The 72,089-nt window shown below is 40.8% G+C and overlaps 1 protein-coding gene across 1 annotated transcript; it reads left to right on the top strand.

Annotated features, from left to right (window-relative positions):
• The first annotated feature begins 37,281 nt into the window (after nt 1-37,281).
• Nucleotides 37,282-64,434, top strand: SLC25A36 (solute carrier family 25 member 36). Its single transcript, XM_009560353.2, has 7 exons — nt 37,282-37,440; nt 47,264-47,434; nt 50,333-50,410; nt 52,847-52,947; nt 60,133-60,199; nt 62,674-62,963; nt 63,627-64,434. The coding sequence occupies exons 1-7, from the start codon at nt 37,400-37,402 to the stop codon at nt 63,818-63,820; spliced, it is 942 nt and encodes a 313-aa protein (XP_009558648.1). The 5' UTR covers nt 37,282-37,399; the 3' UTR covers nt 63,821-64,434.
• The last annotated feature ends 7,655 nt before the right edge of the window (nt 64,435-72,089 follow it).

The raw sequence follows: 72,089 nt of genomic DNA, 5'->3' as shown, positions 1-72,089 counted from the left end.
CAAGGAGGTTAAAATGCATACTGAGTGCCTAATTCATAAGGAAAGACTTTTGGGCCATCTATTTCAATAGCAGACAAGATGTGATCGAGGCTCAGGTAACATATAGGTTCAAAATGTCATTTTTCTTGTAGGAAACCTTCAAAAGGAGGTCAGAACTCTTCAATGTAATTCACCTGAAAAGCAGAATATACCTCCACGAGTTGGAATTTTAGAGCTTCAGTGCTTTGTGAACAAGGCATGTATCAAACTCAGAAACTTTTCCTCTCATTCATGAAAGCACTGACTGCATTTTCCCAGCTGGATCCGCGCTGGTAAACAAGCACTAAGCACAACTGTGCTTCCATCTACATAACAGCAACATGATGAAAGTAGTAAAGGATATGACCGTCAACCTGGCTGTCTTTCACACCCTCCATTACTCCTCTAATTCTCTGAACTGCCAGATGCATCTATTTAGTTTTATATCCCAAAACTGCCTTGATTTTGCTTCTTCTAGAAAAAAAATAACAGAAAAGGGAAAGTGTTTGTGTGGATCGATCCTTTCAGGCTGCCTGTCGGACAACTTCACTGTCTACAGCAAGCAGAGACTGCAGCAGCGTCACCCTCTTGGATTCCAGACCACAATACTGTAACAGCCCAAGTAGAAATATCTCCTACCTCTTTATTGCTCTTGATTTCAACCAGCCTTCTGCATGCATTTTGGGAGTAGGAGGCAAGGTGGGAATTGTGGGAAGAGAAAATAACAAAGAAAGCAAGTGCAGGGTCTACGATAGTACAGAACAGAGGCTTGAGATGACCAGGATTGAAAGACAGGCATTTGTACATGGATCCACACACAGCCGTGCCCTTCAAACAGCAGACCTGAAAATTACCAGCAATTGCTAATGAACAGAGCACAAACAAGATTAGTTTGTTGGTTTGGGGGTTTTAGATGCCTGTCTCTCAGTCACTTCGCCTGATAAAAGCAAATGCTGAAGTTCAGTTGTTTTCTTTGTGCTCTCATCACACAGCCGCCTCCGTTACACAACTCCAGCTGAACATTTTTTCTGAATTTTCAAAAATTCTTCCTAAAGCTTGAACCAAACCTAGAAAATCTAATTTTTTTTTTGACAGATTTCAACTACCGGTCCCTACCAGGTGAGCAAACAGTAACTAGGACTCTCTGCATAGCACTCTCACAGGCTGACATTGGCATCTGGGGGGTAACCAGGCACAGCCAAGCCCCTGGTGCACAGTGATGCTGTTTGGGACTTGTGCAAAGCACGCAGAGGAAATAAGAGGCTTTGTGTTTCCCATTTTATTGCCTATACAATGAGAACAAAGATTTTTTTTTTGCCACGTTTTGTCAATGTTGTTCAATGCTTTTCAACTCATAAATATGCTTGTCTAGCAGCCTGCTTCGTCTATATGCATACAAAGATTGCAGCTAACTAGTTTCATGCCTGTTCCAAATTGGGATAAGCCACAACAGAGCTAGTTTTAAAGCAGCTTTATCCTTCTACCAACAGCACAGATGCTGTTGCCAGGACTACAGAAGACACTCTTGGTTTTGATGAGGTTGATTCCTATGATGGATCAGCACAATGAAAGCTCCTCTGCCTCTCTGTGTGCTTCTTTCCTCAGCAGCATAACTCCTTTCCTAAAGCAAGCCCTTTTCCTTAGCCCACTACCACATCATATGCTTGTTTTACTTTGTTTTATTCTTGCCTCCCCTTTTCTCTCTCTTTCAACCCAATTTCTTCCTCCTGTTATGAAAGAGACTAAATTTCTGTGTCCGATGCTGCAAGATGTATTTTTCTAAAAGACAATGACCACTTCATCCATGAGCAGTGATGTGAATTTAAGCAGACGATCTCCTGGTTCCAGGGGCCTCTGGATTTCTGAAGTTTTCAAGCTTTCATGGGTTTAGAACAAAACTTGGAAACGTTATCAAAGTAAATCCTATGCTTAAAAGCCAAAATGCAAGTCAAAAAGACATACAAGCATTACTTTAAACCCTCAATTGACATGTTTGTTTAAAGTCAGTATTCCAGGCCATGCTTGGCCACAAGAGATGTAATTAAAATAGTGTTTGTGACAATGAAAACAAACCCCTAGAAATTGGTCTACTTTACCACACTTACTAACTGCGATAGCCCAAGAAACACATGGTGGTGATACTTTTACATCAGAGCTTTTGAGGGTATTTTTTAAAGAGCAAGCGTGCGGTGGAGACGTATCAAGCAATTCGACATTGTAATATTGTCTGATTTCCACCAGCCAGACTCTGCAACCAGCAGTGGGAAATGGGGCATCAGCTGGCAGCGCTAAGTTCATATTCAAAAGGCTGAGGTACATCTCACTAGCCATCTGTGACCTGGTCTCGGGGGACAGAAAACACACGGGAGTGCTTTGAATTCTAATGCGCTCATTGACTTCTCAGTGCCCTCTATGCTGGCATCACTATTTCCCTTCACGCTCAATGTCATTTGCCTCATACTCACAAATACAGCAAAGGATCTCTGCTAGGTGGTCACAGTTCAGCTGAGGCATGGTGCTTCTCAGTCCTGCCCATATATCTGCAACTCTCCCTTTTCCTCCCATTCTCTGTGCAGACAGAGTTTCTTGCTTGGAAATAAGACCCTAATGAGGATGAGGAAAGACCTTCTTTGCTAAAAATGGAATTAGGTGCCAGATAATTTTTCTCTGGTTGCCAAGAAATGCTCTACAGCACAGATCTTGAGACACTGGATACCACAGGCCAAACAATAACCTAGTTGATGTATCTGTCTTTTCATCAACCAACCTAGGGAAATTGTGTGAGATTTGCCACTCACCGACCATTTTCTAGAGATGTTTTCCTGGGAAATTATTACTACTCCTGATAAAAGTTCTGCAAATCCCAAACAGAGAGAGGATGACAAGAGCGAAGGGTTCCACTACAAGCAGAATAATTACGTTAGACTTACTGTGGTTTAAATCAAGTCAGTATTTGGCCTTAAGCCTTTGTTTTAAGGATGTAAGACTAAATGTCTTTCTGAAAACAGCAGCTACAGTACTTTCCAGCAAATTGGGCAACAGTCCAGGGGTATACTTGGGTTTACTGGAAATGATACTTTAATTCATGGTAAATGCAGGACTAAAAATTATGATCAGGTCAAGAGACAGAAGGTCTGAGGTGCACATAAGAACGGAGATCAATAGTCAGAAAAACACAAAATAGACTCCTAAGTGTCAGTGCAGATTTTCCTCATGAAATTAATAAAGCGCTGCACTCGTGGCAGCCTCATTATTCACTACTTAGCAGATGCAGTAATGACTTTAGGCAAATGTGAATATTGAACCTGAAAGGTCCTAGTACCTTCAGCAGGAAATGAGCGTAAACGAGAGTTGTTTTCTGTCGTGGCCCCTCAGAGGGCCAAGAGGGCAGAAAACAGGAACTCAGAATTTGAGCAAATTATTCTTCTAAAGCAAAGCTGCTCTGAAAGCAGGGGAATGGAAAATTGAACAGAAGAAAATCTGTGTGAAGTTCCTTTCCTTGTTTACTTTGTCTTCCTCTCTTTGAGAGAGTAGATGCCCTGTGAAAGCAGCACGTTTCTAGTGAAGCGCAGGGGCGGATGGATCACATAGGCTCTTACTTCCCTACCATGCCACTGATGGGGAAGAACGGGAGCCATGGCTTCCTCTACGGGAACACCAAGCTAAGCAATGAGTAGAGCAGGAGAAACACATGTGGGAAGCCTGCATCAAACCTGTTAGCGTACATAACTGCAAATTGTATTTCATCAGCTGATGACCCCCATGTTGTTTAACAGTGAATCATTAACCTAAGCAGAGCTGGGTTATTCCCAGAGACAATGCGATGCCCACTCTGATTCCGATAGGTCAGAGTAGGTTCAAAGCTCCCCAGATGAACAGATCAGACCAAGTTTTGCTGGCCCCAAATCCCTTTGAGCAGGAAACGCACAGAGCTGTGACAAAGCAGGTTTAGGGTGGCAGTAAGACAAGGCCAATGGTGTCTCGTGAAAGAGAAATGGTCAGGAGCATTTGAGAGGAAAGGGAAAATGACAAGGAATCATTTGGATCTTGGGATAATCCCGAGGACAGATGTGAACTGTAGTTAATGAGTAAGGTTTCAGATAAGAGCTCTCCCATCAGCAAGATTTGGGAGCTTTGTATAAGGCTTTGAAAGACTTAAATAAGATAACTTTGCCTGGAGGTCCAGCTCCTCACTCTTCATTGCCAGTTTTGCAAGGAACAACAACTGCTACTCCACAAGCAATGCCCTGAGAAGAGCTGGGGCTTGCTCTGAAGGCACGAAAGAAATGAGGCTGTGAGGAAGATGACTGCTCACTCCCCACAAGACCCTCTCTCTCAGCAGGGGCAATGATGGTCTGTCTGGTTTGTGCTAGTCTCCTTCTCCCAGCCTCCTGCAGTACAGGTGACAGTCTCCCACCACCCTACACCGCCAGCTTCTTTGCTAGTATTTCACACCTTTGAGGTGGTAAATCACTCAGCATGACAACCTTTCTCCAAAAGCTGAAGCCACTCTGCTGTGTTTCAACCAAGCAAAACATGTATCAGGAAGATGAGAGCGTAAGTAACAGTGATTCTTTTTCAAGACTGGACAAAGGAAGAAGAAGCATCTTTGTGAGGAATCTGGCTCAGGACCACAGATATAGAAACGTCCCACTGCAGTATGGATATTTTACGGAACCGTATCGCATGTATAAAAAAAAAGTCAGAATAAATTAGATGAGGCATAGTGATACTTTCTTAAAGAAAACAAAGGCACTATTGTCTCTTTTCTTTGAGAAAAAAGAATAGACAACGTGATAACTTGCACTTATTTCAGGCAGATAATGAATGTCTCACCAGAACAAGGTGCAGTCTGCTGAAAAAATTATGTACACGGCGCCTATTCCTGTTCCCGAAAAGCTTAGAAAAAGCTGATAAAATTAAAGGATATTATGCAATTTAAGAATACCTGTGGCTATGGTTGGTGACAGTGCTGCTATTTAAAGTGTGTGTGTATGACTAAAAACATTTTAGAGCTCCCAGGTGTTCAGATACTTCTGCAGGGTAAATGCCCCCTTTATAGGGACGAAGCAGTAGTTTGCCACCTTGAACAATTGTCTTAAGCAGTTACTTAGGAAGTATTTTCAATGAATTGGCTCTAACAGTTCAATCACTCCCTAAAATTTGAATAAAATTATCTTTAACATTTTCCCATGAAAGTGGTAATTTGCAAAGGATTCATAGCTTTTTAATGTGTTGCCTAGCGCAGGCTGTGCTGTAACAAGAGAGCAGGCTTCAATTAATTGGTGTTTCTCGTGGTTCCTCAAACCCTAATAAGACTTGACAGGATTCTTTTAGATATCTGGGGGCCCTTACAGTTCTAACACTACGCAGGTTTCTTAAATCCCTCTGGCACCTTTTAAATGAATGTGGAATAAGCTGAGATCTGTCTCACTATTTGTTATACTTAATTGTTATCTGTTCTCTGAAGATGCTGCAAAGGGCTGGATGAAAGGGGAATGTAGTAGGCCAAGCTCTTCCTTAATGAGACTAGTTTGCATTACTAGGAATCCAGAAAAGGAATTGAAAACTGGAATTCTGTCCTTTTTCTTACTATTTCTCTTCTCTGAAGTAGAAGGAAACCTTTTTTTTTCCAGGAATTGGCAAGTCTCTGGACACCTAAGGGAGTTCACAGTCATCTGACAAGGAAAAGTGAGGGAAACGGTGTTTTCGAAGGCCTTCTGTAACACACTGTGATTTAGCCGTAAAACAAATGTAATTCCAAAACAACTCTATTTTATGTTCAATGCTGTAAGCAAAAGTTGCTGTGAATGACGCAGCATAGAAAGGCTCAAAATGTCTATTTACATTGAGAAATCTACTAATCGGAGTTTGTAAGAAGTTCTTTTCAGGTTCTGCTGTGTCCCTCATCACAAGGCTAAAGGGTCTCCTTCAAAAACAGTAGGTGAGGATTCACGCTTCTTCCAGGGTAGCTAGAGTTTGTGCATGTAGGTCAGTTGCCAGCTTAGGGAAAGGGAACTCAAAAAGTGAAATTACTTTGATTTAAAATCAATCTTAGCACCTAAGTCACTTAACTTGGACATCCACCATGAAACTTCTAACGAGCTTGGAAAGACCTGAGACCGTGGGTCCAAACACTTCAAGTATAAAAAGCTGTACACGAATTTGGATCCAGATGTTGCGGAGAGTTCCCTTAACACTACAGTTCAACACAACACCAGACTTGGAGGGCACTGCTACTGCATAACAGCAATCCTTATGTATCACCTCCCATGTCCATTGTGCCCGAGACAGGTTCAAATGTCAGTCCTCCCCTAGAAAAACACAGAACCCAAGGAATATGCAAAACTTAACTGCGCAATTCCTTTACTCCTCTGGTACAACGAAAGTGCCTTTCTTCCTGTGCAACACCTCCTCCTCTGTCGCTTGAAGTTGCACTGGAGTCTCTCATGTGAACATTATTTCCTTCTTATTACTCAGTGTGAGTAAAATTCAAAATGTAACATTAAGTGGCTAGTGAGATAAAAATCTTGGTTCTTCCAAGTGCCACAACTTGACCCTATTGTATTTCAAGGCTGGGAAAAAAAAAACAAACAATGAAACAACGTTAACATGGGCGGAGGGACCTGTCACAGCTACTGGCACTGATTCTCATAAGCGATTTTCCTCTGCCAAACACTTATGTATTCTCAGACCAACAAATTAAAGGGAAAACTGCAGCAGGTGAAGAACACTCCAAATATTGTCCAATTCTTATTTACTTGCAAGTGAAAACCCTTGTGCCAATATGGCAGAAATGTTAGATAGGGGTGTCATTCCACAACAGATTGAGGGAGGCTGCTCCAAAAATAACTGCCAGTTTTATAGCATCTGATTTGGTGTCTTGAGAGGAATGCACTGCAGATCTTGGCCTGTGTTGGTTTAAAATTGGAAACATGAGGACTATAATCAATTTAGCTAAGAGGAAGCTATAGTAAACTGCAACTTCTAAAAGCAGCTGTTTGTATGACTTTTGAGGGAGAACCTTGCTATTTGCTTCAACCCAACTGAGCAGAGAGGTTCAAAAAGGAAAAAAGCACACAAAGAGAAGCTACCCCAGCCTCCAGCTCCATTCGCAATCGCCCATCCTTGCATGCAATGTTTTAATGTCTTTTAAAGGTCATGGCGTGGAAATTAGTAAGTGAGGCTGCTTAAGTGGTCTGCTAAAAACTGCTAAAACAGTGTACATCACCCTTCCTTTATCTGTGTCACTTCCTTTGCACACCAGCTACTGTTCAACTACGCTTAGAAGAATCAAGCAACCCTACCTTATCTCTCATTGTTTGGTGGACATCTGAGCGCTCGCTTATATCCTATTTCTGAGTCTCTTGAACGCACAAGTAAGATATGCGTTTTAGAAGAACCTCTTGCATTTTTTTAGGATGTGGCAAGTCCAGAATCACCTGGCCTTTCGAAGAGTTTCCGTGGTGCACGAGGCTGCCTGCCCTGCCTTGCTGAGGTCGCTGCCCTCCGTCACACATCACCAGCTGAGGGGTACTGCATCCTGCAAGCGCCTGCCAGGCTCAAAGCAAAACCCCTCCTGCCAGAGTTCTTTGTGGATTCTCTGTAGAGAGGGCTTGACAAGGTTCAGCAGTGGATGGAGAGAACTTGTGCCGCACCAATAGGCTGTGCGCCCCCCTCGATGAGGCAGGCACCCAGTGCAGCAAGCGAGCTGCCAGGTCTGTCTATGGAAATCACTTATGTGACCACATATGTGATCGGTCCCCTGCAACCTCTTCATGCATCGTCAAAGCTCCATCTGTGCCCTTTCCTTTACACGCTGGCTGCTGCTCAGCTGAGTGTAAAAGCAACAACTGCTCAGTTTGTTAAGAGCTCTCGAGGTACAGCTCCTGTTTCTGTGCAGGCTACTGAGAGGCTGGGTAGCTGACAGCTTGCCAGCAGCTCTGCAACTCCTCTCTGACTTGTTTGAGCCTGAAAATATTTTGGAATAAGTAAAAAAAGGGAATTTATGTGCTGTGGAAGCCAAAAGCATCATCAATGGCAAACCAGCATGTCAGTAATCCTGGGGCTTCTCTAATGCCTCTCTGATTATGAAGAGATATGAAAAAAATACCAAGCCCCATTTTAGTGTAAATTAGCTGAACTCTGAGCTCAACTGACTGAATTAAAATTATTCTAAATGAACATATAAATGTCACAGAGTGAAGGTCTTCAAAGGAAGCTTGATCTCTTCAGTAGAATTTACTTAAACGCCTCTTTCTCCAGCCCAAAGCTTAGAACTCCGGTATAGTACATTTGTTTGCCTTCTGGAACCGGCGAAAGGGCATTTGTTATTATTTAGCCTTCCCCTCTGTTTTACAATAAAGAACACTTCAACCAAATTACTATGAATACAGAAACACTACACTTGGACACTTTAGAACAACTTCCATTATTTGCAGAAAATAATTGCTTGCATTTAGAACATTTTCAAAACTCATTCTGTTGACTCAATGACCCTTGAAGCGTATCTCAAAGGCTGATGATCTCTGCAGCTGATTTTTCAGTGTTTAAATACTTGAGACTGCTTTTAACACTTTTAAAAGCTTTTGGAGGGTCTGAGCACGTTCTTAAGTCTAACTTCTCTTCACCACTAGAGGGCAAGATGTCCTTACCTAACTGCTTAACAAAAGGCTCACAAAAAAAACGTACACCAGGCGTTAATTTTAGAAGTACATAAACTGTCCTGAAGACAGGAGGATTACAATTAAATAAGAAAAGGAGAAGAAATACAGTCCCCAAAGCTTAGACAATATTAATAGAATCATAAAGGTTGGAAAAGACCTCTAAAATCATCCAATCCGACCATCAACACGTACCTACTAAAACCTGTCCCAAAGTGTCACATCTATACGTATTTTGAACCACTCTGGCTATGGAGATTAAACCACTTCCCTGGGTAGCCCGTTTCAATGCTCCACCACTCTTTCAGTAAATATGTTTATCCTACTATCCAACCTAAACCTCCCCTGACACAACTAGAGGTCATTTGCTCTTTTCCTTATCGCTTGTTACTTAGGAGAAAAGACCAGCCCTCACCTCACTACAACTTCTTTTCAGGGAGCTGCAGAGCGATAAGGTCTTCCCTCAGCCTCCTCCAGACTAAACAATCCCAGTTCCCTCAGTCACTCTTCATAAGACTTGTGCTCCAGACCCTAAACAGTTCATATTAGTACAGCAAAGAAAAGATAACAGATCTTGGGAATTCATAGAATCTCTTGTTAGCCTGACATCCTAGCTCTTAGAATAATTAGCATATAGAAATAATTTAGAATAATTTCAATTCTAAATAATTTAGAAATAATTTAGAATATTTTCTCAATTATTCTAAAGTAATCAAACTTGTACAAAATTGTATTACTACCAATAATAATGCTCTCTGGGATGTCTGTCTCTGTCCACATGTGAGGAAAATAGTTTTGGTATACTATTTTTTGTCTTTCGCTAGTGAATTACGTCCAAAATTTCAATAGGTCACAAATAAAGAGATCTATGCACAATCTCCTATCTGTTACTGCAGGGTAACGCATGTAAGTCAGATTTGCACAGACGTAAAGAGATTTTCCTCCCCCGTACATACTAAAGATTTGTTTAAAAGCTATGATAAACAAAGAAAGGTTTTTCCTCCCCCAAAATCCACACTCCCACAGTATCTGCACAACTTGACTTTCACCAAGCATCATCTTCAAGGGTTCTCTCACACTACAATTTGAGAACAATCGTGCTCTGAAGAAGCACTTTGAGTTTCCACCACTTTGTGAACGTCATATTGCTTTTGCTATTTAGGCACATTTTGAGGGACCTGTGCTGCAACCAGCCTGCTTTTTCTTCAGTGCATCCTTTTCCAGGTAGGAGCTATCAGCCAGGTACTTGCTGCGAGATGCAGCCTGCATTAGGATTGCCATTTTTAGGTGTTTCCCAGAGACCGTTTCCAGTGGATTGTCATTTTGAACTGCAGTTGAAGCCCCCGGCAGGAAACATAAGCAGAAGGACTATATCCTACATAGGTCTAAAGCCCCCTCAAGCCCAAAATGCTGCATGAAGCCAAGAGGTACATTTGGCACTGGGGGATGTGTTCTGTTACTGGCTGTGTCTTTCTTTTGCATTGATGATTCTCCTCAGACAGAAATTTAAGGGCTTATCTCACTCCCAGAGAGATGATTTAATATTCATTCCCAGAATTAATCATGCATACAGTTCCTGGGGAAAATTGTTATCTCTGCTTTCCCAACATTCCAGATAAATACTAGATGGCACTCAAAACTTGGGCAAAAAGTAACAAGTTGCAAAAGCTTTTTAAAACCAAAAAAAAAAAATATTAGCTTACACAGTAATAGCCTTAATGAACAGCTCTTCCACAAGTTAATAGGGAATGAGTGAAACGTGGCCTTTTTACGCTACAACACCTCTAACACTGATTGGTTTCAAATCTGGATTTGATTAAAAAGACCAAACACAAAATAGCAATATTTGTCTTTCTAGGACTTCATAATCAATTCCTAGAAAGTGACTGATTGCCACAGAATGAAACAGCATAGAAATCATAGCAAGAAACACAGTCCAAGAGCTGCAATGGAACAGGGAGCTCTGAAACCCTTAACAACACTGACGAGTGTCAGTGGTGAATCTAATTTCTAACTAGAGTCTAAAAGCAAAACAGCTGCTTCTTTCCATTTGTTTATATATTTCACCTAAGTTTTCACATGTCAACCTGAACTGTGAAGCAAAAAATGTGGATGATGACTGAGAAGTATAAGGATCCAAGGGTGTATTTTCAAACAACAAAATTCAAAATAAATGAGAACAGAAGTGCCACCCTCAAACTGTTCATAATCTGAGTCTATCTGGTTACCAAGTAAAATCACGGGATGTCTTCAAACTGAACAAACTGGTCTTAACAGGTTCTCACTCGTTCAGATGGCCTACTCTGAGCTTCTCTGGCCATGAGATTGAGTCAATATTTTAATTAAACACTCACTTTTATAATTCAGTGACAGATTTCTCGGGAACTCCCGGTACTGAGCTCCTTTCTAGTGTATTAGTTACACCTAGATCAGAGATATTCAATACACAGCTCCATCAGGACAGATCGTGCAAACAGATGACTTGCAGCTTTAGTTGACTACAGTGCAAAGAACTGGACCGGAGTACTGGATGCTACTTAAACACCACAAAACAGCCATATGTCCTGTTTATGTGGAATACTTTCACTAAAAAAAACTATTATCTTCCATATACCTCACCAGATGTGCTGTCCTGCAGGGAAATAGTGAAACAGAACATGTGTCTCACCACTGGCACTCGTGGGGGACCAGTCCCTTCAAGTACAGCAACAATGCAACTGCTATTCCTTTTCCTCCTGCCAATTGCTGATAGAAAGGCCTACAATACATGATGCATACGTGTTGCCTAACTCAGTAAATCTTTAAATGCTTTTTTGCTTCCTGTATCTGAATCAGAAGAAATAAATGTGTGGACTGAATTTATGGACACTAGAGGAAATTCTGCTGTCCCTTAGGCAACAGTTCAGATGCAAAAAGTGAAGCATGAAATCTAATTTCCCTCAGCTTGCAGGGCTTATGGCATCAGTCATAAAACCTGCCTTGTTGAACGTTCATCCTTCTAATTGGATTGACAAATTCCAGGGACTTCTTTTTTCAAGCTTCCATTCAACATTACCCAAACTCATATGCACAATTGTGTGTTATACAAATTGGCCAAATTCACCTCCGTGAACTAACTGAGCAAAACTTCCAAAGTTCCTAGAGATCTGCAGCAGCTAAGAATGCATCTCCCTAATTGTCCTCCATTAGTTTTAATTAATTTTATAAGCCAGACATGACAACATTGAAAAAGAAACTTCATTTTGGGGGTTCCTAATGTGTTAGCTTCTTTACCTTATGAGAAGAGGATCGGCACTGGTTGTACTCTGAGATGAAAGTGGTTTAACAAAAAGAACTGGGTGTCACACCTGAATTATGCAAACCACTTGAATGAGCATCACTGTGCAGAGTTCTTAATGCACACTGGCTGCTACTCTGGTGCGGTATTGCAACTGTGAGGGTAACTTCAGTAACACAGCAGCTGAACATCACAGCCTCAGCACCTGGGGACACTGCAAACTCCTGCAGAGGAAATTAAGAAGGTTCAGGGTTTGCACATGCACCTTGTTTACTTGAAGTCCAAAGTCTGGGAGATGTTTTCATTCATACCATTTATACCACTATATATATTCTGGAACGAGACTTCTTCATCAGAGTAAGTGAAAAGAGAGCTTGTCACCAAACTCAGGTAATGCCATCAGAGCAGCATAGTTTGCTCACAAAGTACCTTTGTGATATAAATAAACCCAGGTATCAGTGACAGAGGATTATACCAGAAAGCAGAACTGCTGTTGCCAGAGCAATTTCAGTGTACCTTTGGGATCAGTGAAGTGTGGGTCTTATTTCGCTAAGACTTTGAGAACCAGCTACACTATTACATTTCTTTCCCTTTTTGGTCAGAAAACAGCGACACCATGTACTCTGCCTAAGTACATCAATATTGCCAACCGATTTCTCTCTGCCTGTTCCTCATAGAACAGAAAGGAAATAGCTCAAGTGGCTGAACTTTGACTCACCAAAATGAGTCTCTTTCCTCGCGTCGCTATTAACTCCTTCCAAGAACTAAGCCAGTCAGGCACCTCTCAGGCTGAGGCAAGGGGAGATGGCAATAAGGTTGCACCTGCCTTAGTTAACCTGCCATGGGTTAAACACCTGCGATCACACCCGTCTTGTAAATGCTGGTATTCATCTGAGTGAAGCCTTTTATATAGTTGTGCCTAACATTTCTGGACATTTGGCAACTCCTGCTGTGAGGCACATCTTGAGTGAGAAAGCGGTCAATGTAAGCTCTGTGGCTGTGAATGCCTGATTTCAAATGGCTCTTCCAGGCTATCCTGTTTTGCAGAAATGGGAGAGTCAAAGCTAAGTTGTGAGCAGCTGAGAGTGATTCCGTTTATATACTTAAAAATGTTTATCCATCCTCTATGGCAGGATGAATAAGTAGGTTGAGCCTACTTACCAATTACTTGTCCTGAAGCACTCTTGGCCCAGTTAACTGCGGCCATGGCTGATGTGCTTAGATATAGTATCACATAGGGTAGTATAAAGCGTCACCCAGGATGTGGACACACATTTCTCTATTGAACCTACTCCTACCCAGTGTCTGCAGCCCCCTCCGGTGATGGAGCCTCATAAGCTTCAATCCTATCTTCTTCTGAGGTGCAGCGAACAGCTACGTGAATGCCTGCATTCTCCTAAGTGCTGGCAGAGTGATTTTTGCTCAGTCTACACTTTCCAGAACTCTCCTGCATCCCCAAGTCTATCGTGAAATGATTCTGTTCTCCATAACCACTGTAACCCTATTTTAAAACAGGTTATGAACTTTCATCAGTTGAAAATGCTTCATGTTTGATGTTGATAACCCTTGGACTTTTGGATAGACTTTTAACAATTGAAGATACTGGAAAGCTCTCACAACCGAGCACTACTGCACTGAGATCTGAACGCAAGACCTATCCCATTTCAGCTGTGTTTCACAATCAAACAGGTCTGCTCATTTGTGCTGCCTCCCTGAGGGAGCAGGATCCCTCCCTGCCCACAGCTATCTTACAGACTTTCCAAGTAGGATTAGGCAATACAGGAAGAGATCAAAGTAGCAATTGAAATACCACCCCGCATTACGGATCAGCTGCTGCCTCCATGCCCCACGTCATGAGGAGATATTTGAGACATTTCACCTCTAGAGCCAAACAACCAGGCCAACAGGAACCTTTGTACACACCTAGCATAAAACCTATAATTGTATTGCTAGATTACAAACTGCCCTTTTCTTATCCTTCCTAATGACTCAAGGAAGCTTGGTCAGCAGAAATGCGATGGTCCTTTTTTCTTGTGCTGCCACACACATTGTTGTAACTGTTCAGTTTGAGAAGCACTTGAGAAACTGAGGCTCTGTGGCTTCATTAAACAAAATATGAGTGAAAACAATGGCTTGTCTATGTCGATTTGGCACCCTGGCCGACGATATTGCAGACAGCTACCTCAGATATCTATGCCAACACATCTCATTATTTGAATGCAGTAATCCTGTTGCTGTGGTCCTGCTTGCTGCTGTGCTGTCAGCCAAAGGGAGATGGTTGGCATAGGTGAAGCACCTCAGCCTCGAGGAACATAAACTAGCCTTGGGCTTCATAAAAGTATCCATAAAGCTGCACATCATTCCTTCGTCCTTTTTTTTTTCCTTCTCGTTGAAAGATAAGATTCCTCTCATCCCAGCCACTACTAAATCCATTTGACATTTGAACCTCTAAAGGATACCTGATTATTTTGATAAAGTCTACATTTTTTGAGTCAAAATGCAGAAAAACCACGGGTAGCATGTGAATGGAAGCTTTCTAAGCCACCATTACTTGGAAAATGACATCTCTGATCCAGATCTCTTCATGACTCGCATGACAGGGGTTATATAATTTGTTACTAATATTAGAAATGAACTGTGGGATTATTTAAAAAAAAAAACCTGCTTGTTTCCATCTTTACATAAACAATAATCTGTCAGACTAATGGGGGTGGGTATTTTTGCATATTCCTTGTAGAGGTAATTCTGTGTCCAAGGCTTATGAAATACACAAATTCCATCTCATGTATACTGTTATATCAAAGCTCCACATAGTCAGCAGAAACAATCGTGGTAACTACATGGGCTTCAGAAAGGCTTCAGAGAGTGCAATTTTCAAGCCCTTTCAAAGACCTGTGCTGGAGCAAAGAAGGAATATAGATGAAACCACTGTTTTTCCATATTACGATGTACATTATGTCTCAGATTTCATAAAATATGCTGTCAAATAGCTTGTGCCTACCTGCATATTTAGTCATCAGCTGAAATAAGTAGCGAATTTACAAAAGCTACACTTGTTTGGCCCTCAAGATAAGATATGCTTAGTGGTGATAGTAGTAGCAATAGTACAGTACTAGTAAATTCTTTACTTATCTGATGCTTGTTTAGTAGCTAGATAGTTGTATTACCGTGCTCTTGTAGCTATCTGCTCAATATTAGCCTTACACACCAATCTCAGAGGTGATGCTGTTTCTGGTTGTTTTACTCACCCTAATGCCGAGAAGCCTTGAAATACATCATCTTGTGCTTTGACGCTGCCTTCCCCAGCACTGCTGGTAATAACAGAGTGGGCTGTTTTTCACTGAATGATTTTTTTAATCCAATTATGTGTTTTATAAATGCTTTACTGCTTTTAAAGGGGCTACCGTTTTCAGCTCCCCCTTGCTGGAAGGCAGCATGAAAGCTAACACTTAATAAAGCACGTCCTTGTCTGCTTGTAGTCAAACACATCTCTGCTAAAATAAATTAGTTTAAAGCCCTTTCTCCCGCAGGGTGGCCCCGCTTTTAGTTGAAACTGGGTTCAGAGGGAGTTAATAAGCACAGTTCAAGGACTGGCAGAGAACACCATGAGAGCAAGGTGGAAGACAACGATGTGAAACAGGCGAAGGGTGGGAGATGTACATTACAATTAAATAACAGCTAGCATCAGCCAAAGCTGTTATGTGGGTGTTTTTATGCTCATTGGGTTTCAAGCATTCAGGATCAGCTACCACGTTCAATACACATAGACGTGGATTCACTAGCTTTGAGAGGAAGCTGCAAGCACTTTGATAATTGGCCAAAAAAGAAAACATTTCCAGTACAAGTTCTGCTCTGCCTTACCACGAGTTTTTGACAATTTTTGTCAGAGCTGCTGCTGCATGTCAGATAGGAGGCAGAGTACAAAGGCCAAATCCAAATCCTGTTACATGTTAAAAAGAGGAGAAGTCTGCCTTCTGCCTTAATATTATTTCTGGCCTAAACTACGATTTCTGGATTCCCATTTTGCAATTTTTTAAAGAATTGATTATTCCCCATAACCTCCACATTCTCTCCCTGGATAAGCTGAGAGATTTATTTCCTGCCGAGAAACGTACAGTCTAACTTCAGAATGAAATACAAGCTTTACATAAAGATGAAATCAAACTCTTAAGGGAACTCCTCACACCACAGGGGAGCCAAATCCAAGTGCTCAATCTTCATCTTAACTTCACCCCTATCAGACTCAGAACACCGCTTCCCTCGTCTCTGTTATTTTTCTAGGCAGACCATACAACAACTCTAACTCTTTATCTCTCCACTTTTATTCACAGCAGTGATATATTCAGCAAAGCTTTTGCCAATGCAGATGAAAGAACTGAGTTTGTTTTGCACTGCTACCAAGGATTTTCCTCTCAAGGATACCAGCAGGCTGTTGGCATTAGCAAATCCAAAATTCAAACAACTGTCTCTGGAACATTATAGTTCTACATAAATTCCTTTTTGAAATCAAGCAAGCTAACTAAAGCAAGTCCTCTAGCCATTATTTGCATTGAAGAGTTATCAGTGTTCTCCAAGTTATGTTTGTTCCCAGGATTTTCAGCTAAGGAGAACAGTTTAATATGTAATCTCTCATATTAGCCATGGCTTCATAAAACAAGTCCTCTTTGTTTTAAAACTTTTAAGTTCTCCCACTTCTTTCCAAAAAAAATAATATTTTCTCACATAAAAAGCAAATCATGCAAGAATCATTTGCAAAAAAAGGCCCCAAACCAAACTACTGAAAGAGTGAAAGTACTTTGTGCTCATGAACAAATAAACAAAGCGATAACACAGCACCTTGGGATCCAAGCAGTCTGACTTTCTGCCCATCCTCTACCATTACTTGACGTTTTCTCTCTCCTCCCTCACGTTACAGGGGTTATCAGCAGAGGCTACCAAAGTTCAGCCAAGCTCGCCTCTTTACTGTCGTGTGTTCTGACAGTTCTGTCACTTAGAAATCACTACAGATGACAAAGGTTCTCAGCAGTTGTACTTTCAGAGAAAAATTGCCTTTTAGAACATTGATGCAGCACAAACAGTACATTGCTAATGGTCTGTGACATCATGGCCATGACTGTGTGCAGTGAGAAGGGAAGACAAGATTAGAGAAAAAATCCAGAAGAACAAGTCAACCTTCTCTTAATGTCCAGCTGAAAATCCTAACGATATTGGTACCTTCTTTCTCCGAGTTAATACAGTGCTGAACTGTAGCTACTCATCCTGTCCAGGAGCAGAGGGCAGCAACTGTTCCCATGTCCCTCTTCCCCCAAAGTGAGGAAGGAACTGATTAACAATAACCCAACTGTCCTCCACTCCCTTCCAGCTCAAATGGTCCCCATGGAGAATGGCTGGTGAGTCACAGCATGGTCACAGCCAGCAGCCGAGTAACAGAATGAAATGACAACGGGGAAAAAAGTCTTACCTCATCTGTTTTATCTTCCTGGAAGTGTAAGCTAGGTGCCTGTGTTTAACAGAGCTTTAAATGTTTCTGGGAAAAGCAGAATATTTTAACTAAACCTAAGCCTTATGGACTTTGCTGATAACAAAAATAGTTTTTCACATTATTAATTCCTCAAAGTACAGCTCAACACAGCTAATGGTGCAGCACTAATCCTCCTCTCTCTTGGCATTCATACCCATCACAGTGTATTGACACTGTATTTACATTCAGTACTGCACTACAACTAACCAAACTTGGACTTCACTCTTTACTCTTCCTTGCTATCCTGTAAGAATGATATTTGGAATATCTGCTTTTAAGATTGAATTTTTCCAAATATCAGACGGGCAGTTTTAGTAGCACAAGGCATTTTTTATAGGACTTCATGAAAAGGGCATCAAACAATAGAAGGAAAGAAACTGTCTGCCTTTGCTCTGAACAGCCAGAGATAACTCAACAAGCCTTCCCAAAAAGCATCCGTGTAGTTACGTCTTTGGGATCAGCAAGCGCACTTGAACCACTCTCCTTAAAGCTCATTAGTAGGAATATTTTTAAAAAGAAAATAGGGAAAATATCCTATGCACCGAGCTGTTCACTTCCAGTACAGACACACATTGATAGTGCTTCTGCAATATGCAGGTATCCACAATGAATACAGACAATAACTTAAGTAAATTAATATTACAATAAAAACAGAAGTTCATGCAGTTATTGAACTGTAACAGTAGAGAGCAGCCACTTCACAGTTTCACTGTTTTCCCCCCAGTCTGGATTGTGGCTAGCACAGAGTTAAAACAAGGAGTGCAGGCAGAGCAACAGGCGCTAGAAAGCCCATTTGCACTGCTAATTCATCTGGACTCAGCAGGAACAGTTCCATCTTCTGCTGTAATATTTTAACATAAATGGACGTGCCAGACATTAAACAATCTGCGCTCTTGCTGTAGGCAGTTTCCCTCATGGAGCTCTAAAAGAAGTGTTATTACAACGGGACTCCATTTGCTCCAGACCTTGCCTCCATCACTGACTAGACACAGAAACAAGAAGCCTTCTTTGCGTATTTAGCATGAGTTTGGAGGAAGGGTCAGACTGGAAGAGAAGAAACATCACCGCAGAGATAGGAAGGCTTTTACTGGCTTAGCACTTACGCAGCCTGTCTCTTTGCTCCTGTCGGGAGGCCGAAACAAAAGCTCCTGCCAACCACTCTACAGTCAGTAAGTTTCCCTCTCCCGCTGCATGAACATGCACTTTTGCCTCCAGGAGGACTGTGAGAGCATCATGTGAGCCGGAGTGGTGCAGAGTCCAAAGGGCTCCAGCAGAAAGTCACTGATACTGATGAGAGCAAGAAGCCTAGCTAAATCAAAAACCTCATTGAAAGGAAAATGATTTTGTTTATCAAGGCAAATAAGAGAAAGGAAACTGTTGTTAATTATAACTGCTCCAGTTCCAGGTCATGGGAGCACTCAGCACTGAACTTCTTTTTTGAATCCAGCTGGTTTTAAATGAGGCTAAATGCCCAGGCATTGGCAAGGAGGACAGGCAGTGTCAGGCCTGAGCTTAGCTACCCTACTCCTCCCTTTATTTTCTGTAAATTCAGAACCTCCTGAAAGCTGCCCTCCTCTTCTATAAGAGTGAGTAGCTTCTTTGTTTTCCTGTATGGCAAAACAAAGTTAACTGGTTAGATTCCCTGTGTAAGATCTAATTCTCAGTACCATGTTTTCATTTTTATATGCTACAGCTTCCGAAAATGATATAAAATTACGGCAGCCACTACAGTCTGTCTTGAACCAGCTATAACTTTTTAATTTCCTGCACTGTGGTACCCAAAGGAGCAAAAAGCTTTCAGGAATATCAGAGGCAAAGTATTGTCCAGCAGAACCAGACTTGTGGTAGATGGCTCAGCTAACATGTACCATAGCATAAGTATTCCATCTATTTTTCCAATGTGTATTTAATGCAGAAATGCCAAAAACATTTTTAGGTTACCACTCACTTCCTCCTGAAGTTCATCTTCAATATTTGACAGCATTAGCGATGCCATTCCCGCCTGCTACTCTGAAGCACTGCTAGTGAAAAGCAAGCTTCACCTCCGCCGGCATTCCCTGAGCCCACTACAAACTGCCACCGTAGTTTGTAAAAAAAGCTGGTTTGGCCTTGTTTCTTGAACACCTTCTCAGTAACTGAAGATAAATAACTGGGCATTCTGGTGGCAATTTTGATGTCTCTGATCAGCCTTGAATGTTTCACCTCTAATGGTATTACTGACTCAACCAGTTGTGGTGAATGCCACCACACTTGAAAGAGGACACTCCTGTTTTTAAAGACCTGCGGGTTAAGCTGCCGAGTAAGGTTTTTGTGACAATGCCAACATCGGTTTCATGCAGGTCCTTCTAACTGACTATAGTTGGCTTAACGTCTCACCAGCACGCGTTAAGACAGGCAGAAAGGTTGCTAAAATTCAGCTCAGTCAAGATGGAGGTACGTGATTTGGTATAATGAAAGCTCTACCAGGAATCAGTGGTGTGCCTTCAGCTACTAGAGTTTACTGACAATCCACAGTGCCTCTTTCCCTCTTTACAAGACATGAAAACTGCTTGTTCCTGTTCTGGGCCTTGCCCTGGTTATCTGTGAGTAAAAACTGAAGAGCTACCTCGCACTACATGGGGTGACAGTGCCCAGACTGGAAACTGTGGAGGGGCAACAGCCCAAGCAGCCAGTCTGTGGAGAGGGGTTAGGCAGGACATGCTACACTGGTGTCACCATCTGCACACTCAGAGGACAAAGTAATTTCCAAAGTAAATACATACTTTCTCCCACTTACCCTGTGAATATTAATCACTTAGTTGGCCTTCAGAGTATAGTTCTGTCAAACGTATTTCTGTTGAAGCACTCAGAGTACTGCAAATTACGTAACTGCTGTCTGTGAATCTCCAAGTTGCTCGATATCAACTACATCCTTAAGCACAATTAAAAACTCCCATGACATTGCGACAAATCTACTGCAATGCATTTAAGGCTGAAATACATTGCTCAGTATTTTGAAGATGTTTTTTACTTCTCATGTCACAACAGTTGCTGTGGGCATTCTCCTGGGCAGGCTCCAAGCAGGGGGACTTGTTGTTATTGCAACAGCTACTCAGCTTGGCTACCAGAAAGGCAAAGTGAGAAGAAATACGACAGCTCTTCCAGCTGCTACTGTCACAACAGGACCACAGCAGTAACAAAATGGTGGAAAGCAAGAATAGACACGGATGCCAAAATATCAGGTGTTCAGCATCTTATTTTTGTGTTACAGGCTGGAGTAAAGAGAATCATATCTTTTGGTTAAGTACTTTTCTACCAGTTCTTCCAGAAGTAAGCAGGACTTCCTATTCTAGAGAACTTGTAGTGAGTTGTCTATGTAATATTAGGCAATTTAAACACTGTTTGACACATCCCAATTAGAAATTAAGTGACGTAATCTGCTACAGGGGTAGCAGAGCATTATGTCTAGTCTCTTATCCTCAGAAGTACTTAATAAATCACGTTACAGGATTGAGAGAAAAAAATCACCATCTAACTGGCTGATTCTCTAGGACAGCGGTGCAACAGAAGGAAGGACCCCTCCACCTCCCAAATCCTCTGACACACACAGAGTGTAATGCCACATAGCAGATCCTGTATTCTTGTATTGTTCATTGGTTGTTGTTTCTACCAGGGCTGTGTCTGGAAGCATATGGCTAAACTGGGACACTACTTCTTATTTGCTAATTCATCTTCCCGAATTATGCCTCCGGTTTTCATCAGCGATTCAGTAATAGGCTAAGTATGCCAATATTTACAACCCATCTCAAATAATTTTCAACATTTTATCTGGCTAGTAAGTTTTCTTCAGAATGTTTTGCAATACAAGCAGAATCCCCTTCAGTGTACAGGACCCCTACTTTCAAGAATTACTTTTGTTGAGAGCATTAACATCTATCCCTTGCACACTAGCCTTAGCCAAGACAACACAGGCTGCTATTTACCAGTGCCACTTATCTGCAGCTCTTCATTTTCAGCTTGAATCGAAGAGCAGTTTAGTATTTCTGAAGACTAACATCTCTTCAAGGGAGTGTGTGTGATAAAAACAACTTACAGATCATATGCATGTGATTTGCTCTAGGATGAATTAGAAAATGCATAACATGTGTGTCCCCAAATGTTATACTCTTTAATTGCAAATGACAGAATAGCCTAGGAATGGAAGATTTACAATTCTGATTACTGTCATTTGTCTTTGTAAACTTTACTGCCTTCTCCCTCATCTTAAATTCTCTGTGCTTGCTTAATCCCGGCACTGATTTCTCATACTCTAAAAAGGAAGGAATAGTCCTGTACCTTAGACTGACTGTAACAGCGGAGGTGGATTTTTTAGGACGATCCAGATATCTGTCTGCAAATTACCTTTGTTGTGTTCACTCAGCCCTTGACTGTTCCTAGCTGCACACACAGCACCGTCCTAATTTTATGTTGGCATAAGAAGCCATTAATAGGGCTGAAACGCAAACAAATCTTTCGTCCCATCATCACAAAAAGACAAAAGATTAAATAAGGAAGTTATAACAGGGAACAACAATCTGAGCACTTTAAAAAAATAAAAAATCTACTTTATGTAACTCGCACTGAAGACAGCTCCCTTTTTACACCTTAGGTATGAGATAGCACGGACTTTTACTGTCCTGGGTAATACTGGTACTCCCTGATCTGCCTGCTCATAGCCCTGACCAGTGCCCAAGGGTACTGCTGACTGGAATCAGAGCACTGTCGAATAAACCTTCTTGAGGCTACAGCAAGCAAGCAGCAACCTGGCTGGTGACTGTCCTCCGTTTTCCAGCCTCTGCAGCTCTTCTGTGCTCTGTTTGACTTAGAGGAGAAAAGAAGCCCTCAGAGAAACAATGAATTCATCCTCACATTCAGCCAGTCCTGAAGGCCCAACACAGCAGCAGCTCTAATCTCATTTTGCAGAGCTTTTCGGTGCTGCGTCAAGTGAGATGGGAAAAGAAGGTGTCATCTCTTTTCACGTTAGGCTTTTCTAGGTGGTGGTGGCAAGGTGCCACTGGCTTTGAGAAGGAGGAGGAAGGTGGCACAGCCACCTCTAGTTTGGGAAAGAGACCACATGCACAAGTCATGCAGTATTCTAGCATTCAGATTGCTGACTGGAATAATCACCAAGAGCTTCCTCACTACTTACTGCTTTATAGATTTCAATGAATGAAAAACTCTATTATAGTCAGAAAGTTAATACAAAAAAACCAAATCACCCACATAATCTAAGTGAATTTATCTACAAATCCACACATATCTATATGAATAACCTTTAGTATCATTCACTCAGCCTTATTCCTCACTGCAGCTCTGTACATAAACCTCCCTCTTGGGAGTAGAAACATATGTGGCTCCATCTGTCTCACAGCTGGCTACGCCTCCTTGCATAATAATTGTGCTGTGTCAAAAACAAAATAAGAAATCACCATCAGCTACCAGAGCGTGCTGCATTTTGGCTCACTTTTCTAAAAAGATGCCTGTAAATCTTCTGAGCTACAGCTAAGCGACTGCATCTGTCGTGGAGCAGAACACAACCCCATAAAGCCCCTCATGTACTTCTCTCTCCTCTGCAAGCTCAAGACTACAGGCCCTTAGAATTAGAACAGGCAACCTACTTTCTAGTTTTGAGGACAAACTCACTGCCAAACCACTTCTCAACAGACATTCTGACTCAGTATATACTTAACCCTATAAGCAACAGCTTCAGTGACGGCGCCTCCGACTACAGAAGGCATCACTGTTTGGGTCCTGTAAAACAAGGCTGGGAATAAAATATCCCCTTTACCCCCCAAAAAAAAATACACACAACAAAACCATGAAACCATGGTATTTACCAAGTCTATTGGACTACAAAGCAGTGAAGGATAGAAGGATATTTACACAAAACAGCCTAAATAATAAAGGGCAAAAGATAAAAACTGTCATTTCAGCCCACAGAAAAAAATAGCATTGTTGATGAAAATACTTAGGAGGTAGCACACTTGGGTTCTATTTAGAGCCTGAGGAACTGGAAGTTGCACATAGTTTGAGGTTTACTCAGTTTTATTCAAATTGAAGTATTTACTTCACACATATGTTCTTCACAACCAACTTTCATTCTGAATGTTGAAGTCATGCTGATATAAATGGAACAAAACCCACTGCTTTCTGCAAAGCAGGTTTGACCCTTAATGTTTTCATACAAAACCTACACTGTGCTGTCTATAAAATAAGTTTGAACACTGAAGTTTTCCCTGGCTGTGTCTGTGATATATTGGTTATAAACATAGGCAGTGGTTTGACAGCTTGCACTAAAGCTAAACCCACACTCACATTTAAGAAAGGAAAAGGCTATTGCACTGGAAGAAACCCAATGTTTATCCTGTTTTAATTGATGTCTCCATTATCTGACCTCTCAAAAAGCCTACAAAAGCAAACACCACCGTACATGTTTCTGACTTGCCTAATCTCTCCCTGTCCAGGCTTGTTTATTGATTTCAGTTGAAGATTAGCCAACACTGAGCTGTAACTGATTACATTGAGCGTGAATTATGTTTCATGTAGTCTGAGGAACTGGAAGCATCACATTGTTTGATGATTGATGATCGGTTTCATTCATACTGAAGTATTCGCTTCACAGACAGGTGCATCACCTCCAATTCAAGGCGAAAAGTCACTTGGCGGAGCCAAAATCTATGATGAAAGTCAATTAAGTCAAGCCACTACTGAGACTGCAACTCGTATTCCAGCTATTGAAGTTCTCAGTAATTGTGATCTAAATAGCAGATACGCTTATCTGACCTGGTGAACCGTAAGCCTGTCTTCCGATTACCTAATAAGTTTGGGGTCTTTTTGTTGCATATTGTTGACATCACAATACGTGATCCATTGCAGCATTATATACCAGAAAGTTTTAAACAGATATGAGCAACACACTGCTCAAGCGATAATTTTGTTTGTTTGTTCTAAGCAGTGACAAATAAAAGGAAAAAAAATGGATCTATATTTCTAAGTTTTCTTCTATCTACTTCTCTCCAGAACTAGGCTGAGATGGAAAATTAACTTCAACAGCAACCCATTGTGGTATCACAAGAAAAATTACCTGCGTTTCTGAAATTACATCACCAGCTGGCAGTGCTGGAAAGTTTTCATATATAAAGGTGTCAGGATATATTTGTCATCCGATTGTGACAACACAGCTCCTCCTTTTAGAAAATCTCACTAACTGCAAGAAGGAGAAGGCAAAATGTGCAGAAGACAACAGTTTTCAATGACTATTTGTCAATATTTGCCATAATGTATCAACAATGTTTTGTTGGTGCCTTTATATGCTCTCTTTTAAAAGGAAAAGTCTATCATCTTCATTCACTGGCAAACCAGTAGTTTACATGATTTATTTTCTGTAGTTTTTCATTGTGTTTGTAGAAGCAAGTTGCATATGCATAACACAATTGATTTGCTGCTCTATGATATTCTTAAAGGAAGAGAAAAACATCAGTATATTCTCATATCTCCAGTCCTTTCTAATATGTGAGTAAGTCACAGCAAAAAAAAAATAATACATAAGTGTCTTGGATTCACTCTAGGATGAAATACTTAAAGGCAACTCACAGAATTAGGAAACAAAAATCCCATCTGTTCACATTAAATATAAGTTTGGTGAAATTGAAAGCGTCACTTCTAACATTTAACATATGTTCAGATCTCAGGATTCCCACCCTCCTCCCCAGATAATTTAAATATATCACTGCAATTGCTTGCGGCAACTCTCGCATAATATGGAATGACTGTTTCCTGTAAATGCCACATACTATGTCTTGTAATGACCACCAGTATGTTTTAAACTGTTTTTCACACATATTTCAAAGGAGGTTTGGACATACTCTTTATGAGGGTTACAACAAAAGCTCTTTTATGGAGTCTCAGCCTGGTAATTGTAGGGAAGTCGGATGAAAAACTAAAGGGTTTGTTTTGTTGGGTTTTTTAAGCGACAGGCAGTGTTTCTACTATAATAAACACTTCTCACTCACCAGGCTCTGAGAATAACACATTCTTAAATTAAGTGTATGTTTACCTTAAGCAAGCAGCAGATCTCAAATACGAGATCCAACTCGCCATTAGCTTACTGTTCTGGAAATAACTGTTGCCGAATGGTCGGTGACTTTTCCTCTAAACACTCTGAGCTCAGTTTTGCAAGAAAGCAGTCAACATTAGACTATAAAGCCATTCCAAAGAAATCTTTATATGTTGCTAAAAATACAAATTGTCATTTTATAAGTAACATTTATCTCAGGACAAAGTCAAAATGAGAATGGACTGTTAACACCAGCACCATGATCCAACAGACTCAGGATCATATAAACTTAACAGTTACTTGAACAAGGTTGCCTATTTCCCCCCTGCCATCCTCCTTTACATATCAGAACAGACCATATCCATTTCTGAGGATGATTTGAATATCCAGAATGACAACTTTCACCATTTCATCATGAGGAGTCCAGTTCTGGAATCCTCAACGTAAGAAGGATATGGAGCTGTTGGAACGGGTCCAGAGGAGGCTACAAAGATGATCGGAGGGCTGGAGCACCTTCCCTATGAGGACAGGCTAAAAGAGCTGCGGTTGCTCAGCCTGGAGAAGAGAAGGCTCAGAGGAGACCTTATAGTGACCTTCCAGTACCTGAAGGGGCTACAGGAAAGCTGGAGAGGGACTATTCATAAAGGCTTGTGGGGATAGGACCGGGGCAATAGGTATAAACTGGAGAGAGGCAGATTTAGACTAGACATTAAGAAGAATTTCTTCACCATGAGAGTGGTGAGACACTGGCCCAGGTTGCCCAGCGAGGTTGTGGCTGCCCCATCCCTGGGGGTGTTCAAAGCCAGGTTGAATGGGGCCTTGGGCAGCCTGAGCCAGTGGGAGGTGTCCCTGCCCATGTCAGGGGGGTTGGAACTAGATGATCTTTAAGGTCCCTTCCCACCCATATTATTCTATTGATCCTACGATTTCAGTATTCTTATTATTGACACCATAAAAAGCAGTAAAGGATTGTGAAGAACAGTGCAATGCAGCAGTAAGAGCTGGCTGTTCTCTAAGGAAAGGATAGGGGGGACCTTGGGATGGCCACAACACTGGCTGGGCAGTGGGCTCATCCACAGGGCACAGTCTCACAGCAACCAAAGTGTCAATGGTCCAGTCATCATCAGGCAAAAGCAAGATAACAAGTCAGATCCAGGACCCAACTGGAAAATACGAACTATAATTCATGAAGAGGTATGGCTCAGGTCAGGATGAAAAGTCCAGATCTCACCTTAAATTAGGCTTTTGGACCCCTGGGTAGGTGGTGGGTATGCCCCATAGCTGGATTCATGCCATCTTTTCCAGGGCCTACTGCTGAAAATTCAAACACATACTGGGTTCTCCAAATTCCAACCTTTCTCTGGCATTCTTTCCCACCTCTAAAGAAAATAAAGATGCAATAGGGAGCTACTATAAGAGAGACATAAGAGAGACATAAGCCTCCGGTTAAACAGCAAACCTCCCATCACCCTCTGCCTCATGTACAAATGTGGCCAAATATATCAGCACTTCAACCTTGTGCTCTAGTCTGTATAAAACACAGCAACGGACCTATTTTCAGAACTTGAAAGGCATCAGGAAACAAAGTGACTACTGTACAACATGACTGGATTTAGGATTATTTGAACTCTGGAGATACTTGAAGCACATGTGTATTACATAAGCTCACATAGACTTGGCTTTGTGAACACAGACAGCTGCTTTGCTCATATGGCCAACTAAAACTCAAATAAGACTCAAATATATCTGGAAGACCATTGTGGGGAAGAAGAAAGACTACGTGCTTAGCCAGAAATTATTGTTTTTGAGAGATGGAAATTGAAAAGATACTTTTTAAAAAGAAAGAGATGGAAAATTTCATGCTATGATTAAAAACAGGGGGTTTGAAACATCAGTCACTAGTCATGCTGGGTTATATGGAATTTCTATTTTGTTTATCAGGACAAATACATCCTGTTAGATACGTATTTTATCATGAGATCAAGATAATCAAGAAAATTTCCTCATCCCTTTATGTCACAGATAAAAATTAAATATAGTTCTTCCCACCACGGTTACTAACAACCTAACTCCAAGTCCAGTCAAGACTTGAAAGATTAATTTGAGAAAAACATCTCTATCAGAACTCACTGGTATCACAGCAGAGAAACCACTGCTATTTCCACAATATAGATAAGATCAAAGTCATTCAACCTGCAATTTCACCCATGTGTGCTATGTAAACTCCAGAACAAGTGAGGATTTTAACCGAGGAGGGGTTCTTTATCAGGGACTGCAGGGACAGGACAGAGAGTAATGGTTTTGAGCTGAAAGAAGGGAGATTCAGACAGCATGTTAGGAAGACATTCTTTCCTGTGAGGGTGGTGAGGTACTGCTACAAGTTGCCCAGAGAAGTTGTGGCTGCCTCATCCCTGGAGGTGTTCAAGGCCAGGTTGGATGGGGCTTGGAGCAACCTGATCCAGTGGAAAGCGTCCCTGCCCACAGCAGGGGTTGGAACTGGATGAGCTTTGAGGTCCCTTCCAGCTCAAACCATTCTATGATTCTATTATTTTCTCTGAAAGTAATTGAGGAGACAGTCAGCAGAATCTGGACCACAACAAGCCATCTCCATAGCCTATGGAAAATAATGAAGACTTAATGAATTTAAAATAAATTTTGAAACAGCTAATCTAACAGTTGTTATCTTACCTATGGTTGCTATGCTTCTAAATTGAGGGTTTAACTAAGCTTTGTGTTTGGTACAATCCAGGAAAAAAACTATTCCATACAGCTACAGACCAAACCTTCAAACACATTATCTCGAAAAAAAACCAAAGCCTCCTTGCAATACTTCCTTAAGCTCCATTATTGGTAATGAACCAATTATCTCCCTAATGTATACCTGAGTCAATAAATTACTTGCCCAGGCTTAGATGAGCTACAGAAGTAACTTCTCCTCCAGATGGAAATTAATTATTAAGCCACATTTATCAAGTGAGAGCAGCACGGTGGCTGACTCCCTAAGCAACTGCTAGTGGCCTAAAACCACTTCTGTAGTCTTCATGTACATCCAAGATGGTTGGATTTGCTCAGTTGTCCAAATTGGGCTGCTTAGATTAAACTCGAAAAGCCAACACACCGGAGAGACCAACCAGTGCTGCTGCAACCCCTCCCTCCCCTTACACCCAGCCTCTTTCAATAGATACAGCAGTGAGGTGCAGTTACTAACTACACCAACGCTAAGCTCCCTGCTTTTGCTTAACCTGGCTGTGCAAAACCTACGGAGTCACATATTCACCTTTTCTAAATGAGTTGTTCTTCCTTCTGCTTTTTGATGAGAAAACCATGGAGATTCTGCTTCATTCTATTGAGGAGTAAGTAAATTTCTCAAGTCTTTGAAAGTTTTCACATCACGGAACTCAGTTCTGATCCCTGGGACATAGTTCACCCACCACACTCAAGCTACAGACAGGAACCGATGCTTTAGAGATGGGCTGCAACAGAATTCGCTTCTTTCAAGAGAGGGATGACTTCACAGGGCAACCTATCCATCTTCTCATAGTCTGAGACTCCTCTGAGCATAGGATGAATACAGTACTTTTAAGTCTTCCATTCTAGACCCCGGGTGCTGTAGAAAGCCATGTCGCAGACTCCTTTTTTCTCAGCCAAAATTTATTCACGACCTCTGGTAACTCTGCTAATATTGACTTTTAGCTTATGTAGTATTTTACTTTTCTGGTCCCTGTACTTTACTCCCTTGAAGTATTCATAGGCAGCAATCATACCTTCTCTTAGCCTTTATTTAACCAGTCTAAACAAACCAAATCTTTTAAGTAATCTCTGATGCGATAAGCCATCTATTTTCCCGATAACCTAAAAGGCTATTTTGCACACCCAATTCAGTTCGAATGCACCTGTCTCGAAAAGTAACAGCCTAAAGCTTGCAAAGTGCTCTCCACAGCAGTTAAAAGGGCCAAAGACAACAGAATAAACTTCTCCCTTGTCTCTCTGGCATCATTTGAATGCTCCCTATTCTACTATCCAATTTTCAACACATATACTTTCCCTAACAAGCACCTTGAGGTATTTGTATGGCCTATGCTGTCTTCACTCTGCAAATCATCCTACCTTCTGTTCTTCCACAGTCTTACATGGACACTCTCCCAGTTCTCATTTTCATGCTATTGACACCCCCACCCCTTGTTTTCAACATCAGCTTCCCCTTTCTTCTTCTTTCCCTACTCATTATCCTTTTTCCTTGACCTTTTCTGCTTTATCTTCTGGATATTTCCGAAGAGATTGTGAACTACAAACTTCAGTTAAACAAGCCGTAAGCAGTAGACATACAAATGTATGCGTTTCCAAGGAAGAAAGGCTGCTTCATCCTCAAGAAAAAGAAAGCGTACACAAAGTATAGAGAAAGTTGTTTACCAGTCTCCCTGCTGGCTTTTGTAGTAAAAGGTTATTTTCAAATCCATCCCTGATCTGTCAAATGGTTTCAGTTAAACACCTGACTTGTCTCATTCTGCTTCATTGTTTGTGAAATAGAGTTAAAAAATGTACACATATGCAGATTGATAGAAGGCTACTAATAAAAATCACAGCATTTTTTTAATTTTGTATAGTGGTCAGCTTTTGCTACGATGGAGTAGAGTTCCTCCAACTATTGTGCTTTACACCACAACACCAATTGTACCATTTCAAAAGAGTAGTACAAACACGCTCATTTTATTCTCTTTCAGAATCAGTCCACTTGGAGTTAAAAAACATTCCCTGTAATGGCTTGCTATGATTCCAGATACGCAACTTAAAATATGCCCAACTCCTGGCAACAAAAAAACTAATTCTGCCATTTATGCTGATGGTATTTATCACTTTAGTCTAAGTGGCACGAGTCAGAAAATGGGTTATGTATAGGACAGCCTCAAGATTTGGAGGCTTATATGGCCAAAGTTCTTATCCCTTCATTGAAAGGATCTCTAAATGTATTAACAAGGGCAAAAAAAAGAACATTGCACATGAAAGCAAAACCATCATCTCTCCCAATTTTGAACAGTTAACAGAAACAAACTAGTTTAGAAGAAAAAAAAAAAGGAAAATGCTATTAAAAAAATGAACAAACAACTATACCTGTCTCCATCTCGTATACCAGCTACTAAAGGAACCTATCCAGTTTCTTCCCAGAGGCTTACTTTATATCTGTTTTAACCTTCTGCCAGGTCTTCATTAGCAGCAATGAAGCCGATCAATTTCTCAATGTCATTAATAAATCCTGGGTCAAGTCTCATTTCTCTACCAGACTTACAGGGACTTACGAGGCTGGCTGTTTAACAAGCTGTACCTCCTTCCCTCACAAATGTTGACTCTAATCACTTTTAAAAATGCACTTCATGGAACACAGAAAAAAATATCAAACCAGGAAGCCTTAGTTGCCCACTACTCCTTTTTCAAAGCACAAAAGTTGTACTTTACTTATCTTTCTGACTTCCATGTGAGAACAAGCCATCCTTTTCCCTCTTGGAGTAACACCCCACTCACAATTTGTTGCAGCCAAGTCTTCGCACTTTACCTGACTTAATAGACTTAAAACAAGGCCTCCTCCAAGCTGCAGCTGACCTGGCAGTACCAGCTACCTTTAGCCATTCCTACTTTTGTTCCTCCAACCAGTTTCCTCATTTGGCTCTTAATTAACTTCTGCTGCTCAGCATTTTACCACACAGACCATCTACAGTCTCTGCTACCTTACTTGTTAAGCTATCTCTTGCACCTCTCTCTTCTCTCTGACCTAGGACTTCTGCACTCTTAAGGCTCCATGTTTACGCTTAGCTTAGGGTGGACACTTTCTCAACAAAGTACTCAGTTTTTAGGTTCTGATACAAAGCTGATAAATCCATTGTAGAAGGTGATGAAACCAGGCCTGCTGCTCAAACAGGGGGGAAAACTCTTCAACACAATGCTTGTCTTCCATCATCTTCTTATAATTAATCTTGTAATCCTTACTTCATGCTTTGCAATTCTTCACCTTACAGATGACTACTATTTGTTTTAAATGAATTGCTATTAAAGCAGGAAGGTAGCTGCTAAACACACAGGTGATAAACATGAAGGGACCCCATCAGCTTAAAGGACCACTGAAAACTGATTGGAAAGAAAAATCCTTTCCTAACTTGCACAAAGAGTGTGCAAGAAAATAAGTTGTCTGTTATTTTCACAATAAAGCAGTGAAAATAGACTTGAATGTATATAAACCTTCAAGTCCATGGTAGTTCTCACTGATATATATTTCCATCCTATAACATACAGACATTTTGCTTTGCCCAGCCGATTTAAAGGGTAAGTGGAGAAGGCAGGTAGCTAAGTGCAGCGCTGGGAAATGCCCACTTTTTTGGGAAATGCCCACTTTTGGAAATGCCCACTCTGTGCTGTGTGTTAGAGCATAAGGAATGCTACATGGCTGACTGAAATGAAAATCTGTTGCATTCAGATGAATGAGAACATCATAAACATTTTAAATATTAAAGCTGAAAGCAGTGAAAATTCAGCCATAGCCTTCTGTAGTGTCATCCACAAGAGGGGTACATAACGGTACAGTTCAAATGCAAAGATTCCCTAACAGGATACTGTTACAATACTCAATCTGCTGGAAAACCCAAGCCAAATATTTGTGGTAGCTCTTTGGGGACACACATTTTGTAACTGTGTATTAACACATAGAGCATTTAGGGGTGCAAGCTCCAGAAAACTGTGTCTTTCAGCAGGCGTGTTCTGCTTCCACTCCCTGTGCAGTGTCCATCTTCTCTCTTCTGAAAGAAATAAAGGAGAACTTCATATATGCTTAGGGCAGCTCCCACCAGGTGTGATTACATGAAGTATTGGTTTGTGAAATTTAAAGACTATGCTGTATTGTACCAACTGAAAAGTGTTCTGACCGTTTCTCAAGTCATGTGTGTTGAGTTCCTAGATATAAAAAAATACTTGAAAAGAGGACATTAATTTAGTGGCTACAATTTTCTGAATAGTCTACATTTATTCATTCATTCTTCTATACGCAGCTGAAGTGTTAGGAAGACTAAAGGAAGCAAATAAAAACTTAACTTCAGAGCTTGAATTCTGGGCATACATAATTTTTAATTCTGCACATCTTTTCATTCCTGAATACATGCACTTAAGTGGGATACCTTAAGACATCTCCTCTAGCTTTTCATGATGACTGGATTGAAACAGAGCAGAGTGCACAGGGTGGTCATTTGAAGAAGTCATAATACAGATTAGGAAAAGGTAGTTCCCAGGAAGAAGAAGAAACACAGCATACCACAACTGTGCCTTTTACTGTTTTGAGCAACTTCTGTAGATTGCCTTGGTCAAGGGAAGCCCGTTTCTTCTATCTCACTACTCAGCATCTCAGGGCCAGCAAGTTCACAACACACGGAAGCCTTGAAAGTGCAGCTCGCCTCTGTCTCTAGCTCACAGGAGCACCACAGGCCATGCACATCATGCTTTGTTCACAGGAGATTCCCCGAGTCGTGGCTGTAGGGGAGCTCTGTGTCACTGTTTTCTGTTCCTCAACCTCAGTTCTCCATTCACCAACATGAAAGGGGTTTTGATATTTTTTCTTTTCATTCATGTCAACTGGAGGGATTTGTCAGAGACCGAAGGGTCCTACCTACTTTTCGCATCCCCCAGAGATGCGAATTTCCTTCTCTTCACATGAGCATTAAATGCATACATCCATTCCAGCATGGCATCAATAAATAATTCTGTCCCACAACAGGAGAATTTCCTAGAAGGTAAAACAAATGGATTAAAATGGCTCAGAATCAAAATTTCCAACCGAAAAAACCTTGTTTTGAAATGTCTTGAAAAGAAAAAATATATTTCTGTAAGCTTGGTCAGGAAAAGGAATAATATATCACTTAGATAAATACAGCATGTAAGAATGTTAAATATTTGAAAATAGAGTGTTTAACACAAATATTATTTCACAGAGGAATTGTTTTCCGTTGTTTTATGAAGGTTAACCTTGACACTGGCAAAAGATAGCAAGCGCTTGTTTAACAAATAGTAAAGGGCAAAAAAGCCACGACTGCATTAAATTTATTATCTCTTTCAAATGTAGAGTTATGTGATCATTTCCTGTGTATTTTAAACCTCTGTAATGTGATCATATAAATATTAGAAAAACAGGTCATTATAATTGTAATAAGAGCACGAATCCCACACACTAGTTCAGACTAGAAAGACAAATGCAACGTTTGGAAAGCAAATTGATAAACAGCAGCAGAAACTCTGCTGCATGGGGAAAATATATCATCCCACCTTAAGCTGCCATAAAAGAACAGGAAAAAATAGCTGTATCAGGAAAGGTAGGGAAGTTTTTCTATGCCTCTCTTTTACACAGAAAGCCATTGATGAAATCAAAGAAAGGATGTTTTCTGCTCAGAATACAGGAGAAAGAGTGCAGCACATGCTATATGGATGGTATCCTCAGAAAAATTCAGAGCCAGGAAACATAGAAACAATTGATTATTTTTTTGTCACACATTTTTCTCCTTATTGCAACCTTTTTTGAGTTAGTTACATTGCCTTACATGCCTTAGTTACATTGAGCAGGTAGGAAAAGTAAATCCAAACCCCAACAGAGCTTATTTTTATATATTTTGTTATTATTTCTAAATAATTGAGAAGTAAAAATTACAGAGGATTCAGTGGGAGAGTTACTCAGGTTTTGCAATAAAATCTGGGAAAAAAAAAGAGTTTAGAGTTTTAGAAAGACTCAGATGAATCAGATCTTTTGAAAGCAGAACCTCATGCGATTTGGACGCTTTTACTTTCTAGGCTCTCAAGTGTGATCCCACGTATTATTTTCAGCCCACTCTTACCCCTCCCTGACGGATGAAAGGGGAAATGCACTGTAAGAATCCATATCCATCAAACATTACAGAATATGTGGCTCAGCCAGGAAGTCCAGCCTAGCAAGCAGACTAGAAAAAAAAGTAGTGTTAAAGACAGCTCTCCAGAAATACTGCAAAATCATTCTGAATCAGAGTCCTTCAGACTTTCAATAAAAAATGAAAATATTTCAGTTCGGGCCTTGTAAATATTTCAAAGGAATATGTAAAATTTCTACAAAAATACATATATTTTTTAAAAGATACAATTATTCTAATAATGTAAATAAAATGTTTCAATAGGTCTACTTATTCTTACTACTTGATAAGCAGTAATAAAAACGATCTAATTACAGTTTTTCATTTGTCACAGTGCAAGTCATAAGTACCAGATGAAGTTAATAACTCCCAAATTAGGAGTTCACCTATACAGAGACTGAATAAAGCAGAGTCTGTCTGCTATTTAATCTTCTTTTGAGTTTACTGGGACATGTGCTCCCTAGAAGGCATCACATGGCCTGCAGAAAACCCATCTTCTGTTCCCACTTCAGCTACCGAGGGAATTGGAAAAAATATGGACTCATGACCTCAAATGAAGTATTTGGCACATGGCCCTTCATCTTTCAGCAGCGTTTAATGAAACCACTGGTAGAGTTTCCCAGTACTCTCAAATTCCTTGAACTGTTATAATTACCCTGAGTATATTTACTCTTTCCTCTGTGACACCTTGTGCCAAGCTGTACATGACCCTTTCTCATCTTTTGAATGTTAACGTGTCTCATGTATGTACACTACAGGTTTCCAAAAGCCATGTCTGTCTTTCTGTTCTGGAACAATTCTCACCTATTTGTTCACTAGTTTCAACTGCATAGGGTAGCAATGCAAATCATTGTCCTACTTTTACTTCTCTCAGTTCACTCTAACCACTTTTGCACTCAGCATCTCCACGTCTCATGCGTCTCTCCAAGCTTTCTCCCACCCAACTTCCTCCTCAACTCCCATCGCTCCTGCAAAATTTCACAGTATATTGCTAGTTTATTTGTGTCTCCCACATTAGCCCACCTTCTCAGCAGAAGCTTTCTTGTTTCAAGAAATGACTGCATCAAAATGCATGCTTGTTTTATTAATACAAGCTCTATGAAACAGCTCTTTATATTTTGGAAATACTCTACATGTGTTATGTGGACAACCTTTTCCAGTGCCTCAACACCCTCACAGGAAAATATTTCTTCCTAACATCACATCTAAATGTCTCCTCTTTCAGCTTAAAACTCTTCCCCCTCATCCTATCCCTGCATGCCCTTGTAAAAAGCCCCTTCCCATTTTTCCTGTAGTCCCTTTCAGTACCGGAAGCTGCTCTAAAGTTTGCGTGTAGCCTTCTCTTCCCCAGGCTGAACAAGCCCAACTCTCTAAGCCTATCCTCGCACGGGAGGTGCTCCAGCCCTCAGATCTCCTCTGTGGCCTTCTCTGCACTCGTTCCAACAGATCCATGTCCAATCTGTGCTGAGGACTCCAGAACTGAACGCAGGGCTCCAGGTGAGGTCTCACCAGAGCAGAGTACAGGGGCAGAATCCCCTTCCTCGCCCAGCTGCTCACAGGATACAACCTACAATAATGCAAAACCAAGAAGAACTAAGGCCACTACATCCCCTGCCAACCCAACACCTGTGGATGCTGAGGGCACAGGGATGGTTTTTCATGCCCCTCTCCCCCATGCTTTGTGCAGCTCCTGCCCTAGACCTCATGCAAAGAACCGGCACCCTCAGAGCTGCCCTTATGATGTGGGGCCGGTGGTGATGTCGCAGCCCTCTGGGTCAGGGCAGTCTCAAGCACAAGTACAGGCTGCGTGGAGAATGGGTTGAGGGCAGCCCTGAGGAGAAGGACTTGGAGGTACTAGTGGATAAGAAGCTCAACGTAAGCCAGCAATGACTCTTGCAGCCCAGAAAGCCAACTGTATCCTGGACTGCATCCAAAGCAGTGGGACCAGCAGGGTGAGGGAGGAGATCCAGTTCCTCTGCTCCGCTCTGGGAAGACCCAGCCTCGAGCCCTGCGTCCAGCTCTGGAATCCTCAATGTAAGAAGGATATGGCACTGCTGGAGCGAGTCCAGAGGAGGCCACAAGGGCAATCCCAGGGCTGGAGCACCTCTGCTATGGGGACAGGCTGAGGGAGCTGGGCTTGTTCAACCTGGAGGAGGCTCCGAGGAGACCTTAGAGCAGCTTCCAGAGCTGAAAGGGGCTGCAGGAAAGCTGGGGAGAGACTCTTGATCAGGGAATGCAGGCATAGGATGAGGGGGAGAAGCTTCAAATTGGAAGAGGGAAGATTTAGACTAGACATTAGGAATAAAGTCTTCACTGTGAGGGTGGTGAGGTGCTGGCAGAGGTTACCCAGGGAAGCCGTGGCTGCCCCATCCCTGGAGGTGTTCAAGGCCAAGCTGGGTGGGGCTTTGAGCCCCATGATCCAGTGGGAGGTGTCCCTGCCCATGGCACGGGGGGTTGGAACTGGATGGGCTTTGAGGTGTCCTCCAACCCAAACCACCTTATGATTCACACCCACTAGAACCCAGCGCACCCAGCGCCATCGCAGCGACTCCCCGTAAGAGGCGGAGCCGCCGTGCCCGCTCCTCCCCCTCGCCTCTCGCTCCAGCCACGCCCCTTAACCCGTCCCTTCCATATAGCCCCGCCCATCTCCTCTAGCCCCGCCTGTCCCGCTCTAGCCACGCCCCTCTCTTATTATTCGCGTGCCTCTGTCCACGCCCCTTCCGTCTCACTCCGCCCCTCTCCCTCTAGCCACGCCCCTATAGCCCTCTAACTCCGCCTTCCCCTTCTCTTGGCCCCGTCCCCGGAAGTCGCGCGGCTTCGGTACGCATTTAACGCCGCGCCCCGGCTGGAGCAGCCCGCCTCGGCGCAGCGCGGGGCGGAAGCGCCCGGCAGTCTCCCCGCCTTCTTTCCTTCCCTTCCGCCCGGGCGCAGGCGGCGAGGATGAGCCAGAGGGATACTCTAGTGCACCTCTTCGCCGGCGGGTAGGTGACCCCCGTGCCACGGGGACGGCTCCGGGGGGAAGCAGTGGGAGGCGGAGCCTGGCCGGGGCTGCTGGGCCTGGAGGCCCGGGGAGGGGGTGTCTGTCAGCCCGGGGGTGCGGGTGGTGGGGGGGAAGGTTTGCCTTAAAAATACGCTGCTCCTTGCGATCACCTTTCTAGGTGTTTATTCTCCGTTTGGTGTTCTTCTGGTGAAGCGGCCCGAGTCCTCCGTGCGTGGGTTTTCCACCTTGTCAGAGATGCTATCTCTCTGCTCAGCAGGGTGGAAAACATAGGCTGTCCTGAGTTGGAAGGGACCCACAAGGATCATGGAGTCCAACTACCTGCACAGGGCACCCCGAAGCTCACACTGTGTGTCTGAGGGCGTTGGCCAAATACTTCTTGAATATTGTCAGGTTTGGTGCCGTGACTGCTTCTCTGGGGAGCTGCTCCAGTGCTACACCACCCTCTGGGGGAAGAATCTTTTCCTAATATCCAACTTAAACCTTCCCCAGTGCATCTTCCTGCCATTCCTTTACATCTTGTCCCTGGTCACCAGAGAGAAGAGATCAGTGTCTGCTCCTTTTCCCCTTGTGAAGAAGCTGTAGAATGCAAAGAAGTCTCTCCCCAGTCTTCTCCAGGCTGAACAGACCAAGTTACTTTAGCCACTCCTCATACAGCATCCCTTCTAAACTCTTTGCCAGCTTGGTGGCTTCCTGTGGACACTCTCCAATGCAGGTGGTAATGCTAATGTTGAAGGTCCACTGTGTTGCTTGAATGCATTTCAACACTCTGGTGTGTACTACTTTCTGATGAGGGTCTTGACGTGGTCATGCAGCTTTCTGTCTGTTAAGACAGAAGAAGTTGAATTGAACAATATAGCTAGAAGTAAAGGTGTTGCCTTTGCAGCCTTGGTTAGGTGTGAGGTAACTCTTCTGGCTTTGCAGGTGTTTGTCTTCATCTTTGTAATGCTTGGGACATGTACAGTTACACAGCTTTTGGTCCCTCCAGGGATCAGGTGGGAATAGCATGTAGCTTAAAAGAGCGAGTTGTTTGTATTGATCATAAAAACGTATTTGGTTAGTGAGCATGGCTGTGCGGAAGTGGGAGAAGTGACAGACTGAGAAGGTACTTCACATCCCAAAGAGAACTTGAAGCTTGGATTTCAGTCTGTACTCATTGACTCTGGACTGGGTGTTTGAGGTGGAAGGAGCATGTAGTGTTTACTCTGAGCAGATCGGGCGGAGCTGGATACACAAGAGCACGTTCTCTGCTTTTGGCACACTTCCCAGGCTTTCACTATTGCACACCTGCTTCAGTGCTTATGTGGGTGCTTATTCACCCCCCCCCCCCCCCCCGATTTCTGGCACCCTGCCTGAGAGAGGGATTGTGCAGCAGGAGGCCCAAGATGATAGTAGGTACTTTCTTATTCAGAATCCACATCCTTGTAAACATTCAGAAAAGCAGCAGGAGTGCTGCTTTACGGTAGCACTTGAACTTGGTACCTCTGTGAAGGGGAAGTTACTCGGCAGAATCCTGTGTGGTAATAGAGACAGGTTTATAAACTTGAAACCTAAGACTGGATCAAGATTGCGCAGCACAACTTGTTCACTGCTGTTTTTAACAGAGAAGTCTGGTCTACCGTTAGCTGTGGGCCAGTTGGGTCAAGGGTTATACTGGAAGGAAGAAGCCTGATGCTGTTTCCTCATGTGCCAACCACGTGTTTCCTGTAACCTTAGTTCGGCAGACCTACCAGTGTATATTTGGTGACGTTTGGCAGTAGGAAGGTTATTTGGGGTCATCTCATGACATTTTGTGAGTGTAGTGGACTGTATGTGGTCTTTAGTCTTCAGTGAAACTTAAAAGAGAAAGGAAGAAAGACTTGTTTTCCTTTAGGTTTCACTAGAAACTGTAAGAAAACAGGATTGTCTCAGTCTCCTGGCCTGTTTTTGTTATATCCAAGTTCTGTCTTCAATTCCTGCTTTCAGTAATGAGACTGTAACTGATGACATTGCTGATTGAGTAATGTATGTAGAGCTGACCTGGGTTTTCTGTGTGGCTGCCTAGCTTTTTTTTTTGTGACAACTCAACAACAGCTGTCAAACTGTAACACTTCCTGGCCATTACAAGTTTACATTGGGAGTTAGTTTCATGTTTCTAATCATTTTCTTCCCTTCCTTCCTTTTTTCCCATCTCTGCAGGTTTGAGAGACTCTTAAGATTGCTGCCCACTGGGGTGGTGATGGCGAGGGAATTACTCAGCAATTGCTTGCTTTATAAGTAATTTTTACTCAAGTAGTTTCATTTTGAAGAATCCTATTTGTATTTCATTAATAAAACCAATGTTCTGTGATAGGAATACTATTTCTAACTACAACAAAATAATATAGTACTCATTTTGGAATGGCTTTAATGTGGTTTTAGCATAATTATTGAAGTGGTGTATTTTTTCTAGAACAGACAACTCAAATGATTTTTATTGGACTAGTTCAGGCATTAGCCAATACATCAACAAGGTTCGACTTCATGTATAGCCCCTCCCACCCCACAATGTAATACTTGGACCTCTTGACTTTTAAAATATAGAGTAGTCTCTGAAGGTGTGCATGTAAAAATAACAGCTATCACATTGAGAAGCAGAAAATGCATAGCATGGGAAGAGCATCACATTCACAAGAAATAAGGTAAGGTAGGAAAATAATTTCCTCTTTAAAAAAAGCTTGTAATTTAAGTACTCTTTACTTAAAGAAAAGCTGTTTTATCTGATAGATTTAGTAAACAATTGGTTCCATGCAGGAAATTTTCTGTCACTGTAGCACATGCCTAGTTTTCTGGGCTATATTCAAAGCTGCTGTTGTGCACTCTGTACTGAAGAGTAATTGCAAGGTGTATACTTTAATAGACTGATAGCGTGCCTGGAGTTAAATTTCATGCTGTGGCATGTTTGAAATCGCTTAACTTACATTTTGTCACAATGCCCCTGTTTGTTAGGATCTGTTTCAACAAACCATGTAGTTGCTATGGTTCCATTTGCTAATGCTTTCTTCCCTTTGTGAGAACAGGAACCAGATGGATACCTGTAGTGTTGGATCCTGCTAAAAATTGTACTTCAGGTGAAACTCTTGATTTCCCCAAAACTCCTTCTTGCCCCCAAGATACTTGGTTGCATTGCTCAGAATTCTTGTGTTTTGGGAATCAAATTGTTAATGTTTCCATAGGTTGTTTTTCCATTCCCTAGTCAGATACCAACTGTTGTCATTCTAGTCAGGGAGTTATCAGTATAAACTCAAGAGCTTTTATTCCAAACCAAGAGAGTCAACTGGACATTCTATGCCCTTAAATTAAAAAACAAAAATTATGAGGTCTTGTGATTGGAATGTGAACTCTGGATGAGCATTTTAGCTCAAGTATGTAAGTTACACTGTAACTTGCTTTTGTAGTCATTAGACTATTTACATCAACAAAAAAGTAGAAAGAACTTAGCGTGTTTCTTTATAAGGAAAATTAATGTTTTAGGTGTATCTCCTTGCATAATTAGTACATCAAGTGAAAGTGCAGGTGTTGGCTAGGTTTTCATGATTTGTTCTGAATTTCTAGAAAACATACTTCAATAGTTCTTTATCATACAGTCTTTCATCAGGGTATGTCAACTTGCCTCGCCTTTGTTTCCTCAGCAAAAGGAGGGACCCCTTTGGGTTAGGGAGTGAGCAGCTGCTTTTTTTACTCCAGGGTTGGACAGTATCAGGCTTACGTCTTCATTCTTTCTTACTTTTGGTGTTTCTTGCAGAAAGTTGGGTATTTTCTAATTTTGAGAGATAATACAGAGAGGAGCCTACTTGTTCTGTTTGTAGAACTGTCTCGAATTGACCTGTCATTTAAATCACTCTTTGTCTGCCAGAGGTCCTTGGCAAAACCTTGCAGTAGCTGAAAGTGTTCTCAGAAAATACACTTAAGATAAATGCTTGAATTCTTTCAGAAGGTCAGATGCTGTTGACATAGATGAAGTAAAGGTGAAAGAAGGTATTGGTTAGTAATTTAACAGGTAGTGTGATGATTTTTCACTCCCTTTCAGAAGATAGACCCTTGAGCCATAACCGAGTTGCCAAGCGCTTGGACTCACTGCTGCCCTAAAATACATTCCTGATATAACCCTGCATGTCTTTCAGAACAAGTTCCTCCTGTTGCAAAGCATAGGACAAGGTTAGTACCTTCCTGTCAGAACCTGAGGTTGTTTTTGTTCTCTTGTTGTTGAAGTAATAAGACAGTATTGGTTTAAAACACTGGGTAGCTTGTGTTTTACTCTGACATTACCAAAGTGCATAAAAATTGTTTAAGAAATGGTGAAGCTGGTGTTTCTTGTGTTTCCTTCCAGGCGACTGTTTTCAGCTGGTTTTACTTAATACATATTTACAACAACATTTGTATTTACTCTAGTTTATAACAGAAGTTATCCTGTATGTGTTGGTGTTTGTTTTGGATAATGGAACACAGTGATGTTTGTTCCCCTTGTGGTGCTTTTTCTGCTTTTTCTTGGTGTCTGCCAGCACATCAGGGGAATTTTATTTTTGCAGTCTTAATTGGCATTAGCAGGTTTGATTTAGTGTTTTTAGTTTAAGGATGTTTGACTTATGCTTTCTAAGTTTCAGCAAATAAAATGTTTGGTGAATAATAAGGGTGTTAAGAGGTTTTTGGCTACCAGTAATCATATCCATACTAAAGATGGAAATGGGTATAGTATGTAAACTTAGTGTAATAACCAGAAAACCCTGAAAATTGAGAGTTGAGATATTATTGCTGTTCTAGTTGTCCTTGTTCAACACCTTAAATTCCCCCTAAAGAGGCATACTGTACATTCAATATCCAAACCTGCAGCTTAATCTCTTGCTGTGAGTTACTTGTGTTGTAAGACAGCAGTGTGAAATTCCTGATAGATTTGGGATGTGAATTTGCAAAAAGTGGTGAAGAGATTATAAGTTATGTTTGCAGGTGGCTTGGGATTTGTTTCTTTTGACAGTTTTGAGCTCAGCTTTTTTTTTGCTGTTTCTGTTGGCAGCCTGTATTTGCATGGGGCTCTCGTTTTTCATCCAGGAAAGTGAAATAGCTTGTAAAATATATCAGTCAGTGTAGACACAAGATAACAGGGTCAAGGATTATCTTCAAGTCTTCGAGGCCGTGGTTGTGAATTCTATGAAAGGTGACTGTGAGACAAGCACTGTGCAGCCTCCTTTTATTTGTATAAAATACACAATTATCTGGAGGAATAAGAACCTTCTTGCACTAATAGTTTCACTTCTAGGTCAGCTGACACTGGCACTGGGGAATGCTAATCTGTTGTGAAGCATTTATAGACAGTCCAGTGGTTGAAATTGACTCTTATCCATGCTGAAGCTGTCCAGGCTCTTACTTGCCAGGGTGTAAGGTAACAGTAGGAGATAACTCAACTGTTCTGGACAAAGGCAGGGATTCCTTATCGGGTACCCTCAGTTTGCAAGAATAGAAGAAGCTTTTATTGTGCAGCCATCTCTGGAAATAGAACCTGGGATCTGAATGCCAAGCAGGATTAGGTTTCTGAAGCATGTGCATATTTCTTTCCTTGTGGTGCCTTACAGATGATGCAGATTTATCTGGGGAAGTGGTTGTCAGTGCTGTGTCTGTGTTTTATTGCTAGTGGAGTTTAAAGCCGGGATCATTCCAGGTTTGTTTCTGTTGATCTGGGAAGTTGATTGACTTCTAAATGCACATTAAGGCTTAAATGCAATGTTTGGGACTGCTTTGCATGTGTGCTTTCTGGAATAAGCTGCAGTTGAGGAGAGCATTGCCATCTTCCTGGATTCTTCTGTCCAAGAGATGTCAAGTAGACCACTGGTTTTGGTTTTACTGTTTTAAGTTTATCACAATCCTGCAGGTTAGATGATAACATGTCTGAGTGTGGTATCTGTGCCTTCTTGTGAAGTTTAAGCTGCAGCTTTCATTCCATATATGTGACTGTATTAGTAAAAGATTTATTAACTTTTTTTTTACCTGCATGTCTCTTTTTGTGGATTTACTCACTGATCTTTTGTCTTTGCCCTTCAAACTGTGTAGGACCCCCAGGTGTATTCTCATGCCATTGTGTGATTGTTTCTGATGGAAGTCAGCTTTGTGATTTTTTTTTTTTTTGCTACTTGGTGAAGCTGACAAAAGGCTTGTAGTAAACATTGATTAGAGACAAATGTCAAATGTAGGGTAGGTAAGATAAATGGTGTTCAGAAGACCACTTGCTTATTAGAAATTACTGTAAACGTTCAGACATGGGGGTGTCTGGGTTTTGCCCTTCACTTCCAGTTGATGCTCTGTCATCAGGAGTGTTTGCTTACTGACTTGCTCTACCAGGTAAAACTCATCTAATGCTGGAGAGCAAGTTACATGTTAGTGTTTCCCCGCCACTGAGTCCTTGGGGTCTGGTACTTGACTGGAGATGCTGAAGCTTAGAGTGGTGATAAGCAGTAGAATTTTAAGTAGTTTATAAAATCCCATTTGGGTTATTGAGGAGAAGTAATCTACTAATTTTACTATTGAAGTGGTGTTACAGACTATGCTACTCCCTTATTTGTGTTAAGCCACAAACTGTAGACTAATTCCCCTTCATTTGAGCTGGTGAGGAGAGTAGCAGGAGTGGCTTTGGCAGTCTACTGGCAGTGTATAGAAGGCTCATGCTAAGCTGGAGCTGGTGGCTTGCTGTGAGTGGCCTGCCAGGACCTGGAGCAGAAAGAACTAGCTGTTGCTTTCATGCTATTTCCAGTCATCTGTTTAATAGGGAAGGCCAAAAATGTATTTCTAAGTAAAATATACTGCTATTGATGCTGATGACAGAACAGCTTCTAACAAGTTGCTTATTTATACAGGGTGCATAGTTATTGAATTGCCTGTGTTTACCTACAAGCTATATTTACTGACAGTTTCTTATAAACAAATGAGTCAAGCCTTGCAGTGTTAAAGTTCAAGTGAAGTAGATAAATTGGTATAGTTACTGGATTATGCTCTCATGTAGTGGTTCAGTTCAAACTCGGTGCATGTTGTGACTACTGAGCAAGTCCTAGTTCCTCAGCATTTGGGGACTTTTTCTTTGCCTCCTCCAATTCCAAATGCTTTATTATATGGGGCTTTTTGAGGGCTGGGACAGTGAGGTAGGAGACTTTGACAGAAGTAGTTATTGGTAGTTTTGTGAGGACTTGTTTGGGCAGACTCCTCCTCATTTGTGAGCTGTAATTTGAGATCTTGATGATGAGGGGCAGCAGAGAATTTTAAACCAAACTACCAATAGTTAGAAGAAAATATTCAAAATATTCTCAGGTTCATCTGAGACATCTTAAAGTGTTAAATGAAAAAGCCAGCCAACACACAGTAGTAAAACGGCCAAAAGGTGTTGATTATTTGCAATGACTTGAATGGCAGAATGTAGTACAGGTAGAGGATGCACAGCTCTTAAAAGGAGGTGGGTGTTTTAATGCTTCCTTATGATGCATACAAAAATTGTGCTGGCTGCTGGTTATCGATGAACAATGATTGCTGTAGGCAGGCTTAAAAAGAACACGCACTGGGTAGTTGTATGTCTGCCCTCTTCCCTAGTATCTTGTAATCCATTGCTAGATGAAGTGTTTGTAACCCATCCACAGGGAGAGTCTGATAGGAGTGCTCCTGCAGTCAGGCATCCCTTGTGGGGATTTGAGTGTGGTGCAGGGAACAAGCAGGGTACAAGCTCCAGGTCAGTGTTAATCTTCAACTTCAGAACGTTTTTCCAGTGCGACGTAGCTGTGGATCCAGCCAGTGGCATTAAAGGCTCCAAATTCCAAGCCCTATTAATAAATGAAAGCCTAGCTTTTTTTTCCCCTCTTGCTTTCTTCCCCCTTCTATAGTATTTATCTCAGTAGTGTAAACCATATCACATGCGTTCTCTTGCTGTTACTGTTTGTTGGAAACAACTCATGTAACCTGTCTAAAGTGAAATGCAGAAAGATCCTGAGGTGAGTAGGCACAAGAGGATCAAAACCAGAGGCTGCAATAAAGGAAATAAAACCTAAAGCCAGCTTCCTACGTTGTGGGGGCAGACACATCACCATCCAGCAGTGTCTGCTGTTGAACTGCAGTAGGAAATAGTCACTTGCTGTGAGACTCGAATATGCTCAAGCTCTACAGCTCTGTGAAGTTGTGTTGAGGGCTGGCTTACCTGTGGTTCTCATACGGTGTTTGTCATGAACCCTAACATGTCATAGGCATCTACTGCTTCCAACACTAAATAAAACAAATATTAGCACATCTAGTCTGTTTCTTCCTGCAACTCTTATTTTTAGAAGTCTATTTTTAGCTTACATTGAGAGGAGTAAGCCAGTGAATTGCTCTTTCAGAGACGCTTTAAACATGCTACTCTAAAAGCTGTGTCTGTCTTTTACTGCACACGTACAGCACATACTGGAAGATGTCTTCCCTATTCCTGTGAGATCACTTTTTTTCCAGACTGATATAGTAACTTGACCCCTTTACCCAATTAAAACTTGGGAGAGAGCAGACTTCAGTCTCATGTTGGAGTTAGAAGTGGCACAGGATGCCTTTTGGCTTAGTAATAGGATACCTCTAGGTCACTAGGTTTAAATGGAGCATTAGGTGAACATAGTCAAATGCGATCATACTTTGCAGCTGTTTGGTATTGTCAGTTCAATCCCTATGAACAGATGAGCTTCTCAGGAAGCAGTGCTGTGCAAACAACTACTGTTATTTCTGGTAGTTTCTACAGCAGAAGAGTCAGACTAAAAGCTGCCTTCCTGGGAAAGTATATAGGAGACCTTGAGTCTTAGTTAACTGCTCTTAACTTGTACTGAGCTCTCCTTTGCTTTTCTGGAGACAGTCTGAAAAATAGTATTGAATAAGTCTTACAGCTTGGTAAAGGTTTTGCACGTGTTAAAGCCTCTTGTGTTACAAAAACAGAGTTGATAGCTCATCAAAATCCAACACCAGCTCTCAATATTGCATCAGAGAAAGGAATGCTGGGGCCAATGAATTTAGTCTGAATTTTATTTGGTAGTGGATTTCAGACTGAGTTGTTACTAGTGTTAATATTCTAAATCTGTTTTGGTTTTTGGTGGAGTTTTCTTGGTTTGTTTTTGTGGGGGCTTTATTGGTTGTGTTTCTTTCCTTTTGCATTTCATAGCCTGGTCATAGTTTTAAGAAGGGTATTTAGCAAGATTAAGAATGCTGATATCAGAAGAGGTTCAGGGGGATCACTTTTTTAATGGTGAGACTGTTTTGTTGAATTTTTTTCCCTTCGGAGACTGTACGTGATTGCAATTAACAGATAATACAAATTAGTTTTGAAGATGGCTTCATAAGTATTTCAGTTTTCCTTTTATTAAATTGCCACACAGCAGTGTTTACGTGTAGTCCTGTGTGCATAGTGCATTCATCTTCTATGTCCTTCAGGATTTTTGGCACCGTGCTTGTGGTCAGGGCTCACAAAACATTCAAAAGAAGTTAAAATTTACCCTAAGAAGTTAAACATCTCACATACTGAGCTACTATGCAGGGCTAATTTGGACAGCATGTACTGAAGACTGTGCACCTTCACTACTTAGGGAAACTTTGTTTTTGTCTGTTTAAATTTTCACCCCAAATCGTGAGGTTAAACTGACTTAGCCATTTGTTTGCCTTCAGGGGCAAATAACTGCAGCATTGTCATGCATGTTCCAGGTTTTTTTTTTTCCCCCTCTTGCAATTTGACAGAATATAATGTTAATTATACATTAAAGTATCTTTCAGTTTCTTTGCAGTTAATGTGGTGATCCTATTCCTTTTTACAGATGTGGAGGTACTGTTGGTGCAATTCTGACATGTCCACTGGAAGTTGTGAAAACGCGATTGCAGTCCTCATCTGTGACACTCTACATCTCTGAAGTCCATCTCAACACTGTGAATGGTGCTAGCGTCAATCGAGTAACCAGAGTTTCTCCTGGACCTCTCCATTGTTTGAAGTGAGTGTATGTGCTACTAGATTTTGCGGCAGGAGGAGGAGAGGGTGTGTTGGACAAATTCATATGAATTATTCACTGTCATCTATCATGCTACCATGAGACCGCTTTCTGTATTTTGCCTTTTAACTGTAAGTTTCATGTTTCAGTTTTCTGAATGTCCCTTGAGTTTGTACCTTGAATTAGCGTAAGCATTAATACCCTGTACAACTCACAGCTCCAAACTGCATGCCCAAAACACACTGGGAGCACTGTAATACTTAAGTGTCAGACTTTGTTTTCATCCTGAAAGCGTTTGTATGAGACTTTAAACTGTTTTGTGTCCAGATTGTAGGTGTTGCTGAATATGGAGGCAAGAAGCCCTTTGAAATTTAACTTGGCTTCTTAGTCTCTCTTAGCTTTCAGTGCTCCGTACCCTTTCTGCATTTCAGTATTTTCTGGTGGATGTGTGACTAGAAGTACTTTTTTAGAGCTAGTAAGAGAGAGTCAAGAGACAGGATCACAGATTGGATTAGGTTGGAAAAGACTTAAGATCAAGTCCAGCCCTTAACCCAGCACTGCCAACTCTGCCATTAAACCATGTCCCTAAGCACCACATCCACATGTCTTTTACATACCTCCAGGGATGGAGACTACCACTCCTCTGGAAGGTTTTTTCCAGTGCTTGACAACCATTTTAGTGAAGTACTTCCTCATATCCAGTTTAAACCTCCCACAATGCAACTTGAGGCCATTTCGTTTTGTTCTGTGTCTTCTTGCTTAGGTGCAGAGACCTACACCTGCCTTGCTACAGCCTCCTTTTGGGGAGCTGTAGAGAGTGATGAGGTCTTCTCTCTACTCCTTTCTCCAAACTGAATCCCAGTTCCCTCAGCTGCTCCCCATAAACTCTGTGATCCAGACTCTTCCCCTTCTCTGGATGTGCTGCAGCCCCTCAATGTCTGTCTTGCAGCGAGGGACCCAAAACTGAACACAGGATTAGAGATGCAGCCTCACCAGCGCTGAGTACAGGGGCATGATCACTTCCCTGATCCTGAGTGCCCCCACCATTTCTGATACAAGCCAGGATGCTGTTGGCCACCTAGGTCACTGGATGGGTCTGATTTCTATTTCTGAAGTGCTTTTGAGTATGTATTCTGTATTCCAGTTCCTGCTGTGCAGCAATGCTACTTACATAGTGAAATTGTATCTAATTGTTATGGGCGCAGTATATGCCAGCACTTCTAAATAGTGGTGGTAACCGCAGAGCCACTGTTCTCTTTTTTTGCTTATGGAAAACAAATGGAAACTTCTGGCTTGATTTAGCAGCAGAACTGTGGTCAATCAGCTGCTGGAAATCAGGATAGGTTTGTAATCTTTCAGTGCTATAGATGGCTTTCACCTGTTTGTTCTGATAGTTGAAACAAAGTAGCTGTTCATACAATGGTAGCTTGCTGTATTGAGTAATTGACTTGTCATTAACCTGCATGTCTCTTTGAAGAACAACTATATGGGAGAACTATTTGTGTATATTGGCCAGTGTTTCCAAGTACAGAGTTCTGTTTTGCAACATCTAGTGAGGTAGTTAATTCTTAACTTTGTCTGTTTCTAAAGTAGTTGCTAGAATTAAATGCAGTGGTGGGGTGTGGATAGTCCTTGTTCCTCCTCCCATGTTCTACCATACTTTTAAAAATACTGATTAAGCATCTAGATTTGTTGGGCAGATAAATTTATTGACACTGAGTGTTAATGGGTATCCCTTTGCTGTGCCAGTGGTTTTCAACTCTTTCTAAAACCCACAGTTGTGTGATAGGTATGCCAAACACATGAGCACTAATATTGCCTTATTTGATGTCTCAATTCACTGCTCATATCCCTGTGTTTCTCTAAATCTCACAAAGATGGGAGGTCACACCTTCTTGCCACCCTACCAGTGTTTCTAGAGCTGTTTATAGCAAACTTGATACCATGAGTTGTTAAGCCTGTGCTGTGGTTGTGACTCTTTGCATGGGTTACGCTCCTTTTCCTGTTAATCTCCAACTTAAGTGGGTTACCTTGTCTGAGGAGGTAAGGACTGCCTTTTCTGGAATGAGTTGGAAAGGAAAAACGAGTGGCTCCACAGACCAGCAGCTGTTCTTGGGTAGGAGCACCCAGGCAACAGTTTGCAAATCTGTGCCAGCCTCAGGGAAGGGCCACTTCTCACACTGGACGTTTTTTCCCCTTTATTGTAGACACAATCTCTGTACTACAGAAAGAATAAAGCTATGAATGGGTTCCTAGTTGAATGCATGGTGAATTTAAATAATTTTTGGGGATGGAGAAGGCAGGACATTGTATCTAAAAGACTGCTTTCCTCTAATTTCTGACATCTAACTTAGAGTACTGCTAGGAGTCTTGTAGAATCAAACCAATGTAGCACATGCAAAGCTGTGTTAAGATTTCTTTTTTTTTTTGAGAATAGTAGATAATAGATTGCAAAACACGTCCTTGGCTGGGTGTGATAATTGGTAGAGCTAATGTCATCTTAAGCTGCTCTCAGAAGATATGACTTGCTGTAACTGAACCTTTGTAAGTGTCTGCTCCTCTTGCGCTTCACCCCCTGTCCCTCCCACAGAAGTTGGGAAGTTCCAAGGTGTTGGGAGCCGAATGGTGAGAAAAGGGATATAGAACAGAATCAAATATCTGCCTCCCGTACAATGTACAACCTCCAGTAATGTGAACACTTCCACAGGCAGTATTTTCTCCCTGATAAAAGGACATGTTCTTTAACTTCTGAATGACAGAACTCTGTGTATGTATGTGTCCTATCTTGAAGGTAAGTCCACTTACATGTAAGGCTTTGCTTCTGGTTATAGTTCCTGCTATGTCATACGTTCCTTAATTTTGATGCCAATGTTACAGTATTGTTGCTTCTTTGTTTTCTAGGATGATCTTGCAAAAGGAAGGTCCTCGTTCTCTGTTTAGAGGGCTGGGCCCTAATCTAGTAGGCGTTGCTCCTTCCAGGTAAATACAAACGTGTACAATAAATTAAATAAATAGGATGAAGTTTAGGTTGCTGTACATGATTTAAGTATTTAAGGTTTATTTGAATGGAGTTGTACCTGCAGTTGTAAGTGTTTAATGGCAAATAACTTTTGTCTTCTGGGCTAGTACTTCCATCTGAGAAATGGAGACACTTGTCTGCAGCTCCAGTCTCGCATCCCTGCACTGTCTCAGCATTTACTATCCTATATGCTACTATAATAATATTTACTAGTGTGTACCATCCCCTATGCAGAGTTTTGCCCAGTTAAGAAGGAAAATGCTTAAGGAGTTGTATGTGTAAACAAGAAGTTTTCACATTTGGAAATAGGTAAGTAGATTTAGCTTTCAGTAAATCGAACTTCAAGAAGCAGTTGAGTGACTAGCTTTAAAATAATGCGTCTGTCTTCCTGAGTTCTGGTGAAGCACAAATTGCTGTTCCCTTGCAGAAGAAAGCCTGTTCTGAAACCCCAAAAAGGGCAAGACTGGGCAGGATGACACACTTGACATTTGTCCCAGAGAAAGCAGCTTTAGCAGTGGGCTGGACTCTCCAAAGGGTACTGGGGCAATGTCAGAGTGCAGTGAGTGAGGATGTAGATCTGCTCCAGTTGGCAGCGGTGTTGCTGCTGTCAGTCGCTCTGCGTCAGCACAAATGCTTTAACTGCTCGGCTGCTGCTGGCAGTCAGAGCAAGGGGCGGGTTATGCCTGAGTTGAGTGGATCCTTACATAGAAGCGCTAGCCTAAGTTCATTCCAAAAGTAGAATAACTCAGGAAGAGTATGAAAAGAAAGCTGTGTAAAACTTAGAACTATTTAATCCTGGGTGAGGCTTACACTAGTCTTCTGGCCTGTTTTTATTTCCTTCTATACATTTGAGACTTCATGCGGGGTGAATGTATTCCCCAGGGGTTTTATTTTGTTTGACTTTGTGCCCTGCTTTCATGGGGTTTTTTTTAATCTGAAGGGAACACTTCTCTCTTGCACATGCAGTTGAAGTCTCTTAAATTTTCTGACTTAAGGTCTTTGGATGCTTCTGGGAAATCTTACTAAACTGGACTTTCCGTTCAGCATTGATCTGTCTTCTACTTGTATCTGACAGATGAGGTTTTCTCTAGATCCTCTGCTTGAAATGGAAAAACAGAATTTAGGAATCGTAGTACTCTTATTTTAGCAGAATTTTTAAGGAATTAGGAAGACCTGAGTTTCTGGCCTGTACTTTTGTCTAATAGCCCAGTTTGGTCTGTATGTTCAACTTTGATATTACTTTAACTGCATGTCTTATACAACAATTGATTCTGCTTTATAAGGGACTAGCCTCCCTCAATGAAAAATATCCTTGATTGCCAGACTTTCAGTAAATATTATGTGAAATCCTCTAATCCTCCTCTTTCCCTGGGTGAAATACTTCGCTTGTTCATGTATGCACACAGACGCCTCTCACCTACCAAAATGTCCCATTGGAATAATGTGTGAAGTCTGATAAATGAGCACATTCTCATTCCCCTCCAGCTGACTCAGTCTTCATCCAGTATTACGTTTCAATTAAGCATTAGCTAAGTGGATTTAACAGCAGCTCTTTGTTTAAATAAGCTGTAGAGAAGCATGTTTCATAACATGTCCTACACACTTAACTGAGTCTGGTTCCATTTCAGAAATGACACCCACGAAGCGAGCACTTTGTCTTTTCTAAAATAAAGAAAAACTTGTTTGCACAGCTAATGAGGTTAATGTGGTTTTTCATCTATTGGTTTGACATGCTGACTTGTGTTTAGCTTTGCTCTGATACCAGCTCACAGACTTGAACATATGAGTTTACTCTTTTTTGTAGGACATGCAGAGCGAAATGTCTGTTCTAAATACAGAATTAAACCAAAATGCTTATCTAGCCTCGGAGCTGTTCTAGGAATTAAATTTTAATTTTTAAATACAAGTTGAAGTATAACCACCAGTTACCAATATTTCTATTGTAAATGCTAGAATAGTATGTATAAAAAGTGTTCTGTCTGGTGTAAAAAGCTACATGCTTGCTAATTGTTTTGAAATGGTGATGCTGTTGAAATGAGTATGTCCATTAGGACAAATTTTTGTTATTGAAATAGAGGGTACTATAACTTCAGTTCTCAGTTCAGCGGTGTTTTGCTTCCCTGTGTTATCTTCATAGTGTTACAAATCTCTAACTACCTGTCCTTCCCTGTCACTAATTAATTGCAGCAGCTGTGGAAGAAAGTTGCTAAGTATGGTCTTTATGTTTTTTCTTTTCCATTCCTACAACAGTCCCATGACTTTGCAAGAGTTATTCCTGGTAGTTTATTACTCAGGAAGTGAGACTTGGATGGAGATCGTGAGTTAGTGAAGTTAATGGCAATGCTCCTAAGGGTATCCACACCAATGTAACAAATTGGGTTTTGTTTTAATTTTAGAGCGATATATTTTGCTGCTTACTCAAACTGCAAGGAAAAGTTGAACAAAATTTTCAACCCAGATTCTACCCAGGTACACATGGTTTCAGCTGGTGTGGCAGGTAAGGATCTAACTTTTTAGCTTTGTTCTAGAGTGATATCTACAACTGAGAGGTGGCAATAAATGTGGAAAAAGGCAAACCAGAAAATGTTCAGTGATTGATCTCTTTTGTAGTGGTTACCTTTGGCGTCTCATTAAGCAATTTATCTGGAGAATATGTGCCTGGGACTTTGCACTTAGTGTTAATGGAGGTTTTTGCGTGTTTGTGTTAGAGTAGTCTTTTCCTGGGAACATTGCATATCTGCCTTTCCAATTGTGAATTTGTGAAATGTAAAAAAACTTGAACAGTAACTTTTTGCTTTACAACCTATGAAGAAGATGGTTTGCACTGAACTCTGGTTTAATGTTTCTTTATCTGTTTTTTACCAACACAAATCTGTAACAAAAGTGCATCTGTCTTTCTTAAATATGCCTGTATATATATATGACTTATGTAACACTAATTTCTCCCTTGTTCAAATACCAGTCTGTTTGTTCTAGCACTGAAATGACATAGAAGAGCAGATTGCCATCATTCACCTATATTCATCTCTGGAACTAAATTCCTATTTTGTCTGTGGTGCGACTTATGTATGTTTTATCAGCTACCAGTATTTATTATTTGTATGTTCTGTGCTTTGAGAAAATTATGTAGTGGAATTAAAGGCAACAGAGCTGAGTTGTGGTCATGGGCTTAAGCTGGTGAAAACAAAACTTGGGTTGGCCACACTTCACCTATTGTTGCCTTTCTTTACTGCACAAAAACAAATTGTTGAAAGTGTTCTTCTGTATAGGCCATAGACACTTAATAGCTAAGTTCTGACTATTTTGTGGTAGCTTGTTGTAATTTTTATTTCCTGTCAAATTTTACAAGCAGCACATGTAGTGAGTACTAGCAGTAGGGGATGAATGATATCAGGGTTTGATATCAGATTTGAGTGGCATTAGTTTTCTATTTGGTACTTGCTAATAAAAAGAACATGGAACTTTTATGTTACATTAGCTTTATACTTAAAAAACCTGCTAATGCTCATCTCTAGCACATAAGATAGCAGTCTTTTACCTTTTCAGAGGTGTGAATAGAACCATTTTGTTTCAAATGGGCAAACATAAGGCGCTTGGATGATGCGGTATTTTTATCATCTAGGATTGGTTTTTTTATAGGTGAGCAGTATGAGGAATGGGATGGAATGGAACTTCATGTGAATTTTGTCCTAATCAGTTAATTGCTCCGGAAAAAAATGAATTGTCTTCAGCTCTGTCAAGGGGATAAAACATGTCTTTAAATTCAGGGCAGAGTGGGGAGGAGGTATGGGTAACAGAAACAAGGCTATCCTCAACTGAAGACAGCTTGTGTAACTCATGCTGCAGACAGACCAAGTGTTCAGAGCGTTCCTTATCTTTGGCAGTTACTGCCTTCGTTCTGTAACTAAAAGGACATCTAGGATGCTGTGCTGTAGTGAGTTTTCCCAAATGCTTGCAGACACAAACTCTAGTTTGTCCGGAAGTTCTGTGTGCTTATTAACTTGCTTCCCTTCCAGAAGGTCGTTATAGATCTATGACTGCAGGCGATTGGGGTAAATACATTTGAGCTGTAATTGCTGTCCACCTTTCTACACTTGTATGCAAACTTTAATCCTGTTCAACTTTTGTGGGTGTTCTTTCTCACACTTAGCTAGCTTTGTAGTTGTATTGCTAAACTCCATAGCCAATGGAACTGGATGCGTAGTGCAGATTGACACTATGGGTCATGACTTGCTTCCTCTTGAAATGTGTTGGCACTCTCTACTACAGGTGTTAGAAGACCTTTAAAAGAAAGTTCTTGGACAAACTATTTCGCAGTACTTGGTGGTGTACTGGCTTATATGAAAAGGACTGTAGTTAAATTAAGCAGTGCTTTCTTCAGAATGTGCTAACCTTGTTTTTGTAATTCTAATGTATTTCAGAAAATGCACTTAAACCAGCTATAAACAGTTTTACCTGCAAGGTTTGTATTGTGATGTGATGCAAAGCAACTTGAGGAAATGGCAAAATAACAGGGATAGGATTGAATGTGAGCTCTTAATTGGGTGACTTAAACAGGTTAACACAGATGGTTGCCATAATATTTGTTTTGGAACTTAAGATTTCAAAATTCACGAGGTGGATAAATGCTTCTAATTAGCAGAAAATAATAAGAATTAGTTCTTTCTTTGCAGCTGTCATTGATTTCAGTAAAGAATTGAGTAACTTAGTCTTAAATGAAGGGTTTTGCTGGATATGACCTTTTTGTTGTGCAAATATTTCTAATGCCTAATGAGCATAAGGTGTTGTTTGCACTTAAAAAGCTTTTCCTGTAGGTTGCAACATGCAATAATGGTGCAAAAATACAACTTTAAAACAATCTGCAGCTTGCTGTTTCATCAAACCGCTGTAGACAGTGAAATTCATTCAACTTCAAATGCTGTTTGTGTCCTTTGTTAATACATAAGTATCTCTGGCTAGACTGACGTCATTAAGTAAGGATTATTTTATGCACATGGCATTTTGTGGAGTGAAAACCTGAGGTATGGTATTCTAAGCGGTTTGCTTTGGTTTTAGGCCTGATTCTTCCTTCTCATGGTAAAACGTATGTTTGGTTTTAAGATTCTTTGCTGTGTTTGTTTTATCCCAAGGAGGATGAATTATGCTACATGCTAATATCCGATGCCTTATGCAATTAGGAATCAGTGGGGTTTTTTTGCTGTGCGCTAGCTTCTAGCATATAATTTGCATCATACCTAAAATGTGTATTGATATGAAGTTCTTGGCAGCTCTTTTGACTTACTACACTGCACATCAGTTTTCTTTTTGTAGAACTTGGACAGCAACTATATAAAGCATACTGTAAGAATGAGAGCATTTGCTGTTGTGAAAATGGTTTATCTGTCCATTTCGAAGCTAGACTAAATTCTCAGACTCGCTATATGCTCTGCCTTCTCATTGCACTCAGCCTCTCTTGCCACAGAGAATAAAAATTGTACTGAACTGAATGAGATGCTGGATTCCTGTATGGGTTTCTGATTTGCCTTTTTAATGACATATAGCCTCATTCAGATTGACATGATTGCAAATCTGCTGCAAAACTACTTTGCCTTGTATACTATTGCTGTTCTTTCTAGAACTCTACTGGCAAATCAACGCAATGTATTTTTTTTACTTAAAGTGGTTGCAGTTGTTTTTAATAAGTACTTAGAGTTACAGAAGTATGGTATCTCTTTAATAGTATGTAAACAGTTAATGAATAACAAAAAATGTTTATTTAGTTAATTGATTACTGGTAGTAGAAAGCTTGATTTCATAAGGCATCTGTCTTTTTCAGTCCTGAGACAAGGCTAGCTTTTTTGAATATTTGGGAGGGTGTGGGGAAGGAGGAGGGAGCTCACTTGTAAATTTGATGTATAGGTAAGTATTTGGAGATACAAAAATTGAACTGCTGCAAATGAGCAGAAGTTTCAGTACTCAGTGCATTTTACACAAATATTTTGATATCTTTGGCCTGTTCTGATTATTTCTTTCTTTTTTCCTAAACTTTTACCTGGAAACAGTTAGATCTCACAATAACTTAATTCACAAATCCTTCCAATGGGATTCAATTTGTGCACATGTTCTGATGAGGTCACTGCTTGTTGTTATGATACAGAAAAGCCTGTGTCTATTTTAGGCATTTACTGTACATTTCTCCCGTGAAAAGAGTGAGATCGTGTCATCTCATGCTCCCCACCCGCAGGTCACTTCCTGCAGAAATATGGACTAACTTAAACCTCGTGAGTACTGAACTGAGCGTCTCTTGCAGCCTCTAGTGTAAGAACCACACATCTGGTTTGTAATATCTATTAAATAAACAAAGTAAGGGGAATTCACTTTTATTTTGAACTCAAATTATGTACGTTGTGCAAAGACATTGCTTCTTAACTCTATTAAGAGTTATTTTTTTTCTGTGCAGTTCAGGGAAAGGTGGAAAATACCTTTCACTAGTAGCTGCTACTGTACTTAGCTCTAGCTAATTTAAAGTCCCTCTTGGGTTAAACAAGGCTTTTTGGTTTTTTAATGTCCCAGAGCTGCCTTTAAAACACTGCAGCCAATATTCTGTATTGTCACGTTATTTCAAGGATCTGTTTTCTTTCTTTTTTTAATATGTATATAATCTTCTTTCTGTCTTTCTGTTTTTTTCTCTTGTTTTGTTTTTTTAACTACCTTCTACTTTTAATTCAACATTCCATGTTCACATGCGTCTGTATCAAGTACATTGGCTTATAGATTAAAAAAAAAAAACCCTTAACCTTTGATATATGACGCATAATAGGAATACCTGGGATCTTACCTGTCAGGAGCGGGTGTAGTCAGAAAGGTAGATTGAGAGTTTTGTTTGAAACAGGGATACAGTTTCACAGGAGAAAATAAAACCTAGAAAAGTACAGGAGTTCCTGGTATTGCCAAATTGATCTACCCTTCTAAAGAATCTGGAATCTTTCTTGAGGATATGCCACTTCGATAAGCATTATGAAGTTCAGTGAGACTTCTAAAAAGAAATAAAAGAAAAAGGAAACAATTGATGGAGCTTCATAGTAGTTGCTGAAAACCGCTCACCCTTATTTTTTAACCAGTACTTTTTACCACAGATTTTCTGTATTTAAAACAAAAGCCTATCTTTTGAACAATCCCAAATGGGATTTTTCATATTTTGGAGTGCTTTGCTTTTGTGTCAGCATCACCTGAAGTCTATTTTTCTTTCACTTAATGTATTTACTGAATTACTTCTAAGAATTGAGCTCTAGTCATGTCACCTTGAAACCTGAGTTATTGAAGGCTCCTTTGATTTGAAAGCTTTGGTTCAAACTGTATTGCTGTTTAGGCAGTGACAATACTAGGGACAACAACTGGCTATGTTGCCGAGTGTCTTATCCTACCTAATGAGGTGCTATGGTTAAATAATGGTTTATAGCAACCGCTCGCCTGTGTTTCCAGTTCCCGACTTGGGATCTACAGAGACTGATTTTAGGGGTGGAATAGGGAGAGGAATAGGTGGAGAGGGCCTAACAAATAATGCTGTAATGTAGTCTGGCAGTAGCAAAATTCCCAATAATGCAACTTAAATAGGAATGCTAAAGCCTTTTTGGTCTTCTTCACTTGTAATTAAGAACTAGGAGGAACTTAAGATCTTTTGTCTGCTCGGAGAAATCTTTCCTGCAAAATGTTGGTAGGGTAAGTTAGTAAATTTTTTCCCACCTTATTTCAAAGCTGTTATTGTGGTTCTGTGCATTCCTGGTGTCCTTCACAGCATTATAGATACAAAAATATTCTGGTTTAAAGTAAAAAAAAAAATAATAAAGCTTTCTAAGTGCTAATATAAAGAACTGAAAGATGCAAAAACAATGTTTTTTTTCAGTTTAGTCCAACTTATGGTCAAGTGCTGCTGAAATCAGTGGAGTTTCTGTGGTGTTAAGTGACAGGTCAGAAGGGCTCTGGCTAGTTGAACTGCAGAACCTTTTTTGTGCATGTGATACATTTTGGAACAGCCTGTGCCTTGCTATGGCAGAGTAGCTCCGATTTAAGTTATGTAGTTACTTGCATACATGAAATACAGGTAGAAATCACTTTTGGCCTGTTAGTATTTCCCTCTATCATATGAAGGGTTATATATGTACCTAGACATAGGAAAAAGTAGTGTATAAAAAATGCCAACCTCAAACCTTTATCTATGACAGGAAGTTAGGAGGCTTGAATCAGGTTAATAATCTATTTAATGAGAAGATAAAACTGAAATCTCTAATGTGGTTTTGCTACTTTGGCACAGAAATACTACTAAAATCTCCATAGCTGCTAAAATTTGTAGTTTGTCATTCGGACTGTAACTGAAAATCGTAATGACCTATTTAAGATTTAGGGGTGGGGGTAGAACAAACCTCAGAACAGTTAAGATCCCCTGGCATTTCTTTGAGTATTGCAGTCATTTGTGTGCAATGTAAACCTAGATTGTGACTGAACAGAAGTAACATGTATGCAAGCAGTGCTGCTAAACACGTTTGTGTAAGCTGTTAATGATCTCCATAAACAAGCTTATCGATAGCCTGTTTGTTGTACAGTGCTGTGCACCAGATATGCACTGGACAAGGTAACTCTGTTGCTTTCCCCAAATCCAGTCCATTCCCTTGCAGGAGGGCAGCATGTCTCTGTAGTGATAGACAAGTGATGTGTGTCACCTAGAAAGCAAGTGTCTAAATTTATCATCTCTTGCCTGGCCATGTTCCAGCTCTTCCCTTTTCCTTTTTTCTCCTGCAGACATGACACCTCATTAATGGTGCATGTGTGGTATTACAACTCTAGATGGTTTTTATTTTACTCTTTTCAGAGCTGCCTTTATTCTGCTCTTTTTCTGTGGTTGTGCAGAAGTAAGAGTGATTCTTACTCCTGTTCTTTTCATTTTCTTTAATTTGTTTCCTTTTCCTTTTCTTCCTTTTTTTTTCCGTGGACTGAAAATCAAAGCTTTAACCCTTAGACCTTATGCAAGCCCAAATAGTTGCTGTCTGTCTGGATAGTTGTAAGTCATGCTATTTACTTTAAGAATTTAAACACTCATACTTGTAAAAGTATTCCTAGGCCAACCAACAATCTCTGCTTAGAATGCTAAATAACAATAGTGCTTAAAATTTAACTCTTCTTTATAGCTCAATATTAAAAGGTCTCAACTTACAGTAACACATGCATTTTAACTGCTTCAGAAGTAGGTAGTTATTCAGTCTGCATGCTTTTAAACTTGGATTGTGTTTCAGGTAGCAAATATAACTGACACAATGTTTTATACCATCTCAAATTGCAATAGCTCTATTTGCAATGCATCCTTATTGATGTTTGCCAAGTTGGCTAATGTTAGTTTAGATAGCTTCGTTCTATGGTGTTAAAACAGGGTTGGTATGATTAGGCAGGTGGAGAAATGTATGCAGTTGGGATTATTTTATGTGGGGTGACTTGCTGAGAATCAAGCTTAGTTAATACTATTGTTAAACATTTTTTTTAATTTGACTGTATGGATTCATAAAATATCAGTGAAGGGCTACAGTGGGTACTTTGTAAATATCAGTATAGTCCGTATTTTTGCATCCACCGTACCTTACTATGTGGGTTTCAAACTTAGATGCAGTTGCTCTTGTGGTAGTATCACATCTAACTTTTCTTTTAAATATTTTAGGTTTTACTGCGATCACAGCAACTAATCCCATTTGGCTAGTGAAGACACGATTACAGCTTGATGCAAGGTAAGAACCTTCTGAAGAATATCTACTGGTAACAGTGGGAAACCTCACTGCTGTGTAAAAATTTCACTGAAGTTATGAATTAGTTTTGCATCCCACTATAGAATGTTTTTTTTTTAAATATCCAGTGTTTTGAATTAGGGAATTGATACTAATGTATCTACACGTTATGCTATAACTTTTCTCTATTTTAATCTCTTCTGCGTTATGCATGAGGCTCTGCAGTAGAGTGACCAGCAAATTTGGAATTAATTACAAGGTTAAGTCTCATTAAAATAGTGTTCTACCAACCGTATGCTTACGTTTTCCTTCACTAATACTTGTTTAGTTTCAGGTGTTGAGTTAAACATTCCTCAAACAAGGATTTAAGAAATTTAGCAAAAGCTTACAAAAATGCCTGAAATCCTGGGTTTCATTTTTTTTATGTACAGTTAGCTTGGTTTATACAAAGGGCGAAGCTACTTTAATGGATCAGAACACAGGATTTGCCCTAGTGTGGGATACTCAAAAGATGTTGTTTGCACTTGTTACAGAATCAATAACAGAAACAGTTTATTATGAAACTTAATGAAATAGGTTTTTATGCAAACGGGGATGAAGGAAAAACCTTCTTATTCCCATTCATTTAAAACTGTAGGGACAGACTGATACCATATAAGTGTCTCAATACAGCTTTCTTCTTTTTATAGATCTGGTTACTGAATACTTAATACGCAATATGAAATTCTTCCCTCAGCCATCCTAAATACATTAATGAGCCATATATTTCTAATTTGGACATCTGTCAGACTTTTAAGTGGGTAGTAACATTTTTTCCTCTTAGTGGGCATATTGTCTGCTGCAAGGTGACCATAGTAAATGTCACGTGAGATTAACGTGAGATTTTTTGATACCATACTGTGATTGGGGTGTTAACTCCATGACTAATTCTAAGGGGCTTTGGGTGCTGTGTGCAGCCTCATGGCATCTTGTACCTATGCTTGGAGTTTTTTTACTGATTAATGAGTTAAATTGCTTAAACTGTAGGATCTTCAGGAAATTGGGGGAACATTGTGGGTTTGTTTTGTACATTATTTCTGTACGTGGTATGAAGCATGTTCATGTAGGAGGCCTGAGGAAGGGTCTTGTAATTTTGTGTAGGACACTGCAATTATGTGGGCTAGTCTTGCACATACTACACTGCTAGCTCTTCTAATTCGGTTATTGGAGACAGAAACACTTGGCCTGTTGTGTTATTGTGGCCTGATTTTGTCTGTTAAGCTCTCAAAAGGACCTCTGATCCCAGTAAGAACTGTAGAAGGCATACGTTCTGTTTCCAAAGTGAAAATGCTTTTGCTTTCAAGACCATGTTGTATATCTGACAAACTCTTGGAGCAGTCTGTGTCTGTGCACTCATCCAGGGGTACCAGGACTGTGCTGGAGTGCCCCTGGGGCTGCAGCTGCAGGCCTAGCTTCTCTTGCATGTCAGCGCAAAGGTGCCAGCCCCTAAGTTATTCGCAGCATCTGCCAGTTAACTTAGGATCTGATCCTCAGTGATGTGTGCCCACTTTTTCTATTAGTTGGGCTTGGTAACTTGGCATTTCTGCAGGTTTTAAGCCATCACGACTTAAATTCTGCCATCTAGTGGTGCCTCATTCTACTGATGTAATAGCTGCTGGCACTTAGTCTCTTTGGCAGCATCCAGGAGTTACCGTAGCCTCTTCTGAGGTTATTTGTAGTTTTATTCTGTGTGAATTGCTTGCCCAGGAGACCTCTGCTGGCAGAGCCCATATGCTGCAAGTGCCTGCACTTGCTGCTGTGGTGGAGCATATTTTATATAGTTCTGTAATTGTTTAGCGTTCTGTATATGAAGCACTTAAACATGTACAAATCAATTCAATAAGCAAGCCAAAAAAGACAGTAAGATTTTATTTACCAAATATCAGCTTATACTGTCATGTCTAAGCATTTTCTTTGAAAAGAGTAGTGGTTTAAATGAATCAAATAAGCTGCCTATGCTCCCTTTGCATTGTCTTAGTTGTTTGCCAGTAGCTGTGATGCTGTGAAGCCTGTGTTCTGATGCACTATAGTCATAGACTCCTAAAGGCTCTGCTGCAACAGCTGTGTTTCTGGAACAGGATGGGTAATTGCCATGCTACAGAGCTGTTTGAAACAAAAATTGGGGAAATAACTCGTAACGCAGAAGAAAATGCTTATTTTTCATGAAGCCTCGAGCTGTTCAACCTGCCTGATAGGTTTTTCTTTAGTCACTGTATGAAGTTTGGCTTGGATGCAGTGTAATGCTTTGCCCGTGTTTAGTGCTGAGGACCTTTGAGACTTTAACTACAGGTACTCTGTTCTTAGGTGTATCTGGGTTTGGAGCCAGTCAGTAAGTGAGATGTTTCCTAGGTGGTTTTGCCACTGGAGTAGAACTGCTTAATTATTTTCTAGTCTCAGGTTGCACCAGCTTGATATCTGCTTTGCTTTCTTCTTTTTAGGAATCGAGGAGAAAAGCGAATGAGTGCTTTTGAATGTGTCCAAAAAGTTTATCGATCAGATGGTATTAAAGGATTTTACAGAGGAATGTCAGCATCCTACGCAGGCATATCAGAGACTGTTATTCATTTTGTTATTTATGAGAGTATTAAGAGAAAACTACTGGAGCATAAGACTGCCTCTACCATGGACAATGAGGACGAATTGGCAAAAGAAGCTTCGGACTTCGTTGGAATGATGATGGCTGCTGCCACTTCTAAAACTTGTGCCACATCAATAGCATATCCCCATGGTAAGTGGGGTGTATACAGCTGAGAGCCTGAGTCAAAGCCATTGAAGGGAGGCATTTTTAGTGATATTTGTAGCAGTCTTTGGCTCCCTTGCTCAAGAACTGTTTTTGTCTAATGCTTTACACTTTAGATTCAGCAAGTCGAGTATAGTATTCAGAAATGGAAGTATTTAAGTGGATCTTTCGCATGGCCTTTTAGGCAGTGTTTATTTTTCCCAAAGGATTTGTCAGGATGTGGCCTGAAGTACTTAAAGAACATCATTTTTCACTTCATATCTCTCAACGAACTCAGCAGTTTTGTTTAACTTGCCAGCAAGTTCTTGTCTTAGTTTGGCAAGTAATTTTCCTGCAAAGTAGTTGTGTTTATGCTTTGTGTTAATGGGTTGAGTACTTAAACAGTTGCAACTTAAAAGCTAGAACAGTCCTTTTCTGCATTTTAACTAAGCGAATTAACTCTTTGCCTAGTTGGATATCAAACACTGCCAAAAATAGAATTTTTTTTCCTTTTACACATACTTGGTTTGCTTCTGTGCTTGTCTTACTTTTCAATAAGTTCTTGAACTGAAATTATGGAAGAGGGAAAGGTTGTCATGTAAAATCACAAATTGGTTACTGGGAGAGATAATAAAGTGGTGAACATAACCACATGTGGTTTTCTTTGTACAGAGGTTGTACGAACAAGACTAAGAGAAGAGGGAACAAAATACAGATCTTTGTTCCAGACATTATCTTTGCTTGTGCGAGAAGAAGGATATGGATCGCTCTACCGAGGTTTAACTACACATCTGGTCAGACAGATTCCAAACACAGCTATCATGATGTCAACCTATGAAGTAGTAGTCTACTTGCTTGATGGATAGCAGCGTGACAAGGCTTCCTAGAAGAAGGTGGAAGATCGAAAGACTGGAGTGGACCACTGAATGTCAGTGCCAATGTGATGGGCAAAAGGAGAGTTATATCAGGAACATGCAGCTATGGACAAAACAGAAGGTTGACTGTGGGCAACTATGAATAATTTTGCTGCCTTATTGTATGGTCTCTTGGCAATGTGACAAATGAGAGCTACCTGTTAGGGAATGCCTTTATACATTTCTGAATTAAATATTGTTACTCTTTTTGTCTGTTAATCTAGACCAAGCCATTCAGTTCTCTTCAGAGACCCAATGGGTGAGGGAGGGAGCCTAAAATATGTTCTTGGGCAGCCTTGCTCACTTAGTGGTAGCTCTCAACTACATCTTTTTTGGTTTTTTACTGCACAGTAACCTCTTGGTAAAATGGGGAGGACAGTACTTTCATACTTTCCCATATCTGAAACTTCCATTCAGTTGCTCTGAAGACTCATAGAGAGTGAGGTAGTAGTCAGTGTGTAAGGTTTTCCTCGTTGCTACCTCAAGACAATATGGTGCAGGGACCCAGAACAGAGTTATTTCATTAACAAGGTGGTGTTTGTTTTTACTTTGAAGTTTTGAGCAGTGTTGTAGATTAGTGAGAGATCTGACTGTTAATCATCAGGTTATCAGTCTCTCAGTATTGGTGTGTGTGGATTTCTAGTTCTGCATCATCCTGTTTCTGTAACTTTCCTTTCTGTGAAACATTCTCCTACATCATTTTTTCCCTTCCAAGCTTTCAGGTCATTTGCACTTCATAGCCTTTTAGAGGTTTCTTAATGTGATAAACTTCAAGTAGTCCAGCCTACCATTTGTGGAGAGAGGTTTCACTCAAGTAGTTTCATGCTACCTAAAAACAAGCTGTATTACCCTAACATGTCTGGCAAAGCCTGACATGGATTACCAGTATCTTTATGTGGGTACAGTGAGGAGAACATGCATCAATGTAGCTAAGGTGACTGGAAAACTATTGAGGTTGACAGTTTTTTTCAGTACAAACAGCCTCCTTGCAGAGTGATGGAGGGAATTGGAGCGGAGTTTCTTGTTACCTTTCCCTTGGTTGCTATATCATTTTTTCCAACTTGAGCCTGTATACAGGACTGCACCTGGTGGTGTTTCCTTGTCCTCAAAACTGAATATTTAGGCATTGGTTTGTTTTATAAGCCAATTGCAAAACAATTGTTGAATTCAGCGCTGAAGCTTAGCTCGTTTTTGTCATAATTTTCAGGGTGTTCTGTAACCATATAGTTACTGTCCAAATCAGGAGTTTAATGTTACAAGGACTTCTGCTGTTTTCCAAACCGATTAGTTATCTGCACCTTGAGTGCTTCTCAATCTGCATCCATGATCCTTACAAGGAAGACTATTGCAGATTTGGGGCAATAGCTTTCTGAATACAAATGCTGCTACACTGGTGTGGACAGAATTGTGCTATTGACTCTTCCAGTGTGGTACTTCACTTAAACTGTGCGTTGTGTGCAATGGCTTTATTTTGTAAATGACTCCTTATGCACTTTGTGGCCTTCATAGGGCTTCTGACTTTTCTCCTTACTCCTTATCTGTAACTATACCGTGTTCAATACATGCAGTTTGGTTTTAGATTTCCATGTGAGCTGTGCAGGATAAAGGACTTCATGCTGTAGGTACATAGTATGTCTGTTTGCAGTAGTTCTGTAGGCTGTGTGTGAGCTTGAAGCTTACAGAACAATCAGTCTGGGCTTGTCTTGTTTGCTTTCCTTTATTTTGACCCTAGTCATGTTCTCCACACAGTGTCACAATACTGGAGTACTTCGTGTAATTTGCTGTACCTAAAGCCACTTGGAGTACATACAGTGACCTTACAGTGGAAGCTTGGCAGTACTGGCTTCCTTCCCCTTGGAAAATGATATTTTACCTTTTTAAAGACATAGCGTGGTCCATAATATGCCCACAAAGTGGCAATTTTTGCTTGAAAGAAAAGGGGAGTGCCTGAATATGTGTTGTGGGCTGTTTTTTAGTGATCTTTCTAGGAAAAATCTGGAGCATTCCTGACTCCAGCCTAAGTCTTGCTGTGATGCTGTTGTTCAAATAACTTTTAAGAGCAGGAATACCTACTTACTGTAACTTTTGTCTGTAAAAAGTGAATTAATCATCAGGCTATCCTTTGATTACACGCACTTTGATTAGCCCAGGCTTTGTGAGAGCTCCTCCTCTTTGTTCATTGCTTACATTTTCCCTTGGTTACTTGTGTCACCTATTAGTTTGCTGGGTACCGTGAGTGGATTGTCCCTGGGTGATGAGAACAGACCCCCACCCTGGGGAGGTGCAGAGTAGAAAATGCTAAGAAGGACAATTGAATATGGGAGACAACTAAAAATAGACAATCAACTGCTTATTTAATGGGTGTTTAAACAATGGCTTAAACTTCAGGAGTGATCATCTTGCTTTGCTTTATATAACAAAACATAAACCCAAAGTTTCTTAGGATTTTTTGGTTTCAAACTACCAGGACAAAGTTACCTCTGAAATACTTCCCAAAGATCTTTATGTAGTTTCCTTGGTATTTATTATAAGAGATCAAAGGGAATAATGCTACTCTCAGTAATATCCTTACCTACAGAACTGAAAGGAGTGTGTTTTAACTCTTTTGTAGTTTAGATGATCATCTTCATTTCTATGTGAATGTAATGTATTTGTCACACTCTGCTGTGATACAGGAAAAGATCTTGAGTGTCTGAAAAAACTCAGTAATTAATTAGTTCCCCCAAGTTTTCCCCTGCCTAGATGAGACTTAAATGTTAATGCACGCTGTTAATTTTGACCTGGCAGCCAGTTATATCTGGGAGCAACGGAGACTGCAGTTTCCTGAGCCAGTCGGAAGATGGCCCTGGAGCATGCATTCCTGGCAGGGATAAGGCTCCTCTGCCCAAGCCAGGCTGTCTCTGGCTCTCACTGGGAGTCTGGCACAGTTGGGGGCACATGGCAAGAGTGGCCTGAATTTGGAAAGTTGTTAAGAAATACCTTCGGCCAACGCAGTCCCATTTCACAGCCCTTCTCTTACCCGTTTGGTCACTGCAGAGCCGTGTGAAAGCGGGTATTGTGGTGTGTTGCAGAGGGCTGAGCCCAGCCTTCAAACTGATCCGTTGTTACTGCTCAAATGTCTGATCTGCTGGCCTGTGTTCTTTTAAGTAGACTTACACTAGGGATTTAGGGAGGTTTTTTTTATTCAATTGTAACTGAAATGTCAGCCTGTCTGTTTATCAACATTGTCTGTCTATTACAGTCCCAGTTTACATAATGCACTCCATCTATTTCCTTTGATTGAGATGTTTGTTAATGGCAGTTTCTGTTCTTCTGGTTTTGTTCTTCTAATGACATTTGTAACATTCCTCAGACTGTAGCATTTTAAAAGAATGCTTCCAGAAACAAAAGATTGGAGAGCCTCTGTGAATGTTGATACCTGCTTAAACTGTTGAAATTGGCAAAACAAGCTGAACATTGAAGTGTGCCTAGGTAAATGTATTACTTTTTCCAGCTTTTTGTCTAAGACTCAGTTATGTACTTTTTTGATCCTTCTATTTAAGAGTCTGCCTACCCTGCATATGTGAACATAATTATACTCAGTCATAGCTAAACACTCACAAATGACAATTTGAGAATACTTCAATGTTCATGTGAGGTTTGCTAATTCTTGCGTACTTGTAGTTGGCTGTAAACTATGTGCATTTACTCTGTAAAAGTTAACTTTTTTGTTCAGATTGCTTTCAACTTCAAAGCAAATTAAAAGGATGTGCTTCTCATCATATGTTGCCTCTATGCTAAACTGTACACTGTTTTTAACCTTTTAATTTTTTTTATTATTGATGCATACTAGTGCCTGGACAGTTGTGATTAAAAATGAGTAACTCAGTAAGAGATGCCGGTGAATCCTTTGATCTTGTGCCATCTTGAAGTAGCTGAAAATACTGCATCTGTGTTATACCTATAATATGTTTCTTGGAGGTGTTCATGGATTGCTTTTACTAGTGAGATGTTTTCTTGCAGTTGGGTGTGAATATCTCTGCACAGCTAAGTGTTCCTGTTGGTCAGCTGAGATTTACTAAGTAGTGATCAGAAAACTTGCGTCTATTTGAAGTGTCAGCTATCGCAAACAACTGCAAACAGTGAAGGACAGCAGTTCCTTAATGTTTGGACTTAATTTCATGTGCAGTTAGGGTCAAGCCCTTGAATGTGGAACATTATTAGATAACATTTCTCTCAACAGTAGGTATTTGATCTGAAATCTGTCCTCAGCTTCCTCCAGAATCACTTTGCAAATGTTTACGTAGGTGTTTTAGGGTGGTTGTGTGCAGTGTTTTTTCTCTTCGGTGTTCTGCAACTGAATGTTTTGTGGCCTTTAATATGGAGCCAGGCTTCATATCTCTGGTTCTTTCAGCTGTTCAGAACTGTTTCAAAACTTGTATTAGAACAGCACATCTGTGGTAACTTATTTTTTTTCAGTAGGTGTTATTGTGAGTTGACCTATGTTACTCCTGCTTTTGAGACTTTATAGCTTCCAGGTCAGCCAGACTTAGAGGTCATCAGCCTTCTGGAATCAATACAGGCAACCAGTACGCTTATCCCCAACATCTGAAATTATGACTGGCATAACTGTAATGGACTGTAATTGATCTTTAACTCTCCAAAAGAGGCAGTTTGGCAGGACGCAGCTTAGGTTAAGTGTTTGAGGATGTCTTGACATTCCAGCTGCTTTATAACCCATTTTGCTGGAGGAGTTGTATTAAGCTTGCCCTGGACAAAAGGCATGTATGTAAAATGAAAGTGTATTTGAAGTCATAATTAAGTTGTATCTTGGCATTAATGCAGCAGTGTAGTCTGACATTAGATGCAACCTAAAAGCATGCGAGTTGGAACAATTTCTTTCACAAAAGGAAGCCCTTGAATTTGGTAATGCACTTAACACTAAATTAAAAGAACTTCTGATGAAAAATACTCCTCATCTTCTCTGCACTGTTGCCAGGCAGTGTGCTTTGTGCTGACTCAGAATATCATTATCTTGCATAGCTTCTGTCAAAGGGAGGAAGTGCTAAGACAGAAATCTAGTTCTCATGAGAGAATTGATGCAAACAAGATTGCATATTGAACTGTGGAAGATATTGGAGAGGAGATGGTTTTGGTTTTGTGGATGGAATGTTTCAAGGGATGCTCTTGAGTGGTTTCACTAATGCAAAGATAGTTAATGAGAGAATTGTGTGAGGTTAACAAGAAGCTTTCAAAGCCAAGCTCCAGATGTTGAAACTTAACTTCTAATTCTGGGTACATTTCCACCCAAGACAGTGTTTCCTCCCGTAACTGTGGCTGGTTTACAAGTCAGTAGCTTTTCTTAGTCCTGCTCCTGCAGCAGGCACTCGGGGTGGGACTGAGGATGTGATAGTTGACATTGTCTGGAGTGTAAACAAAAAGGAGTCTGTTCTGAGACTTGAGCATCCACCCAGAATGCTGTAAATGGGTATGCAGTATGTGTGGGAGAAAATGTTTTAAGGATTCTGTTAATTTAGGACTGCTGCTATTTAACTGAAGACTGGTGTTGTACCAGTATTTACAAGGGAACCGTTAAATGAGGAAACTACAGGCTCACAGGGAGCTATAAGTATGTCCCTCTCCTGCAAAGCATGTTACAGACATTAAGGTAACAGGATTAATGTAAGCAAGAACTGATCACGTTAAAATGAACTGATCATTATTCATCTGGATTTTAGATGAAGTAAATGTAGGAAATCCAGTCAATATGTTTTTTTATGAAACTACCTGATGTGGAGCCACAAAGGAAAGCTCTGTATCACTTCAACATGGGTAAGTTCTTAGCTAAAGAGGAAGTGTTTTGTAATGGGAACTGTTGACTAAAAGTAGCAACTACAAGTACTTGATGACCTCTGAAGATGACTTTTGCAAGAACTGGTCTTGTGTTTAGTCTCTCTAAACCAGTGGTTTTGGCAGAAAGACTTGAGCAACATTACTATGGTTTGTGGATGATCAATTTGAAGCAGCTTGCAGTACACAAAGTTTTGAATGTGATTTTTAAAGATTGCGTTAACCAAAGTAAGATTAAATAACAGTGCAAAATGCATCTTCAATCAGCTATCAAAATAGTAATGAGAATTTTTGCTCTAGGCTGGGTGTGTCAGTTCTACAGTTGGAAGGAAGAGAAGGAGGACTCCAGGTGTGTTCTGTTCAACAGCGAACAGTTACCTAATTTAAAAAATGTCTATTTACAGTACCAGAATGGTAAAGGGAAGCATGAACAGCACTGTATGTACAGGCCTTGGGTTGCCCTAACACAGGGTGCGTGTGCAGCTCTAGTTCATCACAGCAGTAAAAAAGATGATTATGGAAAACAATCAAGGAAAGATGTGTGTATCCTGTCAGAGCATAAACCTGTAGCTTAACCTGATAGAATCTGAAAAGGGATGTGGTGGGTTTACATAGGAAAAAAACTCAAAGGATGAAGGTATGAATTTACTGCTACAAAATTAACTGTTTGCTGGCTGCTTATCTAGCTTGAATGCAAGAAAGCTTTATTGGTCAATGAAAAAGGCTTAAATAGCAGTGAGAGCAGGAAGAACTTCAGAGTTCCTGAAGAGCAGTGAAAGGGATGCATTACCCGCTGACCTGTGATGGCACAAACATAAGTGACTTCTTTTTTAACAGGGGTTAGGATTCCTGTTTGTGCTGGAGGTAATCACCTTGGGCTTGTGGGGTGCATGTGGCTTCTTTCAGCTGTGTTTATAGAAAAGATGAATGAGGACTGTTCTTTTACCCCTCTCCTTCTCCCAGAAAATCAGCCTATCTTAGGAACCTTCCAACATCCACTTTCATACATCTGCCTTTAAGCAGTTTGACTTTAACTGAACAATATTGTGTCTTTTGTTGCAGATCTGAATGCTTCCCGGTCTTGTGCCACATGTTTCTTTTTTGCAAGTGGTATTTTTGTTTGTCCAAGGAGTGACACTGCTGTCTGCTGAGATGTTGAGGAAGAATATATTGTTTTATTATGGAACATGCAAGGAGTCAAGGAGATTCCTGGAGTGAATCTACTTCAGTTGACCTAAACAGGAACTGAAATTGCAAATTCTTTTACTGAGACGAAAAATTTTATCCTTGTTTGTTGCTTTGTTCCTGCTACATTTAATTGTTTTGGTTTCAAGTCCCTACTGCAATGTAATGAGTTCATGCAGTACGTTCCGAACTAATCAGTTAAATACAAATCGCCTATCAGTCCTCCTGCTTTTCTGCTTCTCTTAATATTGTTGGTTACTTGTTTGACTTAAATATTACAGGGTTTTATTCCGGGCTCATTCAACTTAAGACCTTCTTGTTGCATCCAATTTTCTTCTAGTTTTCCAGGGAAGGAATTTTGTAGACTTAAAATGGATTGCAGCAATGAACATGCCCATCTTTAGGAACAGCAATCCCACATCCGTAAGGTCCAGCAAGACTCCCATGAAATCTTTGTGTTCACTCAGGTTAGGCTTTGGCTAAAGGTAAAATGAGGGAGTATTGCAGCAATGGAGTTGCTAAAATTTTAGCCTGGAGAAGAGGAGGCTGAGGGGAGACCTTATTACTCTCTACAACTACCTGAAAGGAGGTTGTGGAGAGGAGGGAGCTGGGCTCTTCTCCCAGGTGACAGGGGACAGGACAAGAGGGAATGGCCTGAAGCTCCACCAGGGGAGGTTCAGGTTGGATATCAGAAAAAAATTCTTCACAGAAAGAGTCATCGGGCACTGGCAGAGGCTGCCCAGGGAGGTGGTTGAGTCACCGTCCCTGGAGGCGTTTAAGGAACGGGTGGATGAAGTGCTGAGGGACATGGTTTAGGGAGTGTTAGGAATGGTTGGACTCGATGATCCAATGGGTCCTTTCCAACCTTGTGATTCTGTGATTCTGTAATGAGTACAGAAGGAAAACCCAGCACTTCCAAGGTGACATCTAACTCGATGTGTGTGGAGCCCTTGTATGTGGTGAAGGTAAGTCTCTGCATTAAGCAAGGATTGAGGAATACTGAAATGGAGGTGACTGGTGATGTGTGATCCAAACGAACTTGTTGGTGATAAGCTATCATCTTCCAAGTTACGGGTTGAGAATTTCTCTGGAAAACATAAAAATCTGCAAGTCACTTGACGTCTCTGAGTTAGAGCAAGAGAAAGTGTGCTTGCCGTAACAGGAACCACAATGCAGAAATGGACCTGAAGGCATGAGAAGACCATGT

This window comes from Cuculus canorus, chromosome 9, assembly GCF_017976375.1.
Source record: "Cuculus canorus isolate bCucCan1 chromosome 9, bCucCan1.pri, whole genome shotgun sequence".
NCBI classification, from domain to species: Eukaryota; Metazoa; Chordata; class Aves; order Cuculiformes; family Cuculidae; genus Cuculus; species Cuculus canorus.
This window is presented reverse-complemented; position numbering and strand designations above follow the sequence as displayed.

Bases quoted from the DNA above. Each gene is read 5' to 3' on its own strand.
- SLC25A36 (XM_009560353.2), top strand. From the start codon at position 37,400: ATGAGCCAGAGGGATACTCTAGTGCACCTCTTCGCCGGCGG. The intron at 52,948-60,132 runs GTAAGGATCTAA...TAAATATTTTAG, and splicing joins GGTTTCAGCTGGTGTGGCAG to GTTTTACTGCGATCACAGCA. The intron at 62,964-63,626 runs GTAAGTGGGGTG...TTCTTTGTACAG, and splicing joins ATCAATAGCATATCCCCATG to AGGTTGTACGAACAAGACTA.